General features: G+C 49.4%; 4 protein-coding genes across 10 annotated transcripts; 1 reads left to right on the top strand and 3 right to left on the bottom strand.

Annotated features, from left to right (window-relative positions):
* The first annotated feature begins 716 nt into the window (after positions 1-716).
* On the top strand, positions 717-22,641 carry camsap3 (calmodulin regulated spectrin-associated protein family, member 3). Of its 3 annotated transcripts, XM_072705194.1 has the most exons (19): positions 717-1,202; positions 8,239-8,504; positions 14,081-14,221; positions 14,436-14,516; positions 14,788-14,820; positions 15,734-15,781; positions 16,738-16,876; positions 17,186-17,325; positions 17,489-17,582; positions 17,754-17,802; positions 18,110-18,168; positions 18,257-18,293; positions 18,395-20,288; positions 20,394-20,518; positions 20,865-21,151; positions 21,246-21,348; positions 21,451-21,569; positions 21,690-21,808; positions 21,911-22,641. In XM_072705194.1, the coding sequence occupies exons 1-19, from the start codon at positions 1,070-1,072 to the stop codon at positions 22,211-22,213; spliced, it is 4,170 nt and encodes a 1,389-aa protein (XP_072561295.1). In that variant the 5' UTR covers positions 717-1,069; the 3' UTR covers positions 22,214-22,641. The 3 variants fall into 3 exon arrangements, with proteins under 3 accessions (XP_072561295.1, XP_072561297.1, XP_072561296.1); XM_072705196.1 differs by lacking the exon at positions 15,734-15,781; XM_072705195.1 differs by lacking the exons at positions 14,788-14,820; positions 15,734-15,781.
* Positions 22,642-23,583: 942 nt separating this feature from the next.
* On the bottom strand, positions 23,584-33,738 carry nr5a5 (nuclear receptor subfamily 5, group A, member 5). Of its 3 annotated transcripts, XM_023821908.2 has the most exons (8): positions 33,539-33,738; positions 33,281-33,374; positions 28,738-28,856; positions 27,915-28,056; positions 26,371-27,032; positions 25,580-25,699; positions 25,322-25,469; positions 23,584-24,110 (listed from the first exon to the last, which is right to left on the bottom strand). In XM_023821908.2, exons 2-8 carry the CDS (start codon positions 33,372-33,374, stop codon positions 23,863-23,865), a joined length of 1,533 nt encoding a protein of 510 aa, XP_023677676.1. In that variant the 5' UTR covers positions 33,539-33,738; the 3' UTR covers positions 23,584-23,862. The 3 variants fall into 3 exon arrangements, with proteins under 3 accessions (XP_023677676.1, XP_023677677.1, XP_023677675.1); XM_023821909.2 differs by lacking the exon at positions 33,539-33,738 and having other exon boundaries at positions 26,371-27,029; positions 33,281-33,516; XM_023821907.2 differs by lacking the exon at positions 33,539-33,738 and having other exon boundaries at positions 33,281-33,514.
* Positions 33,739-34,615: 877 nt separating this feature from the next.
* Positions 34,616-38,187, bottom strand: soul5 (heme-binding protein soul5). 2 transcript variants are annotated; one of them, XM_023821954.2, is made up of 7 exons: positions 38,070-38,187; positions 36,636-36,695; positions 36,431-36,512; positions 35,925-36,045; positions 35,700-35,839; positions 35,211-35,374; positions 34,616-34,997 (listed from the first exon to the last, which is right to left on the bottom strand). In XM_023821954.2, the coding sequence occupies exons 1-7, from the start codon at positions 38,117-38,119 to the stop codon at positions 34,898-34,900; spliced, it is 717 nt and encodes a 238-aa protein (XP_023677722.1). In that variant the 5' UTR covers positions 38,120-38,187; the 3' UTR covers positions 34,616-34,897. The 2 variants fall into 2 exon arrangements, with proteins under 2 accessions (XP_023677722.1, XP_023677723.1); XM_023821955.2 differs by lacking the exon at positions 38,070-38,187 and adding an exon at positions 37,830-38,024.
* Positions 38,188-41,859: 3,672 nt separating this feature from the next.
* On the bottom strand, positions 41,860-49,595 carry shfl (shiftless antiviral inhibitor of ribosomal frameshifting). Of its 2 annotated transcripts, none has more exons than XM_023821945.2 (9): positions 49,386-49,595; positions 47,951-48,086; positions 46,942-46,991; positions 46,524-46,595; positions 45,817-45,858; positions 45,416-45,571; positions 45,181-45,284; positions 44,885-45,042; positions 41,860-42,261 (listed from the first exon to the last, which is right to left on the bottom strand). In XM_023821945.2, exons 1-9 carry the CDS (start codon positions 49,410-49,412, stop codon positions 41,996-41,998), a joined length of 1,011 nt encoding a protein of 336 aa, XP_023677713.1. In that variant the 5' UTR covers positions 49,413-49,595; the 3' UTR covers positions 41,860-41,995. The 2 variants fall into 2 exon arrangements, with proteins under 2 accessions (XP_023677713.1, XP_072561306.1); XM_072705205.1 differs by lacking the exon at positions 49,386-49,595 and adding an exon at positions 48,748-48,865.
* Between the last annotated feature and the right edge of the window lie 2,227 nt (positions 49,596-51,822).

The raw sequence follows: 51,822 nt of genomic DNA, 5'->3' as shown, positions 1-51,822 counted from the left end.
ATCTGTATTATCGGCAACGGGGGTAACGAAAAGAGCTATAACTGTGAGATGCTAACATTACCCGAATATACACATTTTCCTCCGTTTATTTTCAGTAATAGCTTATCTAGTGTTGTCGTCCATCTTCCGATCGCTTTTCCTGGGCAGGGTAATTGGGAGTTGGGGCCTGGAGCCTATCCCACGCAGCATGGGGGAGACCCTAGGCAGAATGCCAGCGTATCACAGGCTACATGCACACGTATGGTTTAGAAACACCTATATGTAGCACGGACAAACACCACACATGTAGATCCGAGGCGGGATTCCAAACACACAACCTTGGATATATGGGGCAACAGTACTGCCTACTAAGCTACTGTGCCTTCCCTAATTACCGATTCACGAAATGTTAAACGATGCGTCTATTACAATTTAAAACACTGCATTTCAAAACATCTCCGTGCTGTATATCACTGATTAACGACGGTAGCTAAAAGACAGCGGGCTATTTAAACCTGACACAATTGTAAATAAAAGAGGCTCTTGCGTAAACACTGGCAAGTTTTACCTGTCATACACCTGTCTCGGTGCGCACTTCTCTATCGTACCTGTTAGTTGCGCTCGCACGCCTTAGAGCCCGCCCCTTTCGCCTGGCGTCCGCTCATTCCCCAAACGCCATTGGACGACCGGCGGCTTGATTGACGTCCCCGTGGATCACCTGGAATTCGGTCAGTCATCGGAGGGGTTCGGCACTCGCTGCGCGACGCAGAAATCGCACCGCGATGGGCGGACGGTGAAATGGGGTCAAAATAGATATAGTTTTTTTTTTTATTAAATGGACCTTGGGCATTCGCTTAAGGAATATATCATCTCTTAAAAAGGGCTCCAACGGATTTCTTTATCTGGATTTAAAAGGGACATTTTTCAAAGCGCCGTTTTGTTGCTTTTTTTTGTACCGAACTACATACGCTTCCGATGCCTTGTAATGCGAAGAGAATGACTGCCTAATTCCTTGTTTTTTATTTTCCTCTTACGACACTACCTCCCGATCCTGTTCGCCCCTGCCCGTCGCCCGTCCACGGATCTTGCTATGGTGGATTCCAATGCGATGAAGAGGACTTTCGTGGTCCCGGACATCAAGCCTTTGGATCAGTACGATTTGACTAGGGCGAAAATATGCGCCAGTTTGGGCTGGCTTCTGTCTAAAGCGTACGGCAGTGCAGGTAGGTGTGCTTGTGTTACGTTTTCTGATTGAATATTTCCCTTAGGCGTTACATTGTGGCAGCGTTTGTTCTCCCTTCTGTCAGCGGTCATGATCAACCCCGGCGTGGAGGTAAAAGAAAAAAAAATGCCATGTAGACTCAGCGATTTCGGACACACAAAAGGCTATAGGTGGCGCCGAGGACGATGAAGTGTTTAAGCAGAAAACCAGTCCCCGGTCGGCTCTCCTGGGACCTCTGCAGGAAAGAGCACATACAAAGCGAAAGCCCCCAGTGGGGTCAGTCTGATCCGCTTCGGATCTGCTCGCTAGAAACCCAGTATTAGGTGTGTTTGACTACCAAGGGAAATATCGAGTCGTAGTTTCGCCTTGGGGGTGGCGGGCGTCCCACGTTGTGTGTTTCGCGTCTTTTGTCAGTGGTATTTTACTTGAACTCAAGCCGATTTATTTGGAGTAAGATGTGCTGATTGCGGATAGGACGCATCTTTTGAATCGACCCCCAGTTTTTTTTTATTTTTATTTTTTAAAAGAAGCTTTAAATAGGACAAATATGCGGGTAATATTCTATCCTAACCCTAATGCAGTTAGATTCCACTCGACGTGATTACCGACAGTTCAGTGTCTTCTTTTTTCTTGCCTTGGTTGACTAATATGAAAATGCACCGCGACCCCCCCCCCCCCAAAAAAAAGGACACGCAAACCTTGCTTTTATTGCCATGTGTGAGTGGTTCATGCTTCTTATAGGAACTGTGCCGGTGGTAGATCATCAGAAATTGTGTTTGGCAGATGATTTGTGGTGGATGGCGGTGGTCCGCCCGCCTTCACCCACCTCTCCCAGGCTTGCACACACCCACTCGCTGCCATCCTTTTGTTGCATGTACGCCCACCGTGCAGTTTAAACCGGGGAGTGCGCCGGCTTTCGGGATACCTAATGACGCTGACCGGTCTATTTCGGCGGTCGGCTTGCGTTGCTGGAGATTCGGCTTAGGCCTGAGTCCCCTTTGCCTTTATTCCGTGTGTCAACACGCCGGCTGTTTCATTTCACTCGGTCGATCGCTGTTAATCTTTGCCGACTAATGGAATCGGCCGTAATTGTGGTGCGACTCAGATCTTCCCCGTCGGGTATATTTTGCATTAATGATTTATCGCTGTGCTGAAGTGACAGGTACATAGTCACACCTGTAAATAGCGGGCAGAAAAGACCCGATTGTTTCTCTATTTCCCGTAGTACTGGGGCCTACTGTTATTTTCCATCGGTGTTCAAACCTCACCACCGATCTCATCTAGCCTACATGGGATTAATCCAAAAAGCGTTTATCCGTGCTAAAGCCCCCTCATCCATGGACTGTCATAATGCTGCTTTCACCCACTTTGTCACAAATGTCTTCACAGGCGATATTAGGGTAGAAGCTCTTGTCACGGTGTGTTACGATTGCACACTGTAAACTTGGATGATAATAATAATAATATAATCTTTATAGCACTTTTCATACAAGGAATACAGCTCAAAGTGCTTCACATGAGATAAAAAAAAAATAAGACAAAGATGCAACTAACATACAGGTTAATGAAATTACAGAAGGATGGAATAAAATAAGATAAATAAAGCTATATTAATAAAAAATAACTCAAAATATGAAACGCACACCTTTTTTTTAAATGTTGATGTTTACCATGGACTAATTTGACCTAAAGTGGGGTCAGTCTAAAGTTATACTTATATGCGAAAGTCGGATGAGAGCTGAGAGCGCAAGTGTTCTAAGCGAATCAACGTGTGGCGTTCGAGGTGCTTTTTGCGTCCAGCTTCACGTGGACAGTTCTGGGAAAAACGTTCCCGTTCTCCGTACCCCCTCCCCCTGGCCGTCCGCTCAAAGGTCGCCTAGTCCTCCAGTCCTTCATGTGAATCGAGGCCGGCGTAGCTTTGCATGCACCTGAGTACAAACTCTGGGGCTTGTTGCTTGCTTTCAGTTTGCGGTTAATAACGTCTGGCTTACACTCCGGCTGCAGCGGTCCTGAGGTGCACATTTTCATCACGTGCCTTGTGTTTACTGTACACCTCCCTTTCGTCCTGTCCAAGGTTAAGTGCCATTTCTACCCTGCGGTTAAAATGTGAAATCTATCTATAGGCCCGTGTTTAAACCCCTGGACGGTCATGGTTGGCCCCCGGTTTTCTTTTTTTTGGAAATGAGCGCAGTATCTCGGGGTTTTGCATAGGCAGACAGATTAGATTGGCCCCACATGACACGACGTAAACCACAGTGGGGTGAACGCAGTACGGCTGTGCTGGCGTGTGGCTCGGCCTTCTGGGTAATGGGTGTCTTCGATCCGAGATGTTTGATTGCCCTGTCCCCACCCTCCGTGCCCCCATTGAATCTTGAATCTGATCTTTTGCTTCTTCCCGGAAAGCTTGTCCATTTTAATGACATAGTTTGTATGTGACATCATGGCCCTAAGGGGGGGGGCTGGCTTTTAAGTGGCCGACTGGGAGGGTGGTTGGTATAGTGGTGATGGGGGTCGCTCCTGATGCCTACGAAGAAGTAGGATGCTGAGCCTGTGATCAGATGGTTGTTGGTTCGAGTCCCAGAGTTGGCAGAGTGATATCACCGTGGGGCCCCTGAATGCGGCCCTTAACGGCCCGAGACTGCCTCCAGGGACTGTGTAACCCAGCTTTCTCATTTACACCTCAAACTGGATAAAAGCGGCTGTCAAATAAATTAAAATACAAATGTAAACGGGTTTCGTCGGCCGCTCGTTCCAATTTGTTTACGCGCCACCCATTGAGGTGTGCCCATACACGCCCGACCATCTACCCCCCCCCCCCTCCCCTTCTTCCCAGGCTCCAAAACGGGGTCAGCTTTTTTTGTGCCGTGGCCCAGTGTGAACGGGGCTCTGTTCTCTGCCTGATTGAATTAGGTCTCACTATAGACAGACAGAGAGAGAGAGAGAGAGAGAGAGAGAGAGAGAGAGAGAGAGAGAGAGAGAGGGAGGCTGCTGTCGTCTTCTTTGCCAGGGAGTCCAATTGAAGCTGAACCCCCCCCCCCCCCCCCCAGCTCCTAGTAATGGAGGAGTCCAAACATGGCACTTTGACGCACTTTCATCTGGTGGATGTTGTCCAGCAAGGCTCCGTTTTTCAGTCCCTCTGAGTCGTCTCTAATTTTCTTTATTGGGATCCTTATAATCTACTCTCCCTGTTTACTCCTGCCCCCCTCCCTCACCGTCTTGAATGCGCTCTGCCTAAACATCAAGGCAAACATGCCTTTTTAACATTCGCCTTATTTATACTGAGCTCAGCCTGTAAATGGAGGTGTGTCTATCTGCACAAAGGTCAAAGGTCAGCCCACTTGGCACCGGCTTGTTTACCTTGGCCGACTTTATTAGTGGTAGTTCTGGCTGACGCACTTGCTCAGGTCTGGACCAGCACCAGTGCAGCATTTTGGACAGACGCAGGTCCAAACCAGCTCCTTCGTACTCCGCCCGGGGCCTGGATGTTTGCAGGGTAATTCGAGTCACTCTCTGCTGCGTCACCGCCGACGCGGACTGTGGTGACGTCACGGTCACGGCGCTGTAGTGCGTGGGGACCAGTACTCGCTTGATTAAGAGCCAGAGGTCTTTTACCAGTCAGAAACATCATCGGTGTTTGTTTGCTGACTGGGAAGTGAACAGGTGGGACCAGTAAAGAAGAGGCACTAGCTTTGTGCACTGAGGAACTGGGAGTGTGGATCGCAAACATGTCATTAAACCTGAAATGAATTCATTTAGCCAGTGTCATTTCAGCAAATGGTTTAACCCTGGATTATCATTAATATAATTATGAGGAACATTGACCTTCAAGCTGGAAGTCCTTGCCCTTGACTGTTATGCCACCTTCTGGCGCTCCACGTCAATCTATCTCCTGCCCTGCGTATTGTCGTGTCTCGTCCCACTGTACTGTATGTGCGTCACTTGGGATAAGGGTCTGTTCTGGGGACATAAACAATAATATGCCTACTGCTCTCTCCCCCGGCCTAATAAGGACGTTCTGCGATTGGGCTTCTGCCATTGGCTTTTGGAGTTGGTGGGGGGCTGCCGGTAAAGGCAGAGATTTTGAGAGATGGGGCTTGACGAGAATTGATTTTCTAAGCAGCCAACCTCTGTGTAGGAAGTAATAACAGTAATGAAACAGAGCCCTGAATCTGGCACAGAGACTGGCCAGGAGGGGGTGCCCTGGCCGGTGAATAAGGCGGGGGCATTAAAACGGAACGGGAGCCATTATTCATTTACCGATTCTCTCTCTCCCTGGTCGAGATAAGGTGGCGAGTGTATTTAAGGCAGGACAGCCGATAGGACGCTGTTAACAGAAACCAAGAGCCTGAAGACCCTCTCTTATGGTGTCCAAGGACTTTTCTCCCCTCTCTTCTGCGGTGCGTTTGTTGGAGAGCGTCAGACAGAACGGGACAGCGCATCTGAAACGGCCGGCCTTCAAACAGAACAGGAACCTGATTGTGCCCACGGCCATAAAACAGAGGTGACGTGATACGCTCTGTGTGCGACCCTGCCCGCCCGCACCGTCCCTTTAATTAAAGGGAATCTTTAGCGGTGCTGTTCCTATGGCGACCGGCACACAGACTCCAGGCACCAATCAGTGTTTTTTTGTTTTTTTTTTTTAATGGCTGAATGGAGAATGCAGTTGAACGCACACCTAGGGAAGTTCTCCATGCGGCCTTTATACGGACCGCGTGTTTGTGCTTTGTGCGTGCGCGTGTGCGTGCGCGTGTGCATCCCGCCCTCAAACGTGCATCCTTTGTTGACTCAACACAACACGTTTATCCGATTTAGCAATTGAAATGTTTAAGCTCTGAGTCACCAGAGCATTTGTGTCGTCATGTGGGGGGGGGGGGCGGCGGACCACGGCTGGCTCTGCGACCTCGGTTTTCAGCCTGGGGTCACTGCCCTGGTAAGGTTGCCCCCGTGTGAGCTATCCTCATTCCCCCCCCCCGGCTCTGTAATGACGCGCAGCAGTCTGGAGGGTGTCCTGCGGGGGCCTGTGCTGGAGAGCGGGACTCTCTGAGGGTGTCGGCGGGCGACATGCCGTTTGAGGGCAGGCACTTGTGGGCCGAGCCATCCCAGAATGCATCTGGCTCCTGTCGGCCCCTCCCTCGCCCCGGTTCGTCCTTCCCAGTGATGCGTGACGGACATGGCGCTGGCTCTCCCCATGCCCTCTGACCTTGCCCCTCATTGTGGCCCCACCCTCACAGCGGGCGTCCCCTGGGGCGGCTCCCCGCCTTCACAGGTCACCGAACCCCCCCCTGCGAGCCCCCGCCTGCCTGCTGCTCCTCCTGTAGTACGGCGTGGGATTTAAATGTGCCACGACGAAAGGCCGTTTTCCATTATTAATTACCCAGTAACAGTATACCTGAAAAATGTCATATTAACAAAAACTGGGAGATGCGCCCCCTCCTGGTTAGTGTGTGTAGATGTTGGTCAGATGTTTTAGAATCAGAGTCCAGGCAGATAAGGGGGTGTGCTTGGAGTCCTGTTTTTGTACAGGAAAAAATATCAGCCTGACCTTTGAACCCCTCCACCGTCCGTGTACATTTCCAAGATGGCAGCATGAAGCTGACCTGGATTGCAGGGAGTTTAGTCACATGCCATTTGTGCTTGTCTTCCCTCCCCCTCCGTCCTGATACCTGTCAGGTGAGGCGAGGATCCACCCGCTGAAGAGGAAACGGTTATATTGGGCTATGCTGCAGGGTATGGAACTTTCTGGAAGCTTTACACCTGACGGAAGTGTCAGCCAACTTCTGTAGGGTGTCGGCCACGTCTCTGTGTAACAGCCGTCCATCTGCGGTCCCGGTCCCTTACCGTAACAGTGAGCAGCAAGGCCCCGCCCACATGGAAATGAGCAGCCTATCAGCTCGGCCCATCTGACTCACAGCTGGGCCTTTGCATCCCGCTTTGCATTCACCCCCCCCCCCCATTCTTCTCCCTGTGCCGCTATTCCCGGCTGCCTCCCACTTCCAAAACAATGGAAGAGGTGCCAAGTGTCAAAGGACATGATATCGCTCTGAAATCTGGACGCTAGAATATTTTGCGTCTCCCCCCCCCCCCCCCCCCGCGTCCCCCTGTGGCCACTTTGTGGTGTAATACCAGCTGGACTGGGCTCCTGGTGGGGGGGGCAGGTTTCACTGCGGCTGCTTCCGTTTGGGGTCCACAGGTGGACAGGGGGGGTGCCTTGGATTTCAGGATTGCCTGAGTCTGTGGTTCAGACATCTGTGTCTGTCTCTCTCTTTGTGTCTCGGTCTGTGTATTTATCACTGTGTGTGTGTGTATCTGTCTCTATGTGTCTCAGTGTGTGTTTGTCTGTGTCTGACTGTGTCTGTGTGACGCAGTCCTGCATTCCCCGCTCCACTGACACAGAATGTAAATGTTCTACAAAGCTCTACATAAACTCCACCAGCTTCCGGGACTGGGATCCTGTCCAGCCACCTTAAACAGCCCCAGAAAGCAGCCTCTCTGAACACCCCCCATCCCCCCCCCCCCCCCCCCCCCCCCGGCGCTGTGAACCGGGGGCTGGTCCGACCACCTCGAGTCCCACTCCGAGCTCCTCCGGCTGGACGCCAGGACATGGGAAGGACAGCGGAATGTGGGTCACCGCTGGAGGGAGGGGGCATGGGGGAGATATGCTGTGCGTCCCTGGCAGTCGTTGGCGCCCCCACCCCCCCTTCCCTGAACTTGGTGGTTTTACCTGAACTTTCTCCACTCATCCAGATAACTGCAGCCTCGGGGAGGTGTGGTGCACTATTAGGAGGTGGGGGTTAATTTTGAATCCGTCCCGGCCTGCAGTCTGTCTCTCTTGGCATAATTAGTACCATCTGGGAGGGGGAGGGGGAGGGGGGGTGATTGTAACTTCCTGCACTTCAGATGTCTTTGGCCATGTGCTTTTGCTTGCCGTCTCTGCTCTGTTTGTCCTCTGCGTCCTCCTGTACAGCCCTATACCGAGCGCCGTGCAGCGTTTGCACCTCCGGCTTCACGCGCTGTTTGTCCCTCATCTCTGCCCGTAGAGGACGTGCCTGTGGAGCTGCGGGACCCCTTCTACAGCGACCAATATGAACAGGAGCACATCAAGCCCCCCGTCACGCACCTTCTGCTGTCTTCTGAGCTGTACTGCCGGGCCTGTGGCCTGCTGCTAGGAGGCCACTCTGGGGCTCCGGCGCCCCCTAGAGACAACGCTGCCCTCCTGCAGCTCCTCTCCAAGAGGGGCGTGGCCCCAAAGGACCAGGATGTCCCAGTGACAGAGGCCGACCTTCGACATAAGCCTATCAAGATGGTAAGATTACCTAGGGAAGAAGCTTGTTTAGAGCTGGGTGGTGTTTCTCCTTATTTGCTGTGTGTGTGTGTGTGTGTGTGTGTGTGTGTGTGTGTGTGTGTGTGTGTCTGTGTGTGTGTGTGTGAGAGAGAGAGAGAGAGAGAGAGAGAGAGAGATGTTTGTGTGTCTCAAGCTCCCCGCAGCTGTGTAGTGATGATCAATCCAGCGATGTGCTCCGTGTGGCTTCTCTGACTGTTAAATACTCCCCCGCTTCCAATCTTTTATAAGGCTTCCTGCTGTAAGAGGAAGCGGATATGTTCCATTATCAAAAAAAAAAAAAGAAAGTAAAATTTCAGATTATATTGCTGCAGATGTCTGTCTGGGCTTGACCTTTGACCCAGGAGCAGAGCGGGCCACTTTCGGTTGCCGTGGTGAGCGACGTTCTTGACAGATCGCGATGGTGATAGGATCTGAGCTCGGCTGGTGCTGCCTGGCTGGTGCCACCTGATATGGGGCTGGCAGCTGTGCTCGGCTGGTGCTGCCTGGCTGCATCATGCATGGGAAAGTGGGTCAGTGTGCAGAATCGCGAGGGGCTGCTGTGTGTGCTCTGGCTCCGGCGCAGATGGGGCGTGCTGTCCCCCCCCCCCCCAGTCCCCGCCACTGCTTCTGCAATGTCTTTCTCTGTTACAAAGAGACTTTACTGAAAGGGCTGTAAACTCAACACCAGCGCGATACGCTGAGGAGAGCGGTAATCTTCATGGACCTGCCTATTGTCATTCATAGTCCCTGTTTGAAATGACGGGGACCGTGTTCATCACAGACGTGCGGGGTTGCGGGTTCAAGACTGAGCTGCTTTCTAAACATCGGGCCTCATTTGATGCGGAGATTATATAGATTATCACTTTGGGCAGAAATGTTAGCAAAGCAACTCTTTTTTTGTTTGGGGAAAAATGAAAAATATGAGTGGGAAAATCTGAAATGTATAAATATGAAGTTAGCCTCTGCTGTTTTCCCCATTGCGTGTTTTTGTTGTTGCTTTTTTGTTGCGTTTACTTGCCAGCCCTCTGGTGTTGGAGAATATGCCTGTCAGCACAGTTTGTCAGCGTTTCGCAAGTATGGGTTCAGTATTTCTTTGTAAATGTGTTCTATCATTTTTATTTCTTTATTAGAAGTCGCACGCTTCAAGGATCTGTATCTGTCTTCAGGTCTGTGTTTTTAATGCTGATCTGTAACCTGGTGGTTTTGCTCTGACAGCCTCAATAGCCAGTCTGTTCCTGGACCGTTTTCCCTGTGCTGTCTGCCGTTAATGTTTCCTCAAACCCAGGTTAACGTTTCAGGAGTGATTTGTCGGCGGGGGGGGGGGGCTTTGGCCTGGGGCTTCCTCTATGTGTTCGGGCTCCCTGAACAGGCGTCTGCACAGCTGAGTGAGCCCTAACGCTGCGGAGCTGTGCCGGCTTCCCAGGGAAGGCTGTGCGGCCTGTTTTCAGGGCTATGCCAGGCATGGAATGTGGGTAGCCTGTAGCTGCGCTGGCAATTGAAAGCTTTTTTCCCCCTTGCTGCTGTGTATGTGCGCAGCTCGGGCCTCTGAGGCCAGTACAGCATTGTTCTGCTCTGCTTATATTTTACGATGTAACACTAGCAGTGGTTACCCTTCCAACTGGGATTTTTGTTATTTTGGGGGCGGAGTGTGGCTCAGTGGCTTAGGACCTTGTGTCTGTGATCAGAAGGTTACCAGTTCCAATCCCAGGGTCAGCCGGGTGCTTTTGACGTCGGCGCCCCTGCACATGGCCCTTAACTGCAATCGCTCCAGGGATTATCTGACTCTGCTCTCAAAGATGTTTGTCAGTTTGCATAAAAGCATAATGGAAATGTAATTTTTTTAGTTTTTACCATTTCTGTTTTGTTTATGTGGGGCGGCACAGTGGCTAACACTGTCACCTTACCCCTCTGGGACCCGGGTTCGAGTGTCCGCCAGGGTTCCATGTGTGTGGAGTTTGCATGTTCTCACCGTGTCGTCGTGGGGTTTTCTCTGGATACTTTGGTTCCCCCCCCACACTCCAAAGACATGCTGAGGCTAATTGGAGTTACCAAACTGCCCATAGGTGTGTGAGTGTGCCCTGTGATGGGTTGGCGCCCCATCCTGGGTTGTTCCCTGCCTTGTGCCCTGTGATGGGTTGGCGCCCCATCCTGGGTTGTTCCCTGCCTTGTGCCCTGTGATGGGTTGGCGCCCCATCCTGGGTTGTTCCCTGCCTTGTGCCCTGTGATGGGTTGGCGCCCCATCCTGGGTTGTTCCCTGCCTTGTGCCCTGTGATGGGTTGGCGCCCCATCCTGGGTTGTTCCCTGCCTTGTGCCCTGTGATGGGTTGGCGCCCCATCCTGGGTTGTTCCCTGCCTTGTGCCCTGTGATGGGTTGGCGCCCCATCCTGGGTTGTTCCCTGCCTTGCGCCTGTATCCTCTGGGATAGCCTCCGCTCCCCCCGCGACCCTGAACAGGATAAGTGGTTCCAGAAAATGGAAGGATGTTTTGTTTACATTGTATAGCGGTATCCTTTGCACAGCAAAATTCCCTTAGATTTTGCAGACGTGGGGGCAGCACAGTGACTCGGTGTCCAAATGCCGTTGCCTCAACCCCCGAGTTTCGGGTTCGAATCTCGTCTGTGGCCCCTGAGTTTGCATGTGCTCCCTGTGCTTTGTGGGTTGTCTCTTTCAGTCCAAAGTCGCACAGTTAGATTAACTGCCATCTCGAAATCACCCATTGGGTTTGTGTGTATGGGCCCTGTGATGAACTATCCTGTCCAGGGTGGACCCCAGCCTGGCCGTGTCTGTGTCCTGGGATTGGCTCCAGGGCCTCATGTGACCCTGGCCATGATAGACGATTGGACGGATGGTAAAAATATATTTATTCTTGACTAGGATACTTGTCCACACACAATGATGTATCACTGTCTGATATGAAATTTGTATTCAGTTCAGTAAAATTTGTATAGCGCATTTTTATTATAATAATAATAAAATAATAATAATAATAAAGTATCTAAACAATTTCCCCACGGGGATCAATAAAGTATCTATAAAAACTAAAACATACTTTATGCATACCTGTGGGGAAATTCTCTTTTGGCCTCCCTCAACATGCAACATTACATTGTCTCAAAGTGCTTGACATTATCCCCGCCCAAAGAGCCCCAGAGAGCAAGTCAGAGGCGACAGTGACATGGAAAAGCTCCCTGGAAGGAAGAAACCTTGGGAGGAACGAGACTCAGAGGGGGAGCCCATCCTCCTGGGGCCGTAAGAGTAGGATCCAGTCGTCTCATTCCAGGGGAGGGGGGGCATCTGTGGAGATTACTGAAAAATCTGCTGTGCACACTGACCACCACCCCCCCTGTCTGCTAAACACAGTCTACTGAGACACACACACACAGACACAGGTATTCTGTGTTCACTGGGAGCTCTGGGCCCCATGTCTGGGTGTGGTGTTATGGATGCTGAATTTTCAAAAACGTTACATAGCTCTTGCAGGCGTAAATCCCTCTCTGGCACCACACTGAAGCTTTTTTGTTGTAGCTGCTGGTAATGAGTGCTATTAAACCACTTTATTTTGTAAATTGTCATTTTGAGGTGTTCCATTCTGGAGCTGGCATTTGCCAGGGGTGTGTGGCAGGGAGGAATGTTGGCCATTGTGGAGAGGTGCATTGTGGGGGATTGTATGATACTTTTGCCACTCTGATTAGTCCGAGCATGTGATGGAGCTTAGTGGATTCCAGTGTGCTGCCAGTATGCAGTTTCACCCCCCTCACTTTGACATTTTTGGGTTGGATTATGTGCAGATATCAAGACCTGCTCTGCTCTGTTAGAGTGTGGATAGATGTTGGACCAAAACTTAGGTCTGAGATCTTTGCCTCTGAAATACCGGACAGGTCAGGTTATGCAGAATTAGTGCAGCATTCAGGACTCTCTTGCACTGTTCTCTTCTTAATGTTAATGGGTAGTTCTCAATAACAAGTAGGCAAAATTTTTCATATTTGTGGTCTTGGCAAGAACCGGCTTGCTACTTTGCCTTCCATGAACGAACTTGGGGTGCAATGAATCATGGGATTGGTCATCTGCGGAGAGGATGCAGCCAATGTATCCTTGATATGGGTCGCCACTGATCTGCGATGCGACCTCAACCTGACTGAAGTGGGTTGGTTGAAGCGAATGGGCCCCAGTCTGACCTCAGAGCCTTGACTGACCCCCCCACTGCAGACACCAGTGAAACCACTTTGCAGGTGGGAAACACACCATAATGGGAACGTTCCGCCGCTGGTTAGTGCAGTTAGCGCCTTAGCATATAAGAGGCTCCCTCCGACTCAGCAGGCTGATAAACAGGGAGCTTTGACAAGCTCAGGTACTGGGGGGGTGGAGGGCCGTCACGCTCAGGTGAAAATTCCTTGGTGGGGGGGCGTGTCGGCCTTCTGAGAAGCTTCTGGGTGTGACTGAAACTCATTCTAGTGGGTGTGACCGGTCATTCTAGACTGAACAGAAGACCCTGAAAGGAAGTACAGATGTTTGGATTAATGGATAATCCCTGATGGCCCTCCACCCCCCCTTCCCTGCGCTCCCGGATTGACGTTTAACCGCTGACGTACGCGGACGAGCACACACAGCCCTGATCTCCACGCCTTCCCCTGACCTTGCGCCTCCTGCTTTTTCTCCTCTGCGCTGCTTAGGAAACACAAACAGCAGCAGCAGATGTGGAATTCCCGGGCTTTCAGGAACTGTGTACAGTCCGATCTCTGTTCCCCAGTGAGGTCATTACAGCGCGACACCACTTCCTGCTTACTCCACTGTGCTGAGCCAGTCTCTCAATTACTTGATTTTTTTTGCAATTCTGCTTCTCCTGGCAGATGATTTTTTTATTTATTTATTTTTTTACACAAATCTTTAATTTGTCAGCTAAAGTTTTTTGTTTTTTTTTTCTTTGCTGTTTGGCAGGAATTTTTTAACTTGAGTCAGAGGAGATTAGGGAAAATGTTTATCTGAAAAGACCCTGGTCAGCACCTGCTTGAGTGCTGTGCGTACGCTGGTTTCAGGACATGCTGATCTTCCACCCCATTGAGCAAACTGATATTCCCCACGGTGTTCCCACACCTCCCTCCCTCCCGCTTTCCTTTCTGTGGCACAGGCAAACAGCCTTGTAATTGCTGACTCAGATCCAACAAGGGGGTAGCAGCAGAGACACCTGGTGGTAGAATCAGGGCACTGCCAATTTCCACTATAGTGACTGTGTGCCTGAGGAAACTGCAAGAGGTCTTGCAGATGGGGCACCTGTGCACGGTGTGCGCTCAGCCCACAGAGGGCCTTGTGGACTATTTTTCTGCATGATGATGCCCAGGTAATAGATGATTGGTTCATTAAAATCCCAGGTGGGGTCCCACTGTGCAGCTGGTCACTGAAGTACTCTCTGGGGGAGGGGGGTCAATCACAGTAACCCTCTGTGACTTTTGAAGCCTCATCTCCACCTTTGCTGTGCTGCAGCCATCCCCACTGTCTCCCTGTCCCTCCCTTTTCGACTTGTACCCGGCTCTTAGTGCCCCCCCTCTTCTCTGTGACCGCACAGACTGCCCACCTGGCAGTGATGGACGCCCTGATGGCCGTGGGCGCCACGGAGACCCTGAAGGCGGCGAAGATGCCAAGCAAGGTCGAGCAGCCGGGAGGCAAGCCTGAATGGGAAAAAGCCCTTCTCTACTGGGTCAACCGGGTAGGTCTGCGACCTTGTCAGTTTCCTCCCTCCTCTGCTCTGATTTGTCCGGCGCCACCGTTTGGCCCCGCCCACCCCCAGTGCTCCGGCCCCGCCCCATCCAATCATTGTTCGCGTTTGCTTACGGCGACACATCATCTCCCGTATATCTGTGTGTGTCTCCGTGGCGTCACGCCTTGTCTCTGTGTCATTTGCCAATGTTCGTGTCCTGCAGTTGAACCAGAGACTCAGAGAGAGTGAAGAACTGACCAAGAGACCTCATCCCAGCCCAGACTTACAGCCTGTACAACCTGCTGTGAGTAACACAGACACACGCACCACCAGTCAAATGTGCACCCAGACTGACTTCACAATGCATAACCCTACACTCCAGCAAAGAAATACAATTAAATAGATAGATAGACACAAAGATGACCTAATCTGTGTTCCTGCACTCTTATACAGACACTCCCACTAGCTCTTCGATTAGTGCATTTAAAGCCCTTTAATCCTTTCTCTTCCTCTGTCTTCCTCTCCTCCTTCTCCTCCTTCTCCTCCTGTCTTCCGACATTCTTGCTCTCTGGCAGTGCCCAACCCGCTGGTACTGGAAGCTTGTTCCTGTAAGTCTCATTTTGCCACCTTTCATGACGCTTTCACTTCTCCCGCTCCCTCACATGCGGGCGGCAGGCCGTTGGGTCCACCCCCTCTCTGTCGCCCCCTGCTGCCAGTGTGCTGGAATGGCGCCGCCACCATTGCTGCCGCTCTGTGCTGGCCTGTCTGTGTTTTTTTCCCCTCCCGCTGATGTCAGAGGGCGTGGCCGGGTGGGTCCAATGGACCTCAATGGGTAGAAGCACTACGACGATGTTGGTTGGGACCTGAGTCGCTAATTTAAGGCTAGATTGCAGTATGACATTTATAAGGATGTTAGCTTGTGTAGGACAGCCGGAGCCCTTTTCACGGGGTGAGTAAATGAGGGTTTTATTGGGTTTTGTCCAATCCGAGTCCACTTTAGGTGGCCACTTTATAACCTGCAGCTGATTCATGATTTCTGCGATGGCTGCTTGCATAACTACTGCCCCCTAGCTCTGGAGGACCTACTCTACACCCCACCGGCACTCCAGGTACAAGAATGTATAGCATGTAACATTATGCATCTGAATGGCAAGTCAGGGGTTGACCTTAACCAGCAAAAGCTTGCCAGTTTTCATCTGTAGAAACTCCATGGGTGCTAGGACCCTGGGGACACGGTAGACTCCATAGCCTTCTTAAAGAGGGGCCAGACAGCCCTGCTTCTCATCACCGCCCACCCATAAACTAACCCCTGGAGGCCCAAACTCCCAGCCGGGCTTCAGCTTCAGTTATTAATCACATCTTGTTTCCCGCTGTCTGTCAGCGTGTCCCGTACGGCGGCCATCTTGCAGCCCTTACATTCATTATAGGAGTTCGAGGGTCCCTTTCGCTGGCGTTTTCCTTGCGATTTATATCACTCCGGCCTTTCTCACGCTTCTCCTCTCTCTGCCGTCCTGCGTCTAGAGGGCCTTCACGGTTTGCGTGAGGGAGACGAAGGACACGAAGGCAGCGGTAAGGTCCCGCAGGGGGCTGGCGGCACAGGGGGGCCGCCCGATACGCTCCATGTGTACACGCAGCCGCACAGCCCGGCACCTTCCATCGTCCCTGTGCGTGCGTCTCGTGTCTGTGTGCGTCGGCGAGGCCTCCGTGCAAGAGTTCACGCGCTGTCCAGCAGGGGGCTCCCTTTGCAGCGTCCCCATCCCCCCCAGTTTAAACAGCTCAGGAGGGTGAAGAGGTTGACCTGTCCCATCGATTGGGAGTGGTTTGATCCCCCCCCCCCCCACCCTGCCCGGTCTCCAGCACTGAGGCTTCCCATCCATCTCAGCTCATCTTCTCATTGGCCCGTCCCCGTGCCTCGTCGCATCATCTCGCTTGACCGTGCCTTGCGATTGGCTGAGCCGTGCCTGTCATGCATGTGTGGTGTGTGTGTGGTAGGTCGAGTCTGGCTGTCAGTTCGTGCTTTCCTGTAACAGGGCGTCTGATTGGCGGACTTTTGGCTTGGGCGGTGAGGGCAGTGGCCGGGCGATTTGATTTTTGCTGATTTTGTCGTTTTGCAGAATTAGCAGCATCTCGTGGCTAATTCCGGATAAAATCAGGGCACTCTGGAGGGTCACGCCCCTGGATGTTGGCGCAGTGTGACCATTCCTCTGGATGCACAGTGTGCATTTTCACACTACAGCTAAAGCAGGACCGAGTGTGTCTCTAATTTTTCATGTTGTTTGTTTGCCTCTTTGTTAGAGATCCATATATTTGTTACCTTGTGGGGTATTTTTTTGTGTGGTCACGTTGCGGTCCTGCTGTGGTCGTGGTGCGAAAGTGCCGCTGAGACAGGCCTTGGGAAGACGGCTATAGAGCTCAGAGGACCTGCCTTTTAGTTTTCAGATGTTATGGACCCCCACCCAGACTTCCTGGGTCCTCAGAGCCTTGTTCATACTTGCTTTCTCTCTCTCTCTTTTTCTCCATCTCAGAATCGTTACAGGAAGGATAAGATGGCACCCAGACACCCCCTTAGTTTCCCAGTAGTGGCCGGTGTGAAGGACCTCGCTAATGGCTGTGCGCTTGCATCGCTCATCCATTACTACTGCCCCAGACTGCTGCATCTGGAAGGTGCGCCCCTCCCAACCCTGCTCCTCCAGTAGGCTATCCCTATCCCTCAATAGTCTGGTCTTAGTGTGACATCCGCGGTGTCACAGCCATTTCCCATGACCTCTTTTCCCATAATCCCCTGGGACTCTCAATCTCTGTCTGTAGCCATGACTACAGAGTCATTGTCCATTAGGGCCTTTTTCCCAAATGGTGATCATCATTAACAGTAGCTTACTTTTTCCATGACCCCCCCCCCCCTCCCCCACCCTGGTTAATTACAATCCCTAGGAGGGTACGTAATGCCTCTCCTCTCTTCTGTCCATCTGACAGATCTGTGTTTGAAGGACGCAATGTCCGTGGCAGATAGCCTTTACAACCTGCAGCTGATTCGGGATTTTTGCGATGGCTGCTTGCATAGCTGCTGCCCCCTAGCCCTGGAGGACCTACTCTACACCCCACCGCCACTCCAGGTACAAGACTGTATAGCACGTAGCATTATGTATCCGAAAGGCACATTGTGTATTACGGTAATATATTGTTCCATGCAGTGAGCTGGATGGTGATGCCATATAAGGTTACTTTGTTGGTCACATGACCTTGGGCTTCCTGTATTAAATCTGCCTCTTCCTGCAGGCCAATATCATGAGCTTTGTGGCAGAGCTGCTGAACTGGTTTGAGGTGCGGCGGCCCGAGTTTGTCCAACCGCTAGAACCTCTGGACCTGGAAGGTACCAGAACAGGAAAATGTGGTCGGGTCTGGGACACGGACTATTAATGCATTTGTATTGGGGCCTGTTCAGTAAGGTCCATCTCCTATCCCCTAATAGTGGCACTGGAGACTGATTAGGGACATACTAGTCATGATTGTGTTGATGAGACATGTTCTGTGTGCCATCTAGATGCCTCTGGCCTGAACGACTGCATTACCCAGAACAGCGGCAGCAACAGGTATGATGATCCAGGAGATCCTCTGTCTAGCCTGGGACAGGATGCTGGAAATCCCCTTAAGCAGCCCTATTTATTTCCTGAAATTCCACTCTGCTGTTGCCTTGAGTTTACGGGCTGGTTACTTTAATCCAGAGTGACTTTGAGCAGCTGGATACAGGTCAGCATAAGCAGCTGCTTCTTAACCGCTACGCCACCTAATGTCGCTGCTGTGCATTAGCACTTTGGGTATGCGCGGTGAGAATGAGCGTGACCCCGGCAGACCATAGCTGTGACTCACTCTCTGTTTCTCTCCGCTTCCCCGTTTCAGTGCCTCTCCCTCCCCGTTCAAAGCGCCCTTTCTGCCCGTCTCCTCACCCATGACCCCAGGTGAGTTCCTCCGCCGCGTACCTCTGCGTGTCTGTGCTTCCCATGCACCTGCATGCATCTCTGACAGGATTTTTAATGTTCTCTGCAGAAGGATTTGGGAAAACATGGAGTAAGAAGCCATTTAGGTAGGTAGGCCTCCTGATTCTCATGGCGACTCCTGATTACATCTTTGGGTTCAGAGGGATGATTACATTTGTACCTGCACCTCTTCGCTTTGTTCCCCCAGTCGCCCCCTCTCCTCCGCCGTCTCCTTCAGCATCCCGTTCGGCCTGGACAGCGACGTGGAGGTGGTGATGGGGAATCCCGTTGCCTCCATCACCCGCTCTGCCAGCTCCGACTGCCTGAATCCCACCAGCCGGCCTGCCTACACTCCACCGGAGGACCTCAGCCAGCTCCTGGACCAGGAACCGGGTCCCGCTGGGCCCCAGGCGTCACATCGGGCCTCATGGAGCACACACGCGCGCCCCACCCGGGCTTTGGAGAACGGGTTGGGCGAGGGGGTGGACCTGCCCACCATCGAGGAGGCACTGCAGATCATCCACAACGAGAGCAAGCTGGAGCCTCGACTGCACCCTGACGGCGCCCCCGATGGCTTCTACCTGCACTCACCCGACGGCAGCCCGGCCCCCCTCAGCTCCTCAGCCCCAGCCCATCCGGGTATCCTATGCCGTGCTGGGGAAGATCGGGAGTCGGGCCGGAGGCGGAGCCGACGAACCTCGGAGGGCTCTCGGGATGATGACTCGGTCCTGCGGGATGGCAGTGTCGACTCTGATGCTTCTGAGGACCTCCCCAAGACCCAGGGAGCCACGCCAGTGGACGCTGTGACGCCGCTGGGCCGTCCTTCGGAACCCCACGGCGACGATGGCCCCGACAGCGGCGTGCGGATGACCACCTTTGCAGAGCGCAAGAAGAAGCTGGTGCCGGACACGCCCACCAGCGAGGCCCCTCCCACTCCCATGACCACCTGGGCCCAGAAGTCGGAGGAGAGCCCTGGCAAGAGCCCCGCCCTCAACACAGAGATGTCGGAGCTGGGGGTGCGACTGGAGGAGCGGCGCCGGGCCATCGAGGCCCAGAAGAAGCGCATTGAGGCCATCTTTGCCAAGCACCGGCAGAGACTGGGGAAAAGCGCCTTCCTACAGCTGAAACGGGAACATCAGCCAGGCGAGAATCCAACAGCCGAGGGCCCAGAAGAGCCGGACGGGGCAGTTTCGCAGGAGGGAGAGGAGCCGGCACAAGACCAGAAGGGTCCTGTGCCAGTAGAAGCCCCGCCCACTCTGGAGAAGCAGGTGACCTTCTCAATGGGGCCGGCGCCGGCGCCGCTGGGGGAGTACAACAGCGCGGTGTCCAAGCTGAGCGCCGCACTGAGCTCGCTGCAGACCGACATGCAGCGGCTGTCCGAGCAGCAGAACCAGCTGCTCCGCAAAAAGGGGGGCCGCGCTGCCCCCGGCACACAGGCCTGGGTCATCCCGGGCGACACCAAGTCTGCTGGCACGGGGCCGCGATTCGCCAGGGAGCCGGCCCGTGATCACCCGGTGGCCGCCTCCTCCGCTTCCCCCTCCCCTTCCCGCAAGGCCACGCCCTCCAAGTCCCCACAGACCTCCCACCGCAGGGCCCAGTCGGCACCCCCCAAGAGCCCCAAGCAGCAGCAACATTCCCGGCCCGTGGAGCTGAAATTCCCCCCCTTGACGCGCGTCCTGACCCCCCCGCAGAACGTGGACACGCTACCCCACCTGCGCAGGGTGTCCCCCCGCCAGTGCAAGGTGCAGACCACGTCCTCTTTCAGCCTGGGTGGGGACTGCCCCCCGGAGACCCCTGGGCGGCTGCTCGATGACAGCTTATCAGAGACGGGCTCCAGTGAGGGGCCCATAGCGGTCCCCATGGACCTGGACGGGCTGGCCAGGCGGGAGCCGGGGATCGGCGGCGGCTCTGGGGCACCATCCGAGTGCTCCTTTGACAGTGACGGGTCGGCGCCGTTTGGGGGCAAACGCAGCAGCCTGATCGAGATCCCACTATCCTCTCTGCGGGGCGAGGAACCCGACGATGCCACCGACGGCTTCTCCGACTCCATGAGCGACCAAACGGAGCCCGAGCAGAGGGCTGGCGTTGGTTTCTTCTTCAAGGTCAGGGCCCATGCTGCCGCTCCCCTCCCCCCGTCCATATGCCCCCCATGTCCATCCGTCCAGTAACTCGGCACCCTTACACCCCCCCCCCCCCCCTCCCTGCAGGAGGATGAGACGCGGCCAGAGGATGAGATGGCGCAGAGGAGAGCCGTCTTGCTGGAGAAGCAGCAGAAGCGCGCGGAGGAGATGAAGAGGAGGAGACAGGAACAGGAGAAGGAGAGGGAGGCCAGGTGAGACACATAAGTGCGCACACACACACACACGCATGCACACACACTTACTTTTGTATTCATATATTTGTGGGGACTCTCCATTCATTTTTATGGGAAATACCCTAATCCCAACAATGACAACCTTAACCCCTACCAAGCCCTAACCTTAACCATAAGTAGCCAAACAAAATACAAGATTTTTGGCATTTTTAGTTTTATAAAATGGAGTTTCCCCTGATGGGGACTGAAGAAATGGTTCCCACAGCGTCAGAATAACAGGTTTTTATGACATTGTGAGCAAACACATACACACACCGTTCACCTCATCCCTCACTTGACCCCGCCCCCCCCCCCCCCCCCCAAGACTGGCTGCCTCGGATGGCTCCCGCACCCCGGGCGCAGAGGACCGGCCCCCGTCGGCCAGCACCCCCCCGCCACCCCGCACCCCGCCCCCCGAGGGTACCCCCCAGCGCAGAGGTGATTTCACACGGCAGGAGTACCAGCGGCGGCAGCAGCTGAAGATCATGGAGGACCTGGACAAGGTGCTGCGGCAGAAGCCCACCACTGTACGCGCCGTCAAGAAGCAGCGTCCCAAGACCGTGTTTCGGGACGACTCCGTTCTGTCCCGCAGCCCTGCCAAAGGCTCAATCGGTAAATGGCCGCCACCCCCCTCCCCCATACGCACCCACCTCTCCGCACGTGCCCACCTCAGTCTACAGTAACCCCCCTCCCTTGTTACCTGCAGGCTCTAAGCTCAACAAGGTGTACTCCCACTCCACTCTCAGCCTGTCCACCATGGCCAATGACACGGGAAACAGTGGGACTCTGACCGTCAGGAAATCTCCCAGGTAACTGCCCCCCCCAGCTCGGCTCGGACCTTTCTCCAGGCCCCCCTTCTGGGGCCTCACCTCGTGCCTCAGCCATTAAGTCGTCCCCTCTTTCTCCACCAGCCGATCTCATTCGCCTGCAAGGCTGATGTCACCAAGCCGACTGGCCAGTCAGAATGGCGACAAGGACTGGGACGTCGCTTCCACGGTGTCTTCGCCGGCCTCCGTCCCAGAATACACTGGTACAGAGTCTAATCCACCGAGGGCTGGGGGTTTGGGGCACCAGTTCTCAGCATGTGCTTCTCTTGTATGTGACTCAGATTGGCCAGTTGTATACTGAGAGTGTGTCTGTATGTCTGAAGGACCCAAGCTCTACAAAGAGCCCAGCTTCAAGTCCAACAAGTTCATCATCCACAACGCCATCTCCCGGTGCTGTCTGGCCGGCAAGGTCAACGAGGCACAGAAGAAGAAGATCGTAGAGGTGGGTCTGCTTGAGCATCTTCCCGACCTTCTTGATCTGTTTGCCTGTTTATCTGGGCGTTCACGCCTCCTCACATTCTCACTTTTGGCTTCCCATCACCAGGAGATGGAGAAGAGCACGGCCAACCACTTCCTGATCCTGTTCCGGGATTCCAGTTGCCAGTTCCGTGCCGTCTACACCATGAACCCCGAGACGGAGGAACTGGTCCGGCTGGCCGGCATCGGGCCCCGCGTGCTTTGCTCCTCCATGGTGGAGTCCATCTACAAGTACAGCTCGGATCGCAAGCAGTTCACCGCCATCCCGTCCAAGACCATGTCCATGAGCGTGGATGCTTTCACCATCCCGGGCCACCTGTGGCAGAGCAAGCGGCCCGGCACCCCCAAGAAGCCCAGCACCCCCAAGTAATGGTGCTGTGCCCCCCCCCCCCCCCCACATCCATGCACTGCGATACCCATTCAAGCACTTGGATTTGATGATTCTTCCCCCCTTGAATGTATGGCAACTAATCAGGTGCGCTCTTCCTGTTCCTGTTTTTTGAAGTGACCAATCAGGACTGGGGGAGGGGCACATAGTCTAAATACTGAAGATGTTTTTTTTTCCTGGTGCCCTTTCAGTAATGTTTGTAATACGCAAATTAATGACCTGTATATGGTAGGGCTAATGCTGCCTCTGATTCAGTGGCCATAGGGGCACCAACCGAGGGTGGATCAACCCTGCATACTGGGAGTTTTTTATACAACGTTTGACATGTCTGGAGAACTTTGTCAGTCTTTAATATTCAAGATAACGGATAAAAGTTTTTCCCCTTTTGTCTTTCTTTCATCCCCCCCCCCCCCCCCCCCCCCGCCCCCCCCCCCCCCCATCATTCCTTTGTGTGATGACTGGAAATCGAGGAAGTTTAACACGTACTGGGTAACTCAACTGGAAAATGAAGGACTTCCATGCAAATAAGCTCATTAACTAGGTGAAGATGAAAAGACGTAAAAACATGAGAATGGAGGAGTATATGTATATAGGGTTATGTAGTGGTTAATGTTTCACTCCCCGGAACCCCCCCGTTTCGGGCGGTAATTTGCGTAGGGGCAGCGGGATTCTGGAAGCTGTGGCTGACGGGGTTAGTGTGGATGGACACGCGTGTGTGTGGCATGTGGAATTGTGTGTTGCTGTAGCATTTACTGTCCTATAGCAACACTGTAGCATGTTGGCTAACCGCCCCCCCACCCTCAAGGGCTTCTTAGCAGACATGTGTAAGGTGGATCCCTGGGTTAACTGGATTCCTTCCTGGCTGCCCCCCCCATTCAGGTGTGTCCCTGTCACCAGTGTGATGACCCCCAGTGAGGACATCTGGGTCACCATGAAAGAGATACCATCTCTCTCCTAGTCTCAAAGGCCCAGGGTGTTACTGTGATAGATGAAAGTGTCCAGACGCTGTACTGGTTACAGGGTCTCAAACCTGCTCCCTAATCCTGCCTCGCACCATGGGCACTGCCAAATACCGGCCTCCTCTGCGGACCCCCCCGCCTGCCCACCCGTCCCCCCGGGGTGTCCGCTGTCCAGTCCTATCCTGCCTACTGTCCACAGCCCCTTTTGTTGAACCTTGGCCTAAGGATCGAGTTTGCTGTTTGGATGTTGGCTCGAGTGCGTGAGTGTGTATTTGGGTGGGCGGGGCTTGTCGAACGGACTGGTTTCTGTGCAATTCTCCCATTGAATTCTCACCTGGAAATGTATTTATTGGTAAAAAAGTAGACACGACTTGTTTGTTTTCTGTTTAAGACTTTATTTATGTTGGTCATGGTACTGATTTCATGTTGCCCATTTTTTTCTGTTCTCTTTTTTTTTTTTTCTTTTGCTTTGTCGAAATGCATGAATGCTGACAGGGAAAATCCCCCCTGCATTGTGTTCGCTCCGAATCGAATAAAAATTCATCCGGCCTAGCAGACTGGATTAAATAAAAAAAATCCTTTTTAAGCCACAATATCTGCCATCACTTCCATCCTTGGAGACGCCATCCGTTTTCAGGTACGGTTTGTATGAGACACATCCCCCAGCCCCTGTCAGGTGTGCTTGGTGTGCAGCATTTCAGTCAGCAGTGAGTTGCACGGCAGGTCGCCCAGTAGGTGGCGCTGGTACAGGTACTCCTCCACCTGCAGGCCAAGGCTGCGCACCTGTGGCAGCTTCAGCAGCAGCTGTCCAAACTTGTCTGATTGGCTCGGGTGTGTCTTCAGCGTGTGGTCCATCAGGGCCCGGTTGACCCGCTCCTGGGTCCGCTCCACCTGCTCACGGTCCTGCACTGACTTGACGTCTAGAGCGAGGACAGGAGATGAAGGGGTTAATGAGGGCACCCTCACACACACACAGGGGCAGACACAGGGACATATAAACACACACACACAGGGGCAGACACAGGGACATATAAACACACACACAGGGGCAGACACAGGGACATACAAACACACACAGGGGCAGACACAGGGACATACAAACACACACAGGGGCAGACACAGGGACATACAAACACACACACACACACAGGGACATATAAACACACACACACACACAGGGGCAGACACAGGGACATATAAACACACACACACAGGGGCAGACACAGGGACATATAAACACACACACACACACACACAGGGGCAGACACAGGGACATATAAACACACACACACAGGGGCAGACACAGGGACATATAAACACACACACACACACACAGGGGCAGACACAGGGACATAACACACACACACACACACACACACACAGGGGCAGACACAGGGACATAACACACACACACACACACACACACAGGGGCAGACACAGGGACATAACACACACACACACACACACACAGGGGCAGACACAGGGACATAACACACACACACACACACAGGGGCAGACACAGGGACATATAAACACACACACACAGGGACAGACACAGGGACATATACACACACACACACACAGGGGCAGACACAGGGACATATAAACACACACACACAGGGGCAGACACAGGGACGTATAAACACACACACACAGGGGCAGACACAGGGACATATAAACACACACACACACACACAGGGGCAGACACAGGGACATATAAACACACACACACAGGGGCAGACACAGAGACATATAAACACACACACACACAGGGGCAGACTCAGGGACATATAAACACACACACACACACAGGGGCAGACACAGGGACATATAAACACACACACACACACAGGGGCAGACACAGGGACATATAAACACACACACAGGGGCAGACACAGGGACATAACACACACACACACACAGGGGCAGACACAGGGACATATAAACACACACACACACACACAGGGGCAGACACAGGGACATATAAACACACACACACACAGGGGCAGACACAGAGACATATAAACACACACACACACACAGGGGCAGACACAGAGACATATAAACACACACACACACACAGGGGCAGACACAGGGACGTATAAACACACACACAGGCATGGAGGCTCACCAGGATTAAACAGCACCAGGTACTTCAGACAGACGAACTCCTTCTTGTCAAGCTGTAGGAGCCTCAGTTTGGACACCAGGTCCTGACTTCTGGACACCAGACTGCTCAGAGTGACCCCGGCCTGGGACAGGATGGTGGGTACCTCGATCTGAGGGGCACGGGGGAGGGAGGGGGCAGGAAATGTGCCATTAGCACACCCCCTACGCAGGGCCCCCTGCGCCCCGGACTGTGACAGCTGCCCCCCCTGCGTCACGGTACCTGCTGTCCGGTCACCAGGTAGATGCTGCCCTCTCTCCCGAAGGCCACCTGTCTGTGCAGATGGTCCAGCACCAGCAGTTCGCTCCAGCAGCTCTGCAGCAGGCACATCTGGTCCTCCACCTGCCATTTAGTGCACATTATTACACCAGCAGGGGGCACCATGCTGTCATGAGGAAGGTAACTGAACAGAAATACTACATCAAAACGTGCAGTGGTAAGTAATGGATATTAAGACCTTTTTGGATAAAAGCAGCCGATATGGTTAATAAATTACCTTTTGCACACCTTTCACACCTATCTGTTTAATGCATGTGTGGGCATTGTGTGGCTCAATGTGATCGGAAGGTTGTTGGTTCAAATCCCAGGCCTGGGCCAATTGATGTCACCATTGGGCCCCTGAGCAAGGCCCTTGACCCCCAATTGCTCCGGAGACTAGCTGACTTCTCAATGTGTCACTTTGGATAAACGTGTCTGTTAAATGAATTTAATTGTCTGCTCTGGGACGTATTTCAAATGATGTGAGATTACTGAACTAAGATCAGTCTTTACCAAGTTATGTGGACGTTACTATATCTTCTGGAAATACAGCCCTGACTGCCAGTAGGTCCTCTTTTGCACAGGAAATGGCGAATTATAATTGCATGGTGGTTTATTTACTTGCATGTTTCAGGTTGTTACCATCTGATGGTCAGAAGTCAGCTTCCCCTCGGGACTTAACCACACTGGATACAGTGGTAGCGCTCCCTTCACCTCTGCGCTGTGTCTGTGCAGATCTGCATAGGCGAACACACCTTTAGGTCCTTGAAGAGAATGCAGCCACGGGCCCACTCCACCAGCCCGAACAGCATCTGGTCAGCCATCTTGCACATGATGCTGAAGGTGTTGAGCCTGTCGTGTTTCCCGCGGCTGGCCTGTTCCCTCTGCAGGCTGCCTAGGACCCGGGTACAGAGTTCAGTCTCCTCTGGCTCCCCGTCGAGAAGCTCAGCTAGGAGACAGGACTCCGAGGGTGGGGCAAGCAGGGTGGGGGGCGTAGCAACAGAGCTGGGGGTAGCTGGGGTCTGGTTGTAGCCCAGGAAGAACTCTGTCTTACTCTGTGCATACCCCTGAAAGCTGGAATGGTACAGTCCAGTGGCAGGGAAAGTGGGTGGAGCCATGGTTCTGTCTCTGCTTATTGTACAGTCCAGAAGAATTGGACATTCTGATTGGCCAGGGATGGAAGGCTGGAGCTGTGATTGGTGGAAGGGGTCAGAGGGGAGAACTGTTGGAGAAGGGCTGGTCAGCAAATGAAAATCGTGTGTCGAAGGCAGGTGTGGCAAAGTGCCCTCCAGCTTGCTCCTATAGGGGGCGCTGCTTGGCTGGTGAGAGGCTTCTCTCTGCTGTTTCAGTTGCCTGTCCCTGCGATACAGAGGTCCAAATTTGTTCCGCCCGCCCCTCATTCGATCCGCTCTGACTGCTGTCGAAGCCAAACAGTTAGTGTTATACACGTTAAATATTCCGCCGCACTCCATAATTAGCTAACGTAATTTACCGCAGCGCTGCACAGCTGAATCTCCACTGAAGCACTGCTGTGCAAACAACCTCCGGCACCAATTATCCATCTGATATTCAGGCCCATAAACGCTGGCTTATACTTTATGTAACGCCACACTTCTGCTGCCGGATCTTTATTACCTCTGTTCCTTATATCATGTCGATTAACGCTAAAAAATTGTTCTGAGACTCACAGTTTGAGAATAGGGCAGGAGAGATGCACACACACAGTGAGGAGTCAGCTATCAGTGAACTTTATCTGGGTCATGAGTGCTTCCAGCAGAGATTTACTGCTTCATGGGTGAACTATAAAAGGACACATTTGCTGGTGCTACGCAGCCAGGATGTCATCAGGGGACTTGCAGTCTGAATTAATCATCCGTAGGTATGGGGTGTGGCCACTAGGGGGCCATCGGTTACTGCCAACACCATTCTGTCCTTCAAACATGCTCTTGGGAGTTTGACATACACGAAAATGTTCTGAGGGCAGAATGAAAACTGATTGGTTCAGAGAGATAACCAATCAGATTGTAAAGGAGGTGGGTCCAAGAGATCTAATTGGTTGGTCCTGCCCACTCTACAATCTGACTGGTTATCTCTCTGCTCCAGTCATTTTTCATTCTGCCCTCAGAACATTTTTGAGTAAGTAAAACTCCCATGAGCTTCAACAACAGGTCCCTGCCTCATAAGCTCATAGCACACAGGTGTCACGTGATTTAGCACTAAGCATATAACAGGTGTGGCCCTGTCATTGTCCCCTGGCCTCCGCCATCCCTCTCCTGGATTGGGGCCCTCAGACACACACCCTCCTTCTTCATCCCGACCGCCAGGCACTTCTGGAAGCGGCAGTAAGGGCAGCGCTTGCGCTGGGCCATGTCCATGGGGCAGCGCTGCTGCTCGGCGCAGGTGTACAGCTTGTTGTTCTGCACGGTTCGCTTGAAGAAGCCCTGCGGGCAGACAGATGGGGAGGTGTGTGTGTGTCTAAGCCTGACGGAGAGCTACAGTGAGCCAAAGACATACTATGTGTATGCTTCATGTTTTTTTTTTGCTGTCCTCATAAGGACAAATTTAGCCTACTGCTAAGAAAACAGATGCTGAGGTATCACACACACACGGGCAGAAACAGAAACCGTTTTATACAGTTTCATCTGCCAGGAAATTTTTTTTAAACCATTTTCACATACAGGTAGTTCTCAGCTGACATAAGTAATCCATCCCACAAACCCTTACGTAAGTTTGATTTGACCTAAGTCGGATTTACCTTCCCATACCACAAAAGACGCCTTGTAGTAAAAAATATATAAATCAAATATATATTAGTAGTATGTACTAAAGAACACAAAGATAAAGTGTAAATTTACTTACAGGCATATGTCGCCTTTTTGCATTAACTCTAGTACATAGAATTTACTTCTGGAAACTTCCGCAAACTGCATCTCTTGGGTACTTTTTTGCACAAGTCCAGATTCACTTATTTTGGTTTTGTGTAAGTGGAGGGCTGCCTGTATTTCTGTTCAGATCGACCGGAATAACTGAGTAAGAGAACGTGAGAGTCACGCAGACAGGAAGGCCAATGGGGTTGTGTGCGTGGTGAGCGAAGTGCGTGTTTTTACTGTAGCATGTCCTACCTTACAGCTCTCACAGGTCAGCAGGCCGTAATGGTACCCTGACACCCTGTCCCCACAGATGGGACATGCGTCTGCCATCTGTCCCCCATGGCTCACCTCCTCCTTCTTACTATGCTGGGCTGGGGAGCAGAGGACCACGTCACAGATTAAACACCACCACAAGGCCGTGCGGTTAATGAGGGCACGGTCACACATACACACACACAGGGACACACCGACATACACAGGGATACACCCACACACACAGGGACACACCGACATACACAGGGATACACACCCACACACACAGGGACACACCGACATACACAGGGATACACACCCACACGCACAGGGACACACCGACATACACAGGGATACACACCCACACGCACAGGGACACACCGACATACACAGGGATACACACCCACACACACAGGGACACACCGACATACACAGGGATACACACCCACACGCACAGGGACACACCGACATACACAGGGATACACACCCACACGCACAGGGATACACCGACATACACAGGGATACACACCCACACACACAGGGACACACCCACACAAACAGGGACACACCGACATACACAGGGATACACACCCACACGCACAGGGACACACCGACATACACAGGGATACACACCCACACACACAGGGACACACCGACATACACAGGGATACACACCCACACACACAGGGACACACCGACATACACAGGGATACACACCCACACACACAGGGACACACCGACATACACAGGGATACACACCCACACGCACAGGGACACACCGACACACACAGGGATACACACCCACACACACAGGGACACACCGACACACACAGGGATACACACCCACACACACAGGGACACACCGACATACACAGGGATACACACCCACACACACAGGGACACACCGACATACACAGGGATACACCGACATACACAGGGATACACACCCACACGCACAGGGACACACCGACATACACAGGGATACACACCCACACGCACAGGGACACACCGACATACACAGGGATACACACCCACACACACAGGGATACACACCCACACACACAGGGACACACCGACATACACAGGGATACACACCCACACACACAGGGATACACACCCACACACACAGGGACACACCGACATACACAGGGATACACACCCACACACACAGGGATACACACCCACACACACAGGGACACACCGACATACACAGGGATACACACCCACACACACAGGGACACACCGACATACACAGGGATACACACCCACACACACAGGGACACACACCCACACACACAGGGACACACCGACATACACAGGGATACACACCCACACACACAGGGACACAACGACATACACAGGGATACACACCCACACACACAGGGACACACCGACATACACAGGGACACACACCCACACACACAGGGACACACCGACATACACAGGGACACACCGACATACACAGGGATACACACCCACACGCACAGGGACACACCGACATACACAGGGATACACACCCACACACACAGGGACACACCGACATACACAGGGATACACACCCACACACACAGGGACACACCGACATACACAGGGATACACACCCACACACACAGGGACACACCGACATACACAGGGATACACACCCACACGCACAGGGACACACCGACACACACAGGGATACACACCCACACACACAGGGACACACCGACACACACAGGGATACACACCCACACACACAGGGACACACCGACATACACAGGGATACACACCCACACACACAGGGACACACCGACATACACAGGGATACACCGACATACACAGGGATACACACCCACACGCACAGGGACACACCGACATACACAGGGATACACACCCACACGCACAGGGACACACCGACATACACAGGGATACACACCCACACACACAGGGATACACACCCACACACACAGGGACACACCGACATACACAGGGATACACACCCACACACACAGGGATACACACCCACACACACAGGGACACACCGACATACACAGGGATACACACCCACACACACAGGGATACACACCCACACACACAGGGACACACCGACATACACAGGGATACACACCCACACACACAGGGACACACCGACATACACAGGGATACACACCCACACACACAGGGACACACACCCACACACACAGGGACACACCGACATACACAGGGATACACACCCACACACACAGGGACACAACGACATACACAGGGATACACACCCACACACACAGGGACACACCGACATACACAGGGACACACACCCACACACACAGGGACACACCGACATACACAGGGACACACCGACATACACAGGGACACACCGACATACACAGGGATACACACCCACACGCACAGGGACACACCGACATACACAGGGATACACACCCACACACACAGGGACACACTGACATATACACAGGGATACACACCCACACACACAGGGACACACAGGGATACACACCCACACGCACAGGGACACACCGACATACACAGGGACACACACCGACACACACAGGGACACACCGACATACACAGGGACACACCGACATACACAGGGATACACACCCACACGCACAGGGACACACCGACATACACAGGGATACACACCCACACACACAGGGACACACTGACATATACACAGGGATACACACCCACACACACAGGGACACACAGGGATACACACCCACACGCACAGGGACACACCGACATACACAGGGATACACACCCACACGCACAGGGACACACCGACATACACAGGGATACACACCCACACGCACAGGGACACACCGACATACAGGGATACACCGACATACACAGGGATACACACCCACACACACAGGGACACACCGACATACACAGGGATACACACCCACACGCACAGGGACACACCGACATACACAGGGATACACTGACATACACAGGGATACACATCCACATGCACAGGGACACACCGACATACACAGGGATACACACCCACACGCACAGGGACACACCGACATACACAGGGATACACTGACATACACAGGGACACACACCCACACACACAGGGGTAGACACAGCCTCTAAACATATCCTCAGGTTTGAATTTTGTCATTATCTTTCTTCATTTCTGATTCCCAACAGTGGTGTTTATTACCACTCAACCCATACATTTGTGTGGGGGACCCCCCCCCGATGGTCACAAATAGTCACTGCACCAGATATTAAATAAATGCATTCCTTATTTAAGGAACGATGAAGCAGCATGTTCTGTTAAGCGACAAACTGTCGACGATCTTCTCACTCATTGCTAGCGATTTGTTTAATTCTGGATAATATGGGGAGGACCTGAAGTGGTTTTTGAGTGGGACCCCCAGAAGCAACAAGCCAGCCTCTACTGATACGCACCTCCCCACGGGTACATCTCTGCACCCATTATTGCACAATATCACTCGAGTGCACAGCTGATGCTTCCATACAAACATAACATGTTTGTAGATCCATGGTTTAGGTCCATATTTGTGGATGTAGACCTGCTCCCACTCTGGGGAAATTCTCCTTGCAGTCCAGACTTCTCCTCCGATGACTACAAGATCGCATATGATCTTCACATGCAGATGGCACTTCGTAGTGATGGCCATAATGAATCTTCATGAACCATTTGCTGTATTTTTTTTACCCCACTAGATGGCGCTCTTGGTTTGCTTTGGGGCATGCTTCGAACCCTTTTATGAACAGAGACCACCATCTACTGGAATCAGAGAATGCAGCAAATGGTCAATGGAGCTTCATCTGGCCGTCACTGGCACTTGGAGGGTCAGCATGAATCACTTGATTATCTTATGTTGCTAGCTGCTTTGTAAAATGAGCGACAGCAGTAGAGTGTGGGTAGAAATACCGAAGTCTGTCTCATCATGTGACCAGGTGTGGGAGGCTGATCACGAAGTGACCTGACCATTAGCTGTTTGCCCTACGCAGAGCTATAAGGCTATTCATTGATAAACCTTACATAATCACCCATGCTTAGCAGTTATGTGGCACTAACGGCAAAACGTATGGGAAGACTGCCCGCACCTGCAAATTAAAACATCTTTCGCTATTTTCTATAACATCTGATGTCACTACAACGAATGATGCAGATCATGGTAATCAGAGGACATCTTAGAGTATTAACAACGATTTCAATTAGAGATAGGTCTGCACACTCATTTAAATGTATGTAACAGTTTTATTACCCTGTAAATAGTCCGTAGAGTTTGCAAACTACCCCAACGCCTTTTATGTAATTAATTTTAGGTTTATAATGGAATAATATAAATTTTCCGTAAGATTTGTGTGAGCGTGACAGTCTGATGCGTGAGAGTTGGCAGCCCCGTGTCTCCCCCTTTCACGGCAATGTGAGGTCGCCGCCCCAACGGATGCAAGCATTACATGCTGAGAACGGTAATCAAAAGAAACTCGATTGTTTCAACTTGTGCACCATATCGTGTCGTCCCGGGTTAAAGGACGTTATCTTCAGACTACTTACACGTGGAGGTTCCCTCTTTCGACATCGGGTCCGTCGGATAATCCGCGAGGTGTAACGCCGTGGTTGGCGGTCGGTCCGCTTGAAACTCACTCATCTTGGTAGAGAACAAAAGGGTGATAAGGCCGCCGTCACCCCGAGCCCTTCTGTGGGCACCACGGCGGACCGAGCCCGATGGAATGGGGGGTAAAAGGAAGGACCCAGAACCGGCAGAGCACCTTCATTGGACTTTGGTCCATGGCGAGAGTAATAAAACGCTACCTGGCCGACACTCCTACCCGGGCGCTGCTCCGATGGTCCACCTGCAATCCCTGTCTAGATGTTAAGACAGTGAGTTTGAGCTGATCTGAGCTCACTGATAAGATAAACGACACCGGGACCCGCGTGTGTTTCCAGGACAGGCGGACGCTTTGTTTATGTAGCCTAGTTCTGCGTCTCCGAATCCTGTTATCACTTAAATTTGAACGGGCAACGTGGTTTTATTGTACTTTTACTATTGCATGAAAAGTTGTATTGTTATTTGGAGGCTTGTTATGAAACGGCTCATTTTCATTTGCCGGGCGAACACATTCTTGCCATCCTCGTTGACAAGTAATTTTTTTATGGATGTAATGAAGCTACTACAGTTAATTGACATCTGTGCATATTCGACTGGTGGTGATTGGGATGCATTATATTTCAAAGATAGCCTAGTTTTATGTTTAATCACATTCCGGTGCTTGATTTCCAACTTTCTCTCAGGTTTAACTATGCAGTTAGAGCACAATATCGCAGTGATTCACGTCAAGGGAGATATTCCGGTCCAAGGGTGGTTGATGACATCTCCTTCTTGTTTCGCAGCCAGAAGCCTGTCACCACAAACTCAAAAAGGTACCGGTATGACAAATTCTCCACTTAGACTAATGAGGATGAGGTTTGGAGGAGAATCCTTAAAAGTGTTTGAGAGAGGCCTTAATTGCTTTTCAGATATTGAGGCATAAGTAAGAAATACTTAGATTACATTTCAAACTGGGCTATAAATACACGAGTGAGCTAATCAAACTGAAACCTTAGATTCACCTGGATCGGTTTTGTGGAGTACTGCCAACCTTTATTCAGATCGCTGTGGGCAGCGTTTAATTGGTGTTTGAAACTTAGAAGTGTTGTTGTCCATTGCACCGGTTATTCTTAAGGTGGCCAGAAGATGTCGCAACGTTCCCGAGCAACACGGTCTATCGTGGCGTAATAATCCCACGTAAGGTAGCTGCGTCTTTGTCATGTGTTTCAAGAGAAAACTCTCTTGAATTTATAGAGGATCAAAATCGTTTACTTAACAAAACGGTATGACAAACTGTATGATACTGCAGAAGTCTTGATTTATTCACAATATCCAAGACATGACATTGAAGTCGGGAATATTTCTAAAGCTAATAAAATACATGGCAGGATACCGCGCATAACTGCATGCACAGGCGTGAACATAAGCAGCGGGATTCTCTACACTGACAACTACGTTACTGCTGATGGGTGACTTGCATGAATATTTGAGGCTCCATCTTCCCTGTTAGTATCTACCACACCCCTCCCCAAATTCCCTCCAGAAGCCCCTGTCTGAAGCCCTCAGCTTGCGGGATCGCATGGCTATCTGGCGCCGTTTTGGGTCCCATCTGGGTCAGAACACACGGGGTCACCTTTAACCACGTACCACACCTCGTTGCGTCTGTTCAGGATCTGTGTGGGGCTGTGAAAGACACAAATCATTACGGTACAGGATCTGACGACACACGATGACGACTCTACGGATTAGCCTTAGCGGTTCACCAACACACAGACATACCAATAGATTCTCTCTAAAATACAAATAACTCACACAGTGGAAGTGAGGTTGACTACACAGGAAATAAGCACAGGGTGCACGACACCCACAGCACCTGCCCCGAGACCCGCCGTATACCTGTCATACTTCACAGCATAGTGGAACTCCTCCACATACGAAGCGTTGACTTTCTTGAGGTTCTTAGCCAGCCATTTCCTGTTGAGGGCGTCTGTTATAGATATCATCAAGCCGCCGTAGTCTCTCACATACACCTTCATGTCTGGCATGTCTGTGAAGTAGACCTGAGAGCAGAAGCTCCCGTAGGTGAGCGAAACCAAAACAGCACGCAGACTTCCATACTTCTAGGGTAATCTGAGTTATAACAAGTATGAATGGGAATATTCCATATATTCTATTATGAATAGAATATTTCTAGAACAGTGGTTCTCAAACTCTACACACCACGTACCACTTGAAGTAGTATCAATCTCCCAACGCAACATCTTTTTCACTGTTAAAAAGGACATACCTCTGCCTGCCACTAGAGGGAGTGTGTACTAGTGGTATGTATACCATACTTTGAGATAGATAGGTAGAAGAAGAAGAAGCTGCAGACGGCAATGTCACCGTAGAGTCTGTGGGTTCAGAAACGTTCCCCTGGAAGGCCGAGGGCAACAGGAAGTTGATGGTGAAGACGGTGGACTCCCAAAAGCTGTCATCCTCCTCCACTTTCACGATTATGGGAGCTGTCATGTCAATCTTGACACCTGCCAGGAGATGTGAGAATAGTAAGATGGGCGTTGACACAGATAGATGGACGAAATACCAGATATCAGGAAGGTGTGGCCTCACCATCCACATTAGCACCGTTGATGTATTTGTAGAGTCTTAAGAAGCCTGTAACTTGAGCTATATCCAGCAAGTGGGACGTCACATCTGTCGAGACCCACCTGACTGAGCTGTAGTGACGGACCTGGGGGGGGCTTAGAGTCATTATACTGTACATCTACTGGAATCCATCTTATGGTAAGTCATGCACCAAAGCAATATACCTTCAAAACAACGCATGTACCTACGCCCATAAACAAGGCACCGCATCTTCACGTTTCAGCATGGTACTTGTTACAGAGAAGAGGTCACATCAAGCAATGATGACCACCCTAAGGCTCAGTCAGACCACAGTAAGTGCGACAGACCAGAACATCCAAAAAAAAAAGGAGTAGTAGAAACATCTTCAGTAAAGACGTCTTCATGATCAAAACTTACCAATGCGTTCTACCAAGAATTAGTGGAAACTGTTCCATAACTGAATGCCCATGGAGAGGTATGCATACATGTGTCCTCCTCAAAACTCTTACCTCAAAATCTGAGGTCTTGCACACCAGATCAAACAACAGGCATTCCTTGGTTTCAGTGCAGAAGCTGGATTCGGTGGAATTACTGGAATGAACGACAGATAAGTCAGCGCAAACCAGTGCCATTCTGGCTACCTCCCGGCTGTGCCAACCACACCAAATGGTAAATATTAGCTTTACTGTACGTGATGATTATGGTGAGTCTTACCCTACTCTTGCTTCGACCCCTGCAACCGACAACAGCACCACCAGTCCTGCTAGATAAACCCTGGAACATAATCACACGCATGCATAAGACCACTTGGAAACATCTATTCATCCATCTTCCATGAAGGGCAGCAGTCTAAGCAAAGATGCCCAAACCTTCCTTTCCCCAGTCACCACCTCCAGCTCCTGCAAAGGGATACTGAGGCGTTCCCAGTCCAGCTGAGATACATAACTGCCCTGGGGTCTTTGTTCTGGTATCTGGCTAGGATGATTTGGGCATGTCCAACCAGGCAATCTCAGCTGGCTCCGTGGGGAGGAGCATTGGTTTTACTTTGATTCTCTCCCGAATGTCTGAGCTCTCCACCCGATCCCTAAGGCACCCTGCGAAGGAAGCTCGTTTGCGCTGCTTGCATCCGTGATCTCATTCTTTCGGTCATGACGCAAAGCTCGTGACCATAGGTGAGGACAGGAATGTAGAATGACCGGTAAATTGATAGCTTCGTCTTTCAACTCAGCTGACTACGCGGATCGGTGCGGCATCTCCCGTTCCTTTCTCCCCTCGTGCACGGATAATAAACATCAAGCCGCGAAAACATAATCCATTGTCGCCAACTCTCACGCATCTTGCGTGAAACTAAAGCGGCAAATCTATATTGTTCCATTACAAACCTAAAATTAGCTACATCAAAAGCGTTGGGGTAGTTTGCAAGCCTTACAGACTATTTATACGATAATAAAACTGTTACATGTAAATGAGCGTGCAAACTTATCCCGAATTGAAAATCTCACGCCAGCCAGCTGACCAAAGCTGGCAACACTGATGTCAATCTTATATATCACAGAATTAGCATCCACCAGCCCAGCGCCGTTCAAGCGGATATAACGGAGACGTTAAGGTAATTTTGGGGACTGTAGAATGAGGCACCATACATTTTTGTTTCATACAGATGCTACACAGATTACCTCAATCTGTTTTACAAGGAATCTATTTTTCCCTAATTCCATAATTAGCATGTCCGTCTATTCAATAGATATTTGGTGTAATATATATATATATATATATATATATATATATATATATATATATATATATGATAATCTGCCAACAAGTATGTTCTGCGGCTAATCTAGGAGCGTCTAGATTACTTACATAAATTATAAATAAATGCAGGCACTGGATGGACAATCTACTTACATTGCGTAAGGTCTTTTGGAGTCCGACAGCGCATCCAGAAGTTACACAACGATCCCGTTTTATATCCCGTACTCGTCTCGAAACTTGGCACACCCTAAATCCACTCCCTCATTACTTAAACTAACGGATGCTTTAGTTTTCTATATTAACAATTGCACAGTAAGAGCCAAATTAAACAACGGGTGAGAATTATTTTTGCAGATTTTTAGTAGATTTTTTACAGCTTCTTGCGCACCTCACCTGGGAGCCACCCATTCAGTCAGCAGGCAAAAGTCTCGCTGGTTCTTCATTTCCTGCAGAGAGCTGTCTTCAAGACCGTGGCACGATGGGGGGGTGGATGGATGGCCAGGGGTTGGGGTGTTCTGTGTCTGACTATTTATGCAAAAACCAATAAATGGGTTTTAACCTGGAAGCTCTGAATCTGAGGCATGACAATTTTATACCAGAAACACAATCAATCAATCAATCAATCAATCAATTAATAATAATAATAATAATAATATGCTGATCATTGGCACCAGCATAAAATATTAATTGGGGCGGCCATTAGGGGCCAATTATATTTATGGAAGGGGAACCCGGTCTCTTCTATAGTCTGATTTTATTACTTTGGTGTGGGGTGGCCACGTATTTACATCCATTAGATCTGCCTTTGACACTCAAAGATTTTTGACAGTGATCACATGTTAGCTAAGTAATCTTAGAATTGTTAATAATGTTCGATTAAGGCTAAAGTACGCGATTGCAAGCTGGGTTTAACAGTATTCATTTCCTATTTCCCCCAAAGGAGGAATATATAAATATATACAGTACTAAAACTTTTGTTACATGAGAAGTAGGTGCTGTCTTCTGTGCGCCTCTTCACAGCCCCAGGAAAGGTTGTGCGATACATGATAGCCGAACAGCCCTTGTGACTGAGGGCACATTTGCTTAAGGCGGTTCTCTCCATCGTGCTATTTATTTCTGTTTTATATTCTGTGCCCTGACAATGGATCACACCCGAAGTAGGGGGAATTACCATATTTAAAACTGACGCCTGCCTCCCATGAAATATAATACAGTCACGCAGTTGGCATGGCGATTGTTTAAGCTATAGCAGTTACTTTTGAAATACAAGTTTTTTGAGATATACTGTAACAGGATCGCCATTTTTTTGTGCCGACTGAGGAAAGGTTAGCCTTTTCGTTGGCTGGCATTAAGCTTTTCTAAATCTTTATATAAAATCATATCTAAAATTTAATTGATAGAAAATGAATTACAACTCTTAAAAATGTAATACAATTTTTATTTTGATATGAAATCTACAAAAAATCTAATTATCATTGCAACCTTTAAAAATGACAAGTGTAGAGTTAGGAAATCAGCTGTCTGGGTGTCATGTGGCGTTACCTTGAAATAATTGTGATCCGTCTTAGAAGCGCGTATACTGAGCTTATCTTAAATGATCCTCAGTAGTCCTGATTTGAAATACTTTTCTTCAAAGGTGCTGACTGGTTCAGAGTCATGCGCTCTATGCAGCATCTTTCAAATTCATTACATGGCGATGTTGGGCTGTCGGGGTGCGTTTACTGTCAGGGTTGGTGCCTATCTATCCCTGTCCTATGTGTTTTGTGCCTTTTTGCCCAGCAGGTGTCACTGGACATCCTGCTTCCCCCCTCTCTGTCTTGTAGCCCTTCAGCCCGTGATGTTTCCCTGATCCCCGAGCTGCTGCCTTGGCTGATTTGGCCGAACGTACAGCTCAGAGGCTGTATTTCTCCAGTCACCAGTTGGGTAAGTTATAATTTGGTTTTCCTTAGTGCTGATTATGGTTTACCTTAGTGTCCCTGCTTTGGTTTACCCTGCTTGTGCCTTATTTTGTTCTGCTTGAAATTTTGTTCCTAGTTTTTCCCCAGTGTTGTTAGCCTTTGTGTTTGGCAGTGTCCCTACTTCTTGTGCTAGTTATTTGTGATGTATTCCACCTGTTTCTTGTTCCATGCCTGTACTGGTTGATTGATTTTGTTATGGTCCTCACCAGCCCCTTATTAGCCTTGTCATCCATGTTGTTTTAAGTACCCGCCCTCACTCCGTTAGTTTGTCAGTCGTTGTTGGTACTCTTTGTTGGTAGCTGTGGGTTGTCTCCCAGGCTAACTCCCAGTTTTCTGTTTTCTTAGTGTGTTACTACATGGTTACTCTTTAGTTAGTTCTTATTTTTCCAGTCTTGTTTTTGACCCCTCCAGGCCCTTTTTGTGGTTCCCCTTTTCTGTTCTATTCAATTAATTAAGTCCTCTGTTTGCTGGACCTTCTCCATGAATGATCACTTTTCTTCCCTCCTTCACACCCCACTGTAAAATTCACCTCAGTTTAGAGCCACGGTTTAATGAGTGGAATTCATGTAGGCCTAACCACAAATTGAACGATTGTACAGTTAGCCTGTTTAAAAACCCTTTTAAAGATGAAAAAGGTTGACTGTTTTGTACTCAGGAGTGCTGCTGGGAAGCACTGACTGAACTGGATTTAGTGGATCAGGTGCGGGTTTGTGTAGCTAGTATAACAGTCCGAGTGGTCATTCACACTGGGTCTAGTCTGGTTTGTAAGCTGGGCAAGAGTGGCTTTGTGAGGACAGGAAGCAAAAAAAACTTGAGGCTTCTCTTGCAAAACAGAGATAGATGCTGAAATTAAACATGTAACGGATGTATAATTTTAACAGGTTATACTTGAATCTGGCTGAAGTCATACTCACTCACTCACCAAATAATATTTACGTTACTAGCCTCAGAAACAGGACACGCTTAACATTGTGCTGGGGGCAGTAAGGGCTTCTGGAATTCTTAAAACAAATAAACTGGTGATACTGCTTTATTTATTCGCTGTGCAGGCTGACAGTTGGAAAATGATAAATCATTAACTTTATTTTTAATTTTTTTTTTTATCAACTTCAATGAACCAGGCAGCCCTGTTTTAACTTTAACTTAACACAACCGCAGTCAGATGTTTAATCTGGCTGTATACTTCAGACAAAATCGATGTTGCATGGCATGTAATCATCACGGTGATCACCGTTTCAGCGCACTGTCGGTGCAGAGTTCCTGAGGTTTCCTCTGATGTCATCCACTGTCCTTGATTGGCAGACATAAATGTGACGCCTCAGTCTTGCACAACGAAACCCAAAAAAATATGCAGTTAACAGAATGCTTTGCACAGCATTGTACTTTAAAGAGTATAAATTAATATGTATTATGTATTTCTGTAAGTGGTAAATGTCACTACCGTGTAATGTTTGCTGTGAAATGCCTGTATTTCGTTAGATTATAACCGTGAGCGTTGCCGTTTGAACGCTGTTTGAAGTATATGGCCAATACTGCTAAGTGCCACGGACATAAACTGATATGCAGTCAAATGACCAGCTCACCCAAGTGATAGCGTATTGTCCATTTCTGTTGTAATCGCAACGCAAGAAGAGAATTCCAACACAATTCCGTTGTACTGAACTATAACGACAAAGCCCTCTTATCGTTATCTTGTAGGACTTTTTTTATGAGACTAGGAAGTCATAGATTCCGAGTTCAAATGGAATAGATTAGCAAACCTAGCTGACTAGTAACGTTACAACCAATGGTTGAATCTAAAATCGGCTCTGAAAGCATACAGAGCTGAAGTGTGGCCTTATATTGGCTTCCACAATAAAGAAATGTGCTAAGGAGGTCAACAAGAGCCATGCCGTTTACAAAATGTGTCAAGTATCTTGCAAGCACTTTTTTTTTTTTTTTACTGAAATTTGCTCGCATTCCACAAAAGTTGTGCTGTGATGTCGGAATGTTACAGGAACTGTGAGAAATGCAAGCGCTGATCCTACTGTTCTGATTGCATGGTGGTCGACAAGAACTATGCCGTTTAATTTGGTGGCATGTTCTTTATACTACGATAATTTTCCTTGAACCAGATTTTTTAAAGAGTAGCACCTATTGAATCGTAACCCCTGTATGACAACAACTATTGTATCGCCATGTTCTCGCCAATACTCAGCCCAAGCACACAGTACTGACACGGGTACTTAAGTCCAACCCAATATTTATTGCTGGGTAGTTAACATTTTTGGAATCTTGGTCCCCATACCCAAGTGTGATCAGTTAGCAATTTAGGGTATGGTCTCTGTACGGATCCATGCGCTCCCTTTCAAAACGGCACTGCTAGTCTTGGCTGCTGCTGCTGCTGGAGCTGTTGCGTGACTCTGAACCGCTCGGGCCGCCTGAGCCGCTCTCCTCCTCGCCCTGCGGTTCCTCTCTGATGTCCTCCAGTAGGATATCGTACAGGTCCATCAGGCTGCCCTGGCTCAAACAGGTGTTCACCGTCGAGCCTGAGCTGATGTGCAGCTCGCTGGAGTTCACTACACGCGGCTTCCGGTTCATCATGCGGCTGCGCGGGTGGACGCACTCCGTACCCGGGACGTGGGGTTCTGGTGAAGTTGAGGAGAGACAAGATTAGATGGATTCACCTCGCTCCGAATCTTAAGACAGTTTTAATTAATCATAAGCAATGTGCAAAATTGAGTTTTGGGTCACGTAGAACACGGTGAATTTCTTTGTGAGATGTTTGGGTGACACCTGTTGGCCATTATCAGCAACTTCTTTCTCCAAATGACAGCTTTCAAAAATCCACAGTAGTAAGGGACTATCAACAACGCCACCATTAGGAAGTTGATTTTAAAATGGAAAATGAATATCTGATAGAACATGTTTAGGGCTGTGGTTGAATAGTATCTTGTGTCCTTTTCCTAACCACTTTTCCTCAGCCTTGATGGAAAACGTCATGAGGTGAAGGAAAAGTCATAAGGACCTAAGAGAAGACGACTGCGGTGCTAAGAGAATAATACTGAACTTACACGAGGCTACGCAATTATAGACGTGGGTCCACTGTGTGAAACTACAATGTTCAGAAAATAAACTGCAAAAAGTGCATCTTCGCCCTATTTGCTCTTACCAAGGGCATCATTTTCGGTTGAGCTTTTGGGGGGAGGAGGGGGATTGCGGTCTCCAGGGCCTGGATTTGATTATTGGGGGAGTGACTACCCCCCACCCCCTATAATTTACACCCCTGGTTCTTGCCATGTTGTTTTTCACAGACTATATAAACGTGGACAAGACAGTGAAAATGATTACTTCATTTTCAAGGTTGGAATAGAAATTTTAAAAGGAATATAGGCTATCGGTCAGAGAACGGAAACTAAATGATTGTCACATTGAGAATGGCTGCTCACGCTCACCTTCACCTTCCTGTTCACACATATATCAACATGCATCCCAAAAAATACATTAAAGATTGAAAATTAATTATGCAAGATAGGCATGTTAGTCCTATAAATTCACGATATATCATCATTCTTCAGTTTCAAACATGTTGAATGAAAAACATCATCTAATAATGTCTCATATCCCTTTTTTCATGAAAGCCAGATTTCTGTATTATGGTTAATATTTTGAACATGATCTGTGGTGATCTGAGCTAACAGTGAGTCGCTTTAAATTCTGCTGCTGCAAGGAATTGTGGGACGGCATTATCTCCACAAAGGAAAGCCCAGTGTACCCTGTGCTAAAGGAGATAAGAGAGGAAGCACTGAAGGACTTCTCCTTCGCATTTAGACAATTCAAACAGCTCTCATTATGGCTGCCACTTAGACATTTCTGGGTAATTTCACTCAGTTAGGAACCTTCCTAAGCAAAAAAGACTACTTGACTGCAGCATGTGCTGTATCCGAATCCTTCTGAGGCTGCAATCGAGGACCGAATGTGTCACAGTCGTGCAGCAAGGCCGTCCCATTTCGCATTTCGAAGGCGAAGCATCCTCCTTTTTCCGAGCAGCGAAGGATCCAGCCAATGGCCAAACCATCCCAAGATTCACTGCCGGTCGATAGAAGCGGCGCTTCATGCCTCAAGGGTACAACCTGACACATATAGGAACTTATCCGTAGGCCAGACCGTCCCATTTGACAGCGCTGTCTGTTCGACCTTTGAAGAACGCAGCCTACAAAGGCTATACCTTCGTAGACCACGTCCATTGAAGGGTGCAGCGCCTGAATCTGGACACAGCCTAGGTCTCTTCAGGCTGCAGTATAGTGGGCGTGTTGGAAGGCTAGTGGGTGTGTCCATAAGTGGGTGTGGCCAAATGTAGGTGTGGCCAAAGGTGGGTGTGGCCAAATGTGGGTATGTCAACAGGAACTGAGTGTAGTGAAGTGGGTGGAACCACGCATGTAATTTCCTTTGTGGTTTCTGGAAGTATGGCGCTAAGTGTTAACAAGCATAGGACATATTACTCTATTTGATTCATTATAGATATCTAGTAATCATGGTCATGATAATTGTTTCTCTCTAAAATAATGTTTACTGACAGCATTTTTGGTCAGTGGAAATAACCTTTTGGCACAGCTGCCCTATTGCACACGTCACATTTGGCCACACCCACCTCTGGACACACCCACCTCTGGACACACCCACCTCTGGACACACCCACTACACCATCCTGCAGAGACTCACGACTGCATTAAAGTACCACTTTGTATAACAGTAACTAACACACATGCTGCTCTCTCCCTTGTCTGCAAATTATTTGGAACTACCTGTTTTCTTAAATTAATGCTTTTCTGTTTTCCATTTCTGTTGTAATTGTAATTGCTACACCGGAAGAGATGTCAACACAATTCCACTGGACTGAAATATAATTACAAATCTCTGATATCTTGCATCACTCACAGGCAGCATTTTTCATCAGCTGTTTGAATTGTGGTCTGGAGGGTAGTATTCTTTACTTCTTAAAGAATAGCATACTCCCAAGTGTTTCATTCACTGCTAAATAGTTCAGAATTTCTTCGCGCATGTGGTAAAGTTCCCTCTCTTGTCCATTTTCAGATCGGAAAAATCCTTTGTTTTGAAATATCCTTTATAGTGGTCAGTCAAACACACGTTAGTGGGATAAATGATCAGCAATGCGTACCTGCCTTTGATCACATTGCCCTAGTTGGCTTTAGCAGTGAGTGCTAATGTGTGTGCAAACATACCCTGGGTTAGCGCCCTGGGCCCCCTTACCCTGTCTGTTGTAGCAGTCCTCAGCCAAGCAGCTGTGCTGGTTCGTCCTCCTGAAGCCCAGTCCTATGTGTCTTCGGCGGGGAGGCAGAATTCGCGTCGGGGTGACTAGAGAGCGGCATGTGTAGCATGGGGACCCCAAATCCATCCGGCCAAAGCCTCTGAAGAAAACGAGGAGCAGGACGTCACCAGAGGCTAGGAGTTACATATCATCTTCACACTTTCAGGCAGCATCAGAGGGACTGACGTCGGTATGTTTGGGACATGATTGGCGGGGGGGGGTGCATGGTGGACCCCACCTGAAGCTGCGCCCGCAGTTGCCGCAGTGGAACTCGGCGAGGCCCCACATCTTGCCTGCTGGCACTGAGTCATATTTCCTCTTACACCTGCGACAGCGGGACACCTGCGGAAGACGTGTGTTACTGAGGAAGACCTGAGACCTACAGGTGACTGCAGTGTAGGGTGATCATTGCGAATAAGGCGTCGAATGCACAGGATGTGTGTGTTTGGGAGGGAAGGGGGGGGAAACGGTACCTTCTTCCTTTCGGGAACATGGCGCCACCAGTCCCAGTCACACAGCTGGCATGCGAACTGGCACAGATCCGAGGGCATGACGTTCTGCTGCGCGTTGTCAAACATGCGCAGGTTTTCTTGCGTCAGAGGGAGAGTCCGGAGCTGCTCAGCCACATCCTGAAGGGCAGAGGCAGCTGCCGCAATTCGCTCTCATCATGATGCTGCTCAGCGGGCCTTACTTATCCTGTACTTATCCTGTACTTATCCTGTACTTATCCTGCACAAAGCTTAAATCCAGTCAAGTCTTTCTTTCTCTCTGATATATCAGTGGGCCACCCTCACTCATTTACTCTCATCATTCCTTAATGCCCATAAATGAGTCTGACTCAGTCACTGGTTCTCTCTTATTAGGATTCCCTTACGTTAATATCGCGGTCATCTTGTGGCGCTCTCCTTGGTCGGGGCTGTAAGCAGAGGTAGCAGAAGGAGAGGTTCATTATTAATCATAATCCAGCGTCCTGCAGGTTCCTGGTCACTTTAACCAGCAGCTTATTTGCACGTGGAATCACAGGTGTGGTGATTTTGTGTTGAACCAGCAAAAGAATGAACACACTCTTTTTTTTATTGGTCACATGACTGTTCCTCATCCACTCACGTCTGCTTTTCATGTTATCGCCATAAATCCAGGGGACTCCAGAGCTTCACTATTAGGAGCCAACCAGCTATAAGTGCTGCTAGGCAAACCTTCCAATAACAGACCTGAAACTAGTGTGGGGGGGATCTGTATTAATTAATAACCGATCAAATGATTAACAATCATATTTTTTAGCAATAGGCTGAATATTCTGCATAATTCTGGGAATTTTCTCATTAATTCCCACATATTCCCATTCATTCCCATGGAAAGTTTCCAACTTGGAATATTTTCAAAATTCCCCAGCTTAACTTCTCATGGAATGGAAAGTTTCTGGAAAGTTTCCAGAAATGTTCTGCCCCTTTGCAACCCTATAATGTCCTTTTATTTGGGCTGTAACTGTTTTTTGCCATTGTTACTCTTGGCAAACACTTGGTTTCGGTATGGGCTAAGACAAGCTTGTTTATAAGGAAAAATGTGGTGATCCTGACATACCCGCGGTTGCCGCGGCTGTGGTTGGTCTTGACCTCCAGCCTGCTCTTCAGCCTCGAGTCTCTCAACAACGTTCTGAAGGAGACGGAGGTCAGAGGTCAGTGGCTAGGGGATGCAATAGGACCTGAGGTCTCTAGGCAATGCACAATGAGACCCCTCTGAAAACCTGCGTTAACCAATCAAGTTATTTTTTATATACAGAATAAAATTATTCAGGTTTAACTGCTTTGGGCAGAGTAAAGGGATGGGGACGGAGTTTAGTCCTGCTACCTGGGATGTTTCATTTAGGATGACAAAGTACCTCAAGACTGGAGCACAGACTTCACTAATCAAGCATACTAGAAACATTCATTGAAGAAAGACTTGCTTGCCCAGTGAAACACTCAAAAATAAACACAAAAAAATCCCGGTGCAGCATTACCCTGGCCACCTCGTCATTCTGCAGATTTTCCCGGTCCTCGTCATCCAGGTCTGTGTCAGTGTGGGGAGGCAGAGGGGGACAAATCACAGACAGGAGGTTTACACATTCACATCAGCGATTTTACGGTCTTTCCCTTAAGAGATAGAGACAGATCCTCGATTGTCATTGAATATTAATATACAACGAAATTCAATTTGAAACAAACCATTGAACTTCGCAGTTTAAAATGGCATAAATAATTTGTAATAGGACTAAGACCATGCGAGCTAGTAAAATGCGAATTGCATCACATCTTTAAAGTGCATAGTCCATATCAGTGACATCACCATGGAACAACATCCCATATCTTAAAAGTCCAAAGGATGAGTTGAGTTGATCTGGGAGGGAGATATCAGAGGAGGAGAGAGGGCTGTTTGGTTTGTAATCAGTGATTTTCCTGATACCATGCCAGATACAGCAGTATGGGGGCTGTTAAGTCTGTGTGTTTCAGTCTGTGTTCATATTAATCACCTCTGTATATATATGAAACTTTTGTCTTTTTTATTATTTACTGCCATCTTGGCCAGAACTTCCTGGAAAAAGAGATATTGTATCTCAATGGAACCTTACTGGTGAAATAAAGGATAAATAAAATAAAATAAAATAAAAAAATAAGGACTTATAAATCTCAGAACTTATGCCAATCGTTTTAAATGACTATTTTTTTTTTTTACCAATTATAACCAAAGTAAGTCCTCTCAACTGCTGGTTGAAACAAAATTGACTGGATTTGTACTCTCTGACTTGTCCACCTCTGCTGATGAAGGGTATTACGCTGGAGACCAACCCACCTGACTAAAGGGCAAATTCACAGCCTAGCTTATATTAGCTGTAGACATATAAGAACCCCCACCCTCAGACCAGAGCATTACATCACCCCAGTGCCCCCACAGGATGGCGTACGCTAATGCTAATGACTGCCGCTTCTGATGGCTGGCAGTTTCCGAATTGGCCACTTCCGTCCCCTTACCTCTGTCCTTCATTAAGATGATATCCATGGCGACCACGCGATGGTTGTTGCCATAGCGTCGCATGAGTATGGTCGCCTTGTCGATGGCGATCTTCCCGTGAAATTTCTCCCTGAGTCGCCTAACATTCTTCTCCAGCTGGGTGACACAAACATCACATTGTGCGTTAAGTGACTGCACCCCATGTATTGGAACGCACACACTATACTATATGCAAAAAAAAAGCAGATACCAGATATTCAGCTGGTTAGCCATGCCAGGCCACAACAAACCCACAAAACAGCATAGAAAACACCTTTTTTTTAAGTTTTTTTTAAACCTGAGTGGACCTGTATTCTGTCTGTCATGTTAGTGGTGTGATTAGGGATGCTGCCTTTGACGTGGGGTTTATGTAGCCAATAATACGACTCGTTTAGCGTTCTCTGTTATACAGAGACATCTACCTGGCCAACATACACTGTCAGAAAACAATACCAATTTGTACCTTTGCTTGTCACTGCAGCTGTACCCTTAAGGTACAAGACATCAACTTTGAGGAATATCCCCAAAGTACAAACCACATTAATGTAACCCCAAAGGTAGACAGTGTTCCTGATAGTCCATTTATGTGTCTTAAAAGTTACATTTACCCTTGAGGGTACAGTGACAAGCAAAGGTACAAATTGATACCCTTTTTTCTGACAGTGTAGCGAATATATAATGTACATATGCCCAGGTTCTAAACTATTTTCCATTTGCGGCGGTCCAACACGCTTGGACATCATTACTAACACATACGCGCAGGCAAAACAAGGCTCACATCTACAAACAAGCTGGAGGCACAAACGCAGGATACACGCAGATCCTCATTGACACCCCTGCTGGCCCTGCTGAACTTTGAAAAGTGATAATCCTCCGCCATCGCGTCCTGTCCAACATGGACAGACCTGTGTTATTTATGGGCATTTCGATCGTTAGACATGGAGTGGTGCAATTTATCAGAGTCCAAAAGAAACGGTGCCAAAGGAATACGCCCACGTTTATGCCTTGGTATAAAATTAAACGTTATTTAAGGTGGATGTAGCGGTATGTGAAGATCATCTGAACGTCGGCGTGATGCAGTATAGCTTCGGTTGCTTCTGACTGATGTCACATCAGCGTTTTTATTTTGAGAGACCGCGAAAGGCATCGGTGGTTTCCAGGGTCGGTAAGCGGTCTGGATAGCGGGCAAAAGCCGGCGCTCGGGACGTCGCGCAAAATGACTTTGCGAAAATGAAAGTTATAATAAATGGAAGTAATAAAGCAGATGTTTTTGCATTATTTCGGACCATTTCGGATCGAGGAAATTAGGGAACTGCCCTATTAACAATAATGCATATCCATGAATATTGATCATCTTTGCCACACAACGTAGCATAAATTGGAAGCATAAAAAACGGAACGCAAAAATGACTCTACCTCCACCTCTTCTCGCAGTCGGTTCATTTCCTGCTTTGGTTACACTTGTAATCTTTATAAGTGGCTCTTCTTCTTTGCTCTTTACAGCAATACGTGGAAAAGGAGCGTAGCTTCATTTGCTTGTCTCGATTTCCTGCTTGAAGCTGTGTGTATGCGACGCCTGTTTTCTCTTTTATTACTTTACTTTCAGTTTATTATGTAAACGATGTCTCTATACGCCAGCTGGCGGCGCCATAACGTCTCGGAAATAAATTAGAAGCGTATTTCTTAATTTCTGATGTATTCGGGAGATATGTCTTAGCACAATTAAGTTCATTTACTTTTAGTTTCAATGAAGTACTGCTTTAAAGCATTTACTTTTCTTTACTTTTTTAATTGGATGAGTTAAATAGGCCTACATTTAAAACAATAAGCTAATATACTATGTTCCGTTACTCGTTTTGCAACCAGGTGTGGGACCATAAACTGTTACTGGAATAGTTTGTTAAACCGGATTCATTTGAAAGGGAATTTAGACCTATTTTAACCGCGTCTCACAGCTAGGCGGCTTTTGCCATCAGCTCTCACGTAAGTCTGTCCAACAAAATGAGGAAAAAGTTAGGAAAACCTGCCGTTCAGGCTGGATCGGCTGCGTTGCAGGTGTCTGTAGGGTATCTGGTTTCTAAATCTGTTCTGTAACATCATGTGCTAGATGGACGCTGTGATCGATGTTATACAAAGAGCATTCCTGCGCAGTTTACTGCCTTACGGCTGAAGGCACATTAATTTTCTATAACTGTGAGGCCGATTACCATGCAAGCAACTTGTGTGCGTTGTTTCGGTTCCCGACAGAGCAAATAGGATTATGGGATGATCTCGGGATTTCGCTTTGGGGCTGGGACCCCCGCAGATCTGTCAGCCGAGCTTATATTAAGCACAGGCATAGAGGCTCAGTTAATTGTCATGCTGGATGCTAGCATAACGCTGGTCACTTTTAAAAACGACACACAGTCGTGATCCTGTATTTTATGTCATCTTATATTATCTGAGTGCCCGCAACACCCCCTGAGGCTGGCTGTCAGGTAGTGTGCTGCGCATATAGGCCTGAAACCAGTATAGAGACAAAAAAATACACTAGAAGAAGGTTGTGCACACATGTTTAGTGACACTTTGTAGTGACATTTCTTAAGACATGCAGCAATTGCTTTATTTATCCCTTTGATTTTTGTTTTACCCTTTAGCTCAGCTCGAAATCTTAATCGAAAGGTGACATCAGCAGAAAATGGCGCGCATCACCTTGTCAACCGGCTGTTATTGGAATGTCCTGCACAACTCGCTCGATCGACTGGTTTTTCCGGTCAGTGACATGTTACTTACAACGTTGTCACTGCGGAATAGACGTGATGCACAAATATGAAGAGGTGCTCGGTAAACTGGGTCAACGGACGGATAGAACGACCTTTCACAGCCCATTGTTTCTTTAACCAGAAAGATTCAAGATTCAACAGCTTTATTCGTCACGTACACAGTCGTACACATACAACATCTAGTGGAATGTAAGCATGGTCACTCCGAGCAGCTGTGCATGATAGCGAAATATAGAGAAAAAATAAGGAAAAATAATAATATAAGATAAAAAAAATATATGAAATGTTCAGCTGTACATAATCTATATATAAGTGATAGGTAAGAGGTATTTTGGCTGTGCAATATAAGTGCAATGTGCAAGAGGCCTGAAGGGATGTGCCAGCGATTTGGACAGTGTGAAGCTGCACCTAGAGGCATTGAGTATTGTCCTGGTTTAGGAGCCTTATGACATGGGGGAAAAAGCTCCTCCTTAACCTTCCCGTTCTGGTCATAAGGCTGCGGAAGCGTTCGCCTGAATTCAGCAGGCAAAGCAGAGAGTTATTGGGGTGGGAGGGGTGCTTGGAAATTTTTGTTGCTCTGGCCCTACAGCGGCTGGTGTAGATGGCTTGCAGGGAGAGCAGGGCAGATCTGGTGCAGCGCTCAGCTGCTCTACCCACCCTCTGCTGGGCTTTCCGGTGCTGGGCAGAGCAGTTCCCCAACCACGATGTGATGCTCATGGTCAGGATGCTCTCTACGGCAGCCGAGTAGAAGGCCTTAAGGACAGCAGGAGAGACCTTAAACCTCCTCAGCTGCCTCAGATGGTAATATGGTAGATGTAGTTTTGTCAAATTTAACATTGATCTATTAACATTATAACATTGGTAAGTACATTTTTAATGGTTCTACACTATGACTTTTTTACCTTATTATAGTGCCTACAAAAGTCTATCACAGTCTTCATAGAGGTGTCCCTTAGAGGTGCAGATATTTGTGGACAGAATAGCATTTTGCTGATATCAGATCTGATAAACTAGCGTTTCCCAAACCAGTGCTCAGGGCACACGAGACAGATCCACATTTTTGTTTTATCCCAGTTCCCGGAACACCTGAC

This window comes from Paramormyrops kingsleyae, chromosome 22 (genome assembly GCF_048594095.1).
Source record: "Paramormyrops kingsleyae isolate MSU_618 chromosome 22, PKINGS_0.4, whole genome shotgun sequence".
NCBI classification, from domain to species: domain Eukaryota; kingdom Metazoa; phylum Chordata; class Actinopteri; order Osteoglossiformes; family Mormyridae; genus Paramormyrops; species Paramormyrops kingsleyae.
The sequence above is the reverse complement of the archived record's forward strand: the minus strand, read 5'-3'. Positions and strand labels throughout refer to the sequence as shown.

Coding starts and splice junctions, on each gene's coding strand:
- soul5 (XM_023821954.2), bottom strand. CDS start 38,119: ATGAAGAACCAGCGAGACTTTTGCCTGCTGACTGAATGGGTGGCTCCC. Junction 35,840..35,924: donor CAACGGTGCTAATGTGGATG/GTGAGGCCACAC, acceptor ATCTCCTGGCAG/GTGTCAAGATTGACATGACA. Junction 35,375..35,699: donor CTGAACCCACAGACTCTACG/GTGACATTGCCG, acceptor TTCTGCTCTCAG/GTCTACTTCACAGACATGCC.
- nr5a5 (XM_023821908.2), bottom strand. CDS start 33,374: ATGAGTGAGTTTCAAGCGGACCGACCGCCAACCACGGCGTTACACCTC. Junction 28,857..33,280: donor GAAAGAGGGAACCTCCACGT/GTAAGTAGTCTG, acceptor TCTGCTCCCCAG/CCCAGCATAGTAAGAAGGAG. Junction 25,700..26,370: donor TTCTCTTCAAGGACCTAAAG/GTGTGTTCGCCT, acceptor ACTAAATGGCAG/GTGGAGGACCAGATGTGCCT.
- shfl (XM_072705205.1), bottom strand. CDS start 48,849: ATGGCGGAGGATTATCACTTTTCAAAGTTCAGCAGGGCCAGCAGGGGT. Junction 48,087..48,747: donor CCTCCAGCTTGTTTGTAGAT/GTGAGCCTTGTT, acceptor TGTGTCACCCAG/CTGGAGAAGAATGTTAGGCG. Junction 45,572..45,816: donor AAGATGACCGCGATATTAAC/GTAAGGGAATCC, acceptor TCTGCCCTTCAG/GATGTGGCTGAGCAGCTCCG.
- camsap3 (XM_072705194.1), top strand. CDS start 1,070: ATGGTGGATTCCAATGCGATGAAGAGGACTTTCGTGGTCCCGGACATC. Junction 8,505..14,080: donor GACATAAGCCTATCAAGATG/GTAAGATTACCT, acceptor GTGACCGCACAG/ACTGCCCACCTGGCAGTGAT. Junction 17,583..17,753: donor AGAACCTCTGGACCTGGAAG/GTACCAGAACAG, acceptor TGTGCCATCTAG/ATGCCTCTGGCCTGAACGAC.